At 47.5% G+C, this 71,068-nt stretch overlaps 1 protein-coding gene across 2 annotated transcripts; it reads right to left on the reverse strand.

The window, feature by feature from the left end:
- Positions 1-9,013: 9,013 nt before the first annotated feature.
- On the reverse strand, positions 9,014-46,455 carry XIRP1 (xin actin binding repeat containing 1). 2 transcript variants are annotated; one of them, XM_063177234.1, is made up of 8 exons: positions 46,304-46,455; positions 44,697-44,845; positions 43,394-43,448; positions 41,702-42,109; positions 40,889-40,970; positions 20,838-20,992; positions 19,158-19,211; positions 9,015-17,569 (listed from the first exon to the last, which is right to left on the reverse strand). In XM_063177234.1, exons 2-8 carry the CDS (start codon positions 44,825-44,827, stop codon positions 9,887-9,889), a joined length of 8,568 nt encoding a protein of 2,855 aa, XP_063033304.1. In that variant the 5' UTR covers positions 44,828-44,845; positions 46,304-46,455; the 3' UTR covers positions 9,015-9,886. The 2 variants fall into 2 exon arrangements, with proteins under 2 accessions (XP_063033377.1, XP_063033304.1); XM_063177307.1 differs by lacking the exons at positions 40,889-40,970; positions 41,702-42,109; positions 43,394-43,448; positions 44,697-44,845; positions 46,304-46,455 and adding an exon at positions 32,463-32,962 and having other exon boundaries at positions 9,014-17,569.
- Between the last annotated feature and the right edge of the window lie 24,613 nt (positions 46,456-71,068).

Raw genomic sequence — 71,068 nt, forward strand, 5'->3', positions numbered from 1 at the left:
CAAACGTGTCCTTGGGTTCTGTTTCTTGTAAAGAGGATGCATTATGATCATCTGTCCTATCTGGACAACCAGCTGAGGAGACTCTGCTCTTTTCAGCTTCATTTTCCTGAGGTGTATGCTCAGGAGTAGGCTCTTCCAGAGAAGCTGACATAGTTACTGGTTTCTCTTCTTTTGTCTTCTCAAATTCTGCCCCTTTGCTCTCAATTCCAGGCAAATCACTTCTGCTGGATGGCTGCAGAGCTTCCCCCAGAGTTAATGGCATCTGTTTGCCAGGGATTTCTCTGGTGTTTGTCTTTGATTTCTCATTCAGCATTTCAGACATCTCAGGTGACACACCTGGCCCTCCTGGCTCCAGGGAACCAGGAGATACAGAAGAGGTCCTCAGCACTCCAAAGGGGGAATGGGCTTCTTCAGCTTCATCTTCAGGGGGATCAGCATCCTCAGCTGTATATTTTACCTCTGTATTTGTGGTGTTTCTGGTTTTGGGCTCTCCTGGCACATGAATGGCCTGTGTGCTGTTCATTCCGTCTTCAGGGTGATGCTTGGCCCCTGCAGTATCTGGGGTGGCTGTGGTCAGCTCCAGTTTGTCACCTGTGATTGTGCCTCCTTCACTGGGTGTGCTCAGTGACCCACAGACCTTGTTTGGTGTCACTAGCACCTCTGTGGCTGTGAGAGTGCAGCCCCCTGTGCCCCCCAGGTACATCCTGGGGATGGGTTTGGTGCTTTGCTGTGTGGGGTGGGGAGCCAGGGAGGCACCAGGCAGGGCTTTCACAGGCTCCAGGATGGGAGGGAGGGAGGCACAGGCAGGGCCTGTCTTCATCCGGGCTTGGCCCTGCTGGATTGCAGCCACTCTCTGGGACACCTTCCCACCCTTCTTCCCTTCAGGCACATCCCCATCCTCAGTCTCTCCAGGGCCTCTCAGCTCTCTGTTCTTGGGCCAGGAACAGCCCTGCTCTCTTTCCTTGGTGTAGGTGATTCCAGGTAAGAATCTTCCCTTTTCCACTGCTCCCTCCTGACCCCTGGGCACCATCCTGCCTGCAGCCTGGTGGGATTGCAGGCTCAGTGCAGGCTTTTTCCAGGAGCACACTCCATTTCCAGCTTTCCCACCTACAGCCAAGGCTGGTTCTGAAGATGGCCAGACTGCTCTGAGCTTGTTCCCTGTGAGGACAGCCCTGCTGTTCCTGTGCTCAGCCAGCTGCAGGTCACACTGTGCACTGAAGGATGTGGGTTTCTCTCTTGTTTCAGTCCTTTTGGCCCTGTTACACCAGTCCTGGGGCTGTGGTCCATGCTGAACCTGGTGGTGCTCCAGCCTTTCCATCTCTCCTCTGCTTCCAGCCCCAGCCATCAGCTTGTAGTGGACTTGGCAGTAGAACACCCCGTGGAGGGCAGCATAGTTTTGCAAGCTGGAAAACACAAATTGGCACAGCTGTCAGTGGCTGTGAGGGAGGGGAGCTGTGGCTCGGATGGACAGGCTTTCAGCAAAGCCATTTCTCACTGGGGAAGGGAGGGAGGGGGTTGAAGAATGAAACCTTTCAAAAGTGGTGTTGGCTTTCTCAGGATATGTTTGATTTTTCTTTCAAATACCAAAACAACGTGAAAAATTAAACATTTCCTTGCAATACCTCTGGGGGCTGTAGCCCAGGTTGTGTGCAATCCCCTTCTCATTTATAGGCCAGGGTACACACCAGCACTTCATCTCTGCCCCTGTATGCACAGAGTGAACCTTATGGGTAAAAGTGCCCAGGCCTCCCATGGTACAACAACTGCAGGATGGGAGGAAGTGTCTGCAGAGCTGGGGGCAGCAGGATTTCAAGCAGCCTCACAGGGGTGGCTGTGTCAGCCACTGAGAAGCTAAAACAAGTCAGCTTTGTGCCCTGGGGATAGGGAAGCCAATCGTCCTGAGCTGCATGGCAAAGAGAAGTGAATGTTCCTCTATATTTGACTTTTGTAGGATTCCATGTGGAGTACTTCATCCAGTTTTGGGCTCTTCACAGCAAAAAAGACTGCTGTACTGGAAGGAATCCAGCAAAAAGCCACTGAAGTGGTGAGGGACCTGTGTGGCCTGAGGAGAGGCTGAGAGCTGGGTTAGCCAGGAGAAGGTTAGGAGGGAGAAACTCACAGGTGTGTGTGTCTGTTTTATGGGAGGTTATAGAGAAGATGGGGGTGGAGTGCTTTTGGAGGGGGGCAGTGACAGGTTGAGAGACAATGGGAACAAGTTGTGACACAGGGAGTTGAGATGAGATGCAAGAAAAGCCATTTTCTCTGGTGGTCAGATGTTCAAAGGGGTCCCCAAGTGAGATTGTGTAACCTCCAGCCTTGAACCCATTCACACCTTTCCTGGACATGTTCCTGAGCTCCTGCCCTCCTTGGGCCTGAGAAGTCTGGGTGCAGGCTTCCAGAGGTGCCTTCCAACCTACCTGGCTTGATGTGAAGCTTGGGAATGTGATTTGGTGCTGGACAATGCTGGGTAAATGGTCGGACTCAATGATCTTAGAGGCCTTTTCCAACCTCAGTGATTCTATGAACAGAGGAGGCACCCAAATGACTCCTCCAACTACATCTCCTGTCAGTATTCCCAGACTGTGAGTATTTATTGTAGTTCCAGCTCACCCTTGCACCACCATCCATGCAGATTCCTGATCCAGAGGTGGGCATACTTCAGCCTCCACGATGCAGAGGCAGATGGAATCAGGGAAATTGCCTGGCCCTTTTCTTCATTTACTGAGTCCTGCTCTGTCAGAATCACCCTTGGACAAATTTGATGGGAGCTACTTGGGCATCCCTTAGAAATAAATGCTCTGACCACTCACCTCAGGTTCCTCCCGCAGATGCGGCAGCAGAAACACGAGCGGTGCACACAGAGCTGGTCAGTGCCCACACGCTCCATGGGGTACACAGGCTTCAGGCAGGAGGCACACATTTCTTTCAGCACAGGCTGAGGAAGGAGAGACTGAGGTTAAATAACTGAGTCATGACCAGCTGGAAGTGCATCTGCGAGGTAATTTAATGAATCTCCTGCTTCCATTGAGTTTTCTTGTTGTTCTCTTGCAGATCTATTGGGAGAGTTGAGACTCCTGTCTGACTCTAATTGCCTGTCATCTTGGATGGGCCAGTGTTGATTTTCAGTCAGAACAGAAAGACAGAACACCCTTGCATCTCTGATGAAAAAAAATATGTTCATTTGATTGAGAGTAAATGATTCATTCAGTTGAATTATTTAAAAACCTTGAGCAAGGTGAGAAATGTTGCTCTGACTCAAAAACTCTGTGCAGTTCCTGGAATCACTGGTATCTCATGGCTGCTACACAGACATAGTCTAAACCCTGGAAAGGCAAGCTCTTTACAGTGTAAAACTTCCACAGCTCCATGGATCTGGTGTTTTACTGCACTTTGTTTACTCTCTGGATTGTGTTGTGTGCCACAGCCTGATTCCCCAAACACCTCTTTATGTGAAAAGCCCAGAGAATCTCTCTGGAACTCATTGCCAGCACCAGCCACACTAGGGAAGAGAGAGGGGGGAAAAAGAATCTTGGCTATCAGCCCAGCTGTAGAAATAGCTCCAGGTATTCTGCACGGCCAAGTGAGCCAGAGCAGGCAGGTGGCAGTGGGGATGTCTCTGTGCACCCCTCACTGTGGTGCAAAGCAGAGGCTCAGCTGGTGGGTTAATCTGAAGTGCAGGTCTTTCCAAAGCCCCAGAAGGAGCATAGCTGGGCCCAGCCTAACTCTGACAGATCAATGCTCTAAGTGCTGATTTTGTATTTGCAGGGAATGTCCTGATGAAGGCAGGAATGGTGAATCTGACTCCATGTCCTCAGAAGGCTAATTTATTACTTTATAATACTATATTATATTAAAGAATACAATGAAGATACTTACAGAATGCTAAAAAGATAATAATGAAACTTGTGACTCTTTCTAGAGTATCAACACAGCTTGCCCCTGATTGGCCAATGAGTCAAAACATCTCCCAGCAGAATCCAATGAAACAATCACCCGTGGGTAAACAATCTCCAAACACATTCCACATAAGCAAAACAGAGGAGAAGCAAATGAGATAAGAATTGTTTTCCTTTTATCTGAGGCTTCTCAGCTTCCCAGGAGAAAAATCCTGGATGAAGGGATTTTATCAGAGAATGTGAATGCCGCATACTGACACTCCCTCACATGAGGACAGCTCTGCCTCTTTGTAGGGAGCTTATTTGCCACAGTTTTGCTGGGGCTCTCTGATCCCTCTGTTTTTTCCCCATATGTTCCTACCCTGGTTTGCAGCATTTTCAGCTCAAACAAAAGACAAGTTCACTTTCTGCCCTCATGTGGAAGGGCTGATGGCCAGATTTGAGCTGTGACCAGAGTAAACAAGTTGTCATCCAGAGAAGCTGTGGGTGCCCCTTCCTTGGAAATGTTCAAGGCTAGATTGGATGGACCCTGAGCAACCTGATCCACTGGAAAGTGTCCCTGCTCATGGCAGGGCTTTGAAATTAGATGATCTTTAAGGTCCCTTCCAATCTAAAACATTCTCTGGCTCTGTGTTTCTGTGAAACAGGAAAGATGTTTCTGTATCTCAAGAGATGAGTGGACATGAACAAGAATGAGACAGGGAACAAAACCTCATCTTTTACTTGCAACAGACACCTGGAGAACCAATTTTTAACTTCTTAACTTTTTAACTTTCAACTTCCATTTGTCTGAACATGCCATTAAGACCAAGTCATCTTTGTTTTCCTGTGACAACATTTTCAAGAAGATGAATTTAACATCTTGAGGAAGGAAACATGTAAACATAATCCCTGTCTTGCCTTCAGTCTGAAATGATCCCAGCACCCCTTTGCTCTTCCAGTCCTTTGCAGAGAGCAGACCATAGGTGTGTAAGTGAATACAGAAGTAATGGGTGTCTAAACTCCCACTATTCTCAGTGGAGGTTCAGTTAAGGGAATCCAAAGATTCTAAAGAATCTAAAACATCTACCCTGGACCTGGCCCATGTAGTTGTACAAAACTGATCTGCTTGCAAGGTGAATTTCACCAATGTGACTGCACAACTTCCTCTGCTGGTGATGAGCTCTCACCCAGCACAAAGGGCTGTGCCCTGGCAGAGAAGAGAAACTTAACATGTCTGTGTTATATAACACAAAAAATGTGCTTTCCTTTACTCACGAGCAAAGAAGGAAGCAGAGCTGTTTAGCAAACAAGCAGGATCTCTCCTCTGAACTGGGAATGAATGTCTGAACCCCTGGGGTGTCTTTCCAAAGTGGGGTAACCTTTTTAGGGAATACTGGTCTCTTTCACAGGGGGATTTATCTTCAATGATCCTTGCCTGGCCCATGGCAAACACTCCTGCTCTTCAGAGCTTGTCAATGGTCTGGAAGATAGAGAGGTGATTGGAAGCAATTGAATGGCACTGTGGGCAAGGAAATTATCCTAAGGCTTCTGTGGAAATCATTTACAGGGTGTTCCTGGAAGGCTCTTCCAGCACATTACTGATTACTGCAGTGCTGAAAGTTACAGCTAGATTATGGTTTATCAGCTGTTGCCTTTTTTTCCTTGTGTGAATGAAAACCTTTAAATAGCAGTGGAGGTCAGCCTGAAAATGCCTGTGTTATTGATAAGGGGAGAGGCTGGGGAAGGGTCAGGAGCACAGGGCTTGTGAGGAGCAGCTGAGGGAGCTGGGGAGGCTCAGCCTGGAGAAGAGGAGGCTCAAGGGGCACCTTCTCACTCTCTACAGCTCCCTGACAGGAGGGTGCAGCCTGGTGGGGCTTGTCTCTTCTCCCAGGTAAAAAGTGATAGGATCAAAGGAAATGGCCTGAAGTTGTACCAGGGGAGGTTTGGATTGGGTGTTGGAAGATATTTCCTCACAGAAAGGTTTGCCAAGCATCAGAACAGGCTGTTCAGGGCAGTGGTGGAGTCACCATGCCTGGAGGGATTTAAAGGATGTGTAGATGTGGCACCTGGGGACAGAATTTAGTGGGACATTGGTAGTGCTGGGTTAATGGTTGGATTCCATAGTCTTAGAGAGCTTTCCCAGCCTCAGTGATTCTGTGATTCTGTGGTGAGCATGAATCCTTCAGACTGAAGGCTGAATGCCCTCAGGGAGGGCCTCAGTGACCGACAGAGCTGGGAAGGGCAGTGCTTATGGTGGGCACTTCAAATGAACCCTGTTTCCTGTCCACTGCTGCAAAAGAACCAAACCTGGAGCTGAACTTTTCCTTTGACCCCTCAAGGAGGTACAGTTCTGACAATAACAACTGTCCTCTGCCTCCTGGTCCAGATAACTCTCCCATCCTGCTTACTTTTGAAAATATCTGCTGTGTGAGAATGCAGAGACCCACCAGGGCAAAGAACAGTGAACAATGTCATGTCTTGTACCCCAAAATCACAGAAAACCTGCGACAACTCATTTGGGATCTGAAAGTTTGTATGTGCTCTGCTGGTTTATTATTGCAAAGTCTGAAGTGCAGGGAATGTGAACTGATCCTTCAGCTTGTGTTTGAATTTCAAATCTTTGCATTTGTTTTTTCTCTCCAGCTCTTTCAGTGTCTCAAGTAGCCATGTATGGTGCTGAAATAATGCAGCATCTGTCTCCTCATCATATTTCAGTTCCTAGCTGATGGAAATACCATGAAAGAAACATGTCTTAAAGGATTTTAGCCTCATAAATGGCTCTTTGAGACATTTAGAAACCCTGTAAAACCAGAAACACAAACAATAGGATTGGCATTTTTAAGCAGTGGCAGTGCAGGATATTTGGGTTTATTTGAGTTTATGTGGAGTAATTTTCATTATCCAAATAACCTGTTTGCAGCTTACTAAAATTACTCCACAGCTGTCCTTCAAGAGAAATGAAACAAACCTATGATGGAAGCTGAGATGGAAACAAACAGGGAGAAGAAAGGAGTGTTGAAAAAATTTTGTAGTTGATCTCCAGATGACAAAGTCTCCCTTATTTTTGCAACTATCCTACTAAAGGAATGAGGAAGGTCTAAGTAGTTATTTTTTCTCATTGCCTGAAAATAGATCTGCTCAGTTTATTATGATCTGCTGTTCCAGCTTAGCCTTCAGTGTGGAACTGAAAATGATGTCCCTATTCTTCTTTTGGTATGTCTTTCAAATTCATGCCAGAATGCACTGATTTACATCTAGAACGGGGTTCTAGATGTAAATCAGTGTATTCTGGCAATGCATAACCTCTTTTCTGGGGAGGAAGCAGAACTCCAACATGGTCTGGAGCACCTCAAACAAGGTGTTAATAATGGAAGATGACAGCTGCTATTTAAAACCTAACTATGGGCTTAGAGATGTGGAGTGGTAGACTCTGAACTGTCCCTTCCTCTCCAGTGTCCTGCTCCTAATTCATTACTGTCGGCTCTTTTTCCTCAGAGGAAAAAAGGCAAACATTAACTGTAACAACTTATTTTTTAAAATGAAATTATCGTCTGATTCTCAGATAAACTGATGGACTGAGCAATGAGCTGTCTGCCTGTAGATCAATCAGGAGACCTCTGGTCAGACCCAGAGGCTGGCAGCCTAAGTCTGAGCCAGGCTCTAGGACACAGCTCCACAGCCTCCTGTGGGCAGTTTTGGTCACCACAACACAAGAAGGACATGAAACTATTAGAGAATGTCCAAAGGAGGGCAACAAAGAAGGTGAAGGGCCTTGAGGAGAAGCTGTGTGAGGAGCAGCTGAGGACACTTGTCACAGACATCTTTTATGAAAATCCTTTCCTTAGGATTTTTTCTCCTGAGAAGCTGAGAGGCCTCAGGAACAAAATGTAAACATTGATTATCTGCTGCTGTGGAATGCAACAGGTGCATCTGTGATTGGTCTCATGTGGTTGTTTCTAATTAATGGCCAATCACAGCCCAGCTGTCCCAACTGTCTCAGTATAACAAGCCTTTGTTATCATTCCTTTTCTATTCTTAGCCAGCCTTCTGATGAAATCCTTTGTTCTATTCTTTTAGTATAGTTCTAATATAATATAATTAATAAAATAATAAATCAAGCCTTCTGAAACATGGAGTCAACATTCTCATCTCTTCCCTCATCCTCGGACCCTGTGATCACCACCAGGGACACTTGGTCAGTTCAGCCTGCAGCAGAGGAGACTGAAGGGAGACCTCATTGCAGTTACAACTTCCTTGTGAGGAGGAGGGGCAGACACTGATGTCCCCCACACTGATGTGTGACCAGGAACTGACGGAATGGCCTGAAATTGTGTCGAGGGAGATTTATGTTGGATGTCAGGAAAAGGTTCTTTCCCTGTTTCCAGTTGGGCACTGGAACAGGTGCCCAGGGAAGTGATCACAGCACCAGCTTGAGCTCAAGAAGTGTTTGGACAATGCTCTCAGCCACATGGTGGGGTTTTTGGAGATTTCTTGTGCTGGGTCCGGAGCTGGACTTGATGGTCCTTGAGGATCCCCTCCAACTCAGGGTATGCTGTGATTCTGTGAGAACAATCTGATCCCTCCATGGGCTCCTCACATTCCCCCACACCTGGAGTGAGTTCCTTGCCACCCTCCCACCCCTGAGCTCAGTGTGGGATGAGCTGAGGCACAGCAGTGAGGGAGGGCTGATCCTCCTCGTAAGGCTGGTGGGGATCCAACACCTCAGCTGCCTTCTCCATGGGGGAAATGGATGCACACAAATGTCCAGACCTTTCCTGGTGTACCCATCCTACCCAGAGCCCTGGACTGGGAGGGTCTGTACCACCCTGGACTCATTTTTCATATCACAGTATGAGCTCTTTACTGCAGGACTGATGATCCACCCAACAGCATAAAGCAGATGTATACCAAATCACTCCAGTGACTCAGAGTGCTCTCAATATGTGATTCAACTCGTCCATCGAGAGATGATTTCTAGGTATTTTCAGAGGAAAGAAGCACTGAACAAAAGAAAGTCAACCAGACCAAAGTATTTTTAGAGGTAAAGTTTACCGTCAGAACGCAGCAATAGAAGTTAAAAAAAAAGAAAGCCACAAAAGATCTAAAATCTTGTGTTGAGAATGTACAAAACAAAGTCACAATAAGAAAAAACTTGCTTTACAAAGTCTCAAAATGAATTTAAACAGTAAACATGTAGGAAAGCATGGAAAATCTAAACTAAAGGGTTTGTGTATAGTGAATAATAAATTACAATTCTAGAAATAAAGAAAAGAAAGCAGTAACCATTCTGACTCGAGAATCTTTTATAGCATCTTTCTTTGGGGGAATGGCATTGATAGTAGCTGTAGGTCTTAGCTTTACAATTTCCACTATCATCAAACACTTTCCAGGAACTGAAAAACAAACTGATAAATAACTCCCCCAAGTCCAAGAGTGACAACAACTCAAGATTTATTTTTTCCTTTTCTTTTCTTTTCTTACTGGCTAAGAGAAAACCTATCCAACCCACCCATCAATATGAGCTTGTGTGTATATATATGTATATAAATATGTATACGTGTGTGTGTAGGATGCCTTCTTAGAAAAAGAAGGTGCCATAAAGGTGTTTGTTTGCCAATGACCAGATTGATTGTTCTTTAATTGATCCTTCCTTCACGAGTAGTTCAGAGAAGCCCGATCCAACACCTCCAACCACCCCCACCAAACATTCTAGGGGGAACTACCCTAAGGTGCCCATGGATGGATTTTCCCCTTGTGCTTCTAACAGTGCCAGGACTCTGAGTTGTGGTGCAGCACCAAGTCTGTTGGGTTGGCCAGGTGAGGGCTGTTCTCCAGTGCCAAGGCAGGCTGCACTTGTCCTGTCTGTGTGCAAACACCAAGACGATGACCCTGAGAAGTCCTTAGGGTGCAGGTAAATCCCTGTATGTAATGTGGATAAAACAGGAGAAATGTTTATCGTGGCCTTTCTCTTTTGTCTTACACAGTCCTCTCTTGTTCTGCAGAACCTCCTATTTCTTTGGCTTGGAGTTGCCAAAGGTGACAAAGACCACTCCTGGCTCCTGAAAACTCCCATTGGTGTGGAACTCTTCACCTGGGCTCTTCAAGTACCTGCGAAACACAGGTGAGGCAGAGACCTCATACTGGGGGTGAGAGCCCACATCGCGTGTGGAGGACGTTTGTGTCTCGGACTGCTTGGTGACCGTGGTGGAGGAAGTGATGATTTTGTTTCCAAACTGGTCCATCTCCTCATACTGCTCCATGACAGTCCGGGTGGCTCCGTAGAGCTTGGACCCATCAGGCCCTGTCTGCAGCTCCAAAATGCTTTTCTGCCTCCGTGGATTTTGTGGGCTGGGGGTGTTCAGGGAGCGGTATTCCGAAAAGCTGCCTTTCATCCCACAGTGGCAGCTGTCCTTGGAGGAGTCCAGAGAACTCTTCTCTTTGTCACTGGTTGGATGGCTGGCATTGCCAAGCGTGTGCTGTTTCATGGAGCTCAGCCCAGCTTTTGTTTGGACAGGGTCTGATCTCTTCTCTGAGGGTTTCGTATCGTGCCCAGCAGACCCTGCTGAGGGGTGGTTATAGGAGCTGAAGCTGTTCTGAGCAGAAGCCTCCCTCTTTCCTGGAGAGTCAACACAGTCTGGTGAGGGGCCATCCTGGGGGGAATGAGCTGTCCTGGGTGATTCTGCTGGTTTCCTGGCAGCAGACTCAATGGAGATGTAGGAAGGTGAGGAGGGAGAGCTGACTCGGGACTGAACAAGACGGGGTACCCCTAGCTCTGCCTTGGCTGCCTCTGTCTTTTCTGCCACCTTTGCACTTTCCACAGATGCTGCTTCCCCTGTCTCCAGCATGACTTCCTCTTGCCTGGCTTTGCTTGAAACAATGCTGATCTTACGGATGTTGCTGCTGCTCACGGAGCTTTGGGCACTCCCCAGAGACTCCTTGAACAGCCCTGAGAGCCCAGCAATGTCTGACTCAGACTTGAGATTGGAAACAGAATAAATAGCTTTCTTGATGGCCTCCTCGATGTCCTGGATGCGGGCCAGTGTCTGCTCCTTCAGGTGCAGAATCTCAGCACTTGCTCGCTCCAGGTCCTCAAAAACCAGATCCACTGAGGAGACACTGTCAGCATCCCCCTTTGCCCCTGCCTTGTCCTGGTGCTTGGCCTTCTGCTGCACAACCCACTCGGGGACCTTCTCAAAGAAGCTCTTGAGAGCTTTCACATCCACTTTGCTTGTCTCCTCCTCAAACTCCCTCACTCGGGTCAAGATCTCTTGCAGCTGCTCCTGTCTCCTGAGGTTCTCAAAGATCTCCATAGCCTCCTTGACATTGCCTTTCATGATCTCCTCCTTGTGTACTGACAACCTCTTCCGACGCTCATCTTCCGTTTCTCTCATTTTTTTTTCTCTCATAACAACAACTGGCTTCTCCTGGGCAGGTGTCTCTGCCTCCCTCTCAGGACATTTCTGTTGCCTGCTGTTTGCCTGCTGGTGCTCCTCAAAGGAGGAGTTCATTGACTGCTGATGGAAGGACATTGAATGAGACGTTTGCCTCCTCTCATGCACCTGCTGCACGACTCTCTGGCTATCCCACGATCCATAAGAATTAGACACACTTTCCCTTTCCACCTTGGATGAGGCATTTTGTGCAGTGCCATCTCCTCTTTTTGGAGGGCTGTTGTGACCCACAGGGGAGGTGCTTGGCTCAGTTTGGCCGGGCACATCCTGTGCCTGTGCTCTGCCAGGGCAGGCTGGAGGTGACAGCAAGGAGCACCCCTTCTCCTCTTGGCATAGCTCTGTCTGCCTTTGATACACCTGACCTGGGCATCTCCTTGGAGCAGCTGCTTTATCACTCATCACTCCCTGGTTGACTTCAAAACCAACCACTCCATTTTTCATTGGCTTTGAGGCCTTAGCACTGTCTGGTTCTACTTTTCCTTGTCCTGCTTTGCTGGCCTTGTACCTTTCTTCTGCTATTTGGAGAGGGGTTTTGGCAGTGTATTTTGGCATCTTTCTCTCAGGGTTTATCCCCTGAACTGTGACAGACTTCTTCACAGATGTCTCTGAATTGCAGCATTTTGTTTGAACCTCCTCATAGGCTGATTGTTCATGAACTTCCATGCAGCTTAATCCCATCTCTGTGGGGGAAGGCCTTGGCTTGTTGAAATCCTTAAAGCCTGAAGGTTTTGGAGGCAGGGGTGGAGGGATGGGTTTTGTTGATCTGCTTGTGCTGTAATTTGCAGAGGCAGAATGGGCCTCATGTAAGAGGTGCTCAGGTTTTGGAGGGGGAACAGGTTTTTTCTTGGGTGAGACAGTAGTTTCTGGTTTTGGAGGAGTCCTGGGCTTCTCTGCAGGACTCTGGTCACTGGGTTTACAGGACAGAGAAGGGAGAGAAGGAAGAAGGGTCTGGAGTAGTGCAGAACGTCCTGGGGCTTCCTCTTTGCTGGTTGGTAATGGAAGGGCACCTTCTCTTGCCGCTTTAGTTGAGGGTGGGCAATGCTCTGCTTTCATCACAGCAACTGAGGGAGGAGGAGGAAAGTCATTATCAGCCTGTGACCCTGAAGCCACTACAGCAGGCTCCTTACTAGCGAGTTGAGTCTCATTTTTCTTTTTACACACAGAATAGGACTGCCCTGCATTTCTGTATATCATAGCAGCTTTAAAATCCCCTCTGGAGACATTAACATTAGACTTTTCCAGCGACTGAAGTGTGGCTTTTAAATTACCTCGGACAACGTCCTCCTTTTCTACCAGGCGCTGTTCTGTGGCGGCACTTTGCAGTGCTCTGATAGCTGTCTGCACATCCCCTCTGACACCAACATCTCTTTCTTCTTGCTCTGATTGCTCTTTGGAATCAGACTCAACACAAGGGTTTACATAGGTTTTCACGGGTGTGGCAGTATAAAGGCCATCCTTAATGCTAAAATCTCTACTGGGCACAACTTGGATTTCCTGGCTCAATAGTTGTCGTCCCTGTACTTCCTCAGAAGCACTGACCTTTTTGTGTGATGCTATGCTCTTCTGGGACACGCTTGTGTGGGTCTTGGATGCCTCCTGGACTCTGGTGGTGGTGGTCCTGATGGCAGTGCTGCTGCTCTCCTGCTTGGTGGATGAGGAGTCCTGCTGGTGTACGGTCGATTGCAGGGTCATGGTCCCCTGTGAGCTGACTGTCTGCTGCCTGCAGGCTGTGTGGACCTCCTCCCTGTTCCTCTGGAACTTGCTCTGGACGTGGTGCTGAATGTTTTTTGCTTCTGCTGTTGCCAGCCTCAGGCTTTGCATTGCAGCCTGGAGATCAGTCCCCAGAGCCTTTTCTTCTGTCTGAGTCTGGCTGGCTTCGCCAGCCCCCACAGTCTGCTGTTTGCCATCCACTTCTGCCCTCTGAGCTGTCACTTGTGTTGGAAATGTGCCTTGTATCATAGATTTTGGTTCCTTCAAAGTGGTGGCTTCTTCTTTCTCTGCCTTCTTGCTGGCATCTGCAACCCTTTGGATTGACTTTGTAGTCACCTTAAGCCCTCCGGACAGAACTTCTTCCTTTCCCATCGCTGTGGGCAGGGGCTTCCCAAGACATTGCACAGTGGTGCCTGCCACACCTGCTGCATGCACAGCCTCTCTCTCTAACACACCCTCTCTGCCCATGCCTTCACATACAAATCCCTTTTTTGCTCCCTCCACAGCCCCTGGCTCGCCTCCTGCAATTACTTTCTCCATTTGTTCTTTATTTGTCAAGACATGTATGTTAGCCCCCTGCACAACCCGTGGGCCACTCTCATCTGCCCCCTCCTCCTCTGCTTGGGAAGAGATGAGCGATTGTATCTCTGACTCCTGCTGGAGATTCTTCAGGTAGCTGAGGTCTCCCTTCTCAATGCAGCTCGCAAAAAGTTGAACATTTCCCTTCTCGTTGTCCTCACGCTTGATAGTGGCTGCTGCTTTCTGCTCCTGAGAAGAAGCCAACAAGTTCCCAATTGTTGACTTCACATCCCCCTTGACGACTTTCTGCTGGACAGAATGGAACAGGAGGGAATAGAGAGTCATCTTCAGTGATCCTGACTTTGTCTCTTGTAGGACCATCCCCTTTTTGATGGAAGCATCTTGACTGAGGAGACCCTGCAAGGCCTTGGCTACATCTCCACTCAAGTCCTCTTTGCCTTTAACAGCTTCACTCTGGTCCAGCAGCTGCAGTGGGCTTACTTTGATCTTGCCCTCTCTGTCCTCCTCCACCAGCATGCTCTGTGCTTCCACATTGGTCCTGTGCAGGAGCTGCAGCATAATCCTTTGCAAGTGGCCTCCCACAATCTCCTCTTTCAGGATCTCTGGAGCTCCTGGGCTGCTGAGCTGATACTTCACCATCTTCACACTCTCCATATCATTAGCTTCAATGAGGATTCCATCATGCTGGATAGCCTGGCAAGTGCAGAGAGTCTCTAAAGTCTCCTTCATGGTTCTTTCTTTCAGTTCTACTTCTATGCCACCTTCAGAAGCACCAAATTTATCTAGGGGCGTGCTCTCAAACAGCCACGTTGTGCTTTTCACATCTGCACGAGGGATCTCTTCTTGGGCCCCAGTGCTGGCCGTCACCTCTGTGTCCTTAAGGGTGTCCATGGGCTGGGTTTCAAACAGCCAGGTGCAGCGTTTTACATCCCCTTTCTGGCTGTCCTCTCTCTGCACTGTGCTCATGGATGAGCTCCTCTCTGCGTCCCCATACAGGGAGTCCACAGGGTAGTTCTCAAAGAGCCAGGTGGATGTCCTCACGTCACCCCGCTGCACGTCACTGACGCTCACCATCCTCACGTACTTCTTCTGGCCCACTTGCTGGGACTCAAAGAGCTGCTTGTTGGACTGAACGTCTCCCTTCTGCACATCATCCACTGTTCTGGGCACAGACAGCTTTCCCCCTGAGAAGGAGTCGAGAGGCTCTGTCTCAAACCTCCACCGTGCAGTCTGGACATCTCCCTTCTTGATGTCCTCTTGGGTGACAGCCCTAATCACAAACACCTCTTCTTCCTTCTTGATCTGATCCAGTGGCTTAGTTTCAAACAACCACCGGGCACCTTTCATGTCACCTTTCATGATTTCTTCTTTCTGCACTGAAGTGACCTCATGGTATCCCCCCTCTTTGTCCTGGATAGCGTATAAAGGCTGGCTTTCAAAGAGCATTGTGCAGGACTTGACGTTAGCTTTGCTCATGGTGTCTTTCTGGATCTTCTGGAGTTCTGTCTCATCCACTCTGTCATGGATTTGGTCGAGGGAATAGGTCTCAAATACAAACCTTTTTCCTCCAACGTCTCCCCCCTTGGCATCCTTTTCAGGAGGTATTTCCTGGATGCCCTCAGAGTTGTCCTTCAGGGTGTCCATGGGGTAGTTCTCAAAGAGCCATGTGAACTTGTGCACAGACCCAGCCTCAATTGTTCCAGCATCCTTCTGGGATTTTGGCTTGGTGGCTGTGTCCAAGGGCTTGGCCTCAAAGAACTCTTTCACTCTGGACACTTCCCCAGACTGGAACTCCACACGGCTGGAGTACCGCATGGTTTTTTTCCTGTCAGCTTCACTGACAGCGCTGCTGCCCAAGGGTTCAGTCTCAAAGAGGTGCCGGACAGTTTTGACATCCACTCCCTGCAATTCCTCCTGACTGTAGGCCTTGCTGACTTGCAAATACTGCTCCTCCTGGCCTTTCAGGGAGTCCAGGGGCTGAGTCTCAAACATCCACGTGTAGGACTTCACATCGGCTTGGGGCACGCTGCCATTCTCCTCCTGCTTCCTCTCAGCCTTCTCGTACAGCGTGTGCATGGGCTGAGTCTCAAACAGCCACCGGCAGGTCTTCACATCTCCCTTCTGGGAGATCTCCCTCTTCACTGAGGGGTGCTTCTCCCCTTCTGTGGCTTGGAGATGAATGACATCCATGGGCTGAGTTTCAAAGAGCCACTTGGCTGTCCTGACATCACCAGCCACCACCTCTTGCTTGGTGATCCCCCGGATTATGTCCACTTTCTTGATGCTTTCATCAAACTGGTCCAGAGGCCTGGTTTCAAACATCCACTTGTAGTTCTTGACGTCACCGCTGATGATCTGCTCTCTGCTAACAGAGGTGACTTCATGGAAATTGCCAAAGCTATCCTTGATGGCATACAGGGGTGTTGTCTCAAACAGGATTTGGTTGGCTTTGACGTTGCCAGCTGGAATCTTCTCCTCCTCTTCTTTGGTGGCAGGCTCTGCATCAGCCTGCTTAATGCTGTCTAAGGGGAGAGTCTCAAACAGGGTCTTGAAAGATTTCACATCCCCTTTCACTACCTCTTCCATGCTGGTGGCTGGAATTTCTTCCTCAAATGCCTTGGAGATGCTGCCAAGGGGACAGGTCTCAAAGACATGTTTTCTTTGCTTCACATCTCCCTTCTCCTCTGCTGAAAGCTCTACTTTCTTCAAACGTCCCACCTCAAAATTGTCTTTCAGGGTTTCCATTGGCTGCGTTTCAAAGAGCCAGAGTGTGGATTTCACATCACCTCCAATGACTTGTTCTTTGGCTACAACACTTTCTGAAGCTTCTCCTTTCAGGGAGTCAAGAGTCTGGGTCTCAAAGAGCAATCGTTGTTTAGTGACATCTGCCCCTGTAACAAAATCTGTCGAAGCCTGGAAGTCCTGTTCCTCAACTGTGATTTCTCTGATGGCATCCAGAGGCTGAGTTTCAAATATCCACCTTGCTCCACTGACATCCGGCCTTCCAATTTCTTCCAGTGAAATCCCACGGATTATCTGCACTTTGGAAGTGTCCTTGTTGATGGTGTCCAGGGGCTGGGTCTCAAAGAGCCAGCGAGCCGTCCTGACCGCATTGGTCTGAATTTCTTCTCGGCAGACGGACTTGATTTCATGGATAGTCCCACTTTTGTCTCTGATGGCACAGAGGGGCTCTGTTTGGAAGAGCCTGACAGTCTTCTTGACATCGCCTTTCAGCTCCTGGATTTCTGACTTGAGTTGTAGGATGCTCTTCTCCTCCACTGAGGAGCAGCGTCCTATGGCATCCAAGGACTGTGCTTCAAAGAGCTGTTTGGCCCCTTTCACATCACCTCCCTGGACAGGCTCCTTGAGAACTGCCTCCTGCACCTCAGTTTCATCTGAATACAGTTTATTTAATGTGTCTAGTGGTTGAGTTTCAAAGAGCCACCGGGCAGTGCGGACATCCCCTCTGGCAAGGTCTGTTTCCGACACCTTGGCTGATGTTGACAGGTTGTACCCATTTATGGACTGGCTTTCAAACCTCAGGGAAGTGCTTTTCACATCCCCACTGGGAATGATCTCTTCTTCTGTCAGCTTCTTCGTGGCTTGATGGTCCCCAATGGAGTCAAGTGCCCAGTTCTCAAAAATCCAGCGCATGGACTGAACCTCCCCCGGGAGAACTTTATCCAGGTTCACGGAGCCCTGAGCATTGGGATCCTCGGTGTTAAGCATTTCTGCCAGGTCCTCAGTCACAGCTTCTTCCAGGTTCTTCCTGAGCTCGGGGTGCATGTGCCTGTAGAGCCTCTTCAGCTCGTTCACCTGGCGCTGCTGGTAGAACTTGGAGAAGGCTTGCTTTGGAGGAGGCACAGGGAGGGCACTGAGATCCTGAGCCCCTGGAGCGACAACCTGGACCGACCCAACGGCTGGAGGGGGAGGCAGGTCATCTTCCATTTTCTGGATGGCAACTTTAGATGATTTCTGAGCCTCTGACATCTTTGGGGAAACAGTTTTAAACGTCAGCATCACCTCTCACCCCCCCATCCCCGTGGCTGTTAATGGAGTGAATGGCAAAGGGAAAAGCCAACAGGGGAAATCCATGCTCCCAGTTAGCTCCATACCTTTGGTTCAGTAGCACACAGCACTCCAAACCATCACACCACTGCACACGCTCCAGGCTTGCTGTTAGCCCTGGTTCCACAGCAAGCGAGGTCTCTAATCCAGGTGATGTGGTTAGTCTACAATTCCCAGGATTCACTCCAGCTAGAGCATAACAGAGGTGCCCAATTTGGGCTATGTGACCAAGAGAGAGTGACCACAAGAAGGATAAGGCTGACGTAGAAAAGTCAGGGAAAGGTTAACCTCTCCCTTCTGCTGCCCAGTGTCCCAGTGTCCAGAACTGTTGTGTCCCCAACTGAGGACCTGCAGGGAACAAAAGATCTGGGTGCAGGAGAAAGCCAGGGAGCTATTTGTGAAGAGGTCTCAGGAAGAAAATGGGGAGAAGGAACTAAAGTGCCAAACTGAGCTGATGAAGTTGGCTGGTGAGGTAACATGATGAGCTTTTGGTAGCACTGTGGGGTGCCCCTCCTCACTGCTCAGGAGGGAGGGCTTGGGGAAGGATATTCATCTCATTAATGATTCCTTCTGTTGCACTCAGAAGTGTGCCCCATTTGCACAAGAGTAGATGCACATTTACACAGTTGGAGATTTAAATAAAGCTCTTCTAACTTACAGACTTGCACAGGCATGAGGCTAAGGTTTGCAAACTGCTGGAATCAGCAGGCCTCATGATCTGTGCTGCCTGAGGAGGAAAAGCAAGGCTGAGGGATCAGAGGTTGGGGTAACACCTATAGCTAGGGGCCACGAAAGTTAGACCTGTTTATGCTCAGTCAGACTGATCTCATCTCAAATTCACATCAGTGTTGGTACAGAAGTGAACAGAATGGGCTGCGCTTGTCCAGTCTCCCTCTGAGCCTCCATTTCTGCAATTTTTCTCCTCAGTTTGTGCATCCTGACCACTGAGCACTGAACTAAATGCCTGCAACCTGCACTGCCTGGGCATTTATCCACAGGGAAGGTAGCTGAAGCCTTTAATCATTGTCTAAAAGAGACTGCAGTCCTGGTGGCTTTCCTTTCAGTAAACAGATCTGTTGACCCTTGGCATGCCTGTGCAGTTACATCTGCAGAGTTATGCCTGGAATATTATTAGTTGTTGCTCAAAGCAATGGTGCACGGTGTTATTTCACTCTGTCACACACAGATTGTTCTGGCTAAAAATAAGTTTTGAACATTAGTAAAAGAAACCCACACTCAGAACACCAAAATCAGCATATTTTGCAGCGAGTGAAAAATTCAAATCTTTTGCATGAGCCAATGTACTTGGAATGCACTTTTTAAAATAAGGGGTTTGTCTGTTTTTTTTTAATCTGTGAAGAACTTCCGAATGTGGGGAAGGGCAGCTGAGCAGCTGATAGCTATATTCAGTATGTAACTGCTCCTGGCTGCCTTGTGTGGGTATTTAGATCACACTCACAGGCCACAAATATTTGGTTAGATAACGGTGCTTATCTTAAACATTTCCTACCTCGCTTTTTTTCTGTCTGTGGGGAGAGTTAATGGAGTTGTCCTTCACAGTACTCTGGAAAAGATATGAGGAGAAATGCCATTAAACTACACAGCAAGACACATTATCTGCATATATATATTTATATACTTATGTGTACTAATCTGTATACCAATTACAGAGAACTGAAAACCATGCAGGTTTGCAGTTCATTGGTTCATTGGCAGCTCTGTACAGTTGAGAAAGAAGTCTTATTCCAAATTGATCATATATATGTTTCCTAATGTCTCAGTCAACAAGCAAAACCCCGAACATATTTTTTTTTAAGTTAGGAGGAAAATAAAACTAGCACTGATTTCTCCAAGGTTTGATTTAGCCTATATTTTTCCTTATACTTAAATATTAAAAAATGAAACTGATCTACTGATTTGTAGTTGCATTATGAATTGTGTAATTTATTGCTTTGAAATTTTAAAAAATTTACTTGGTTCTCTAACCAGCTATAATTTTCAAATGCAGTCTCCACTTATTTATTTTCAACTGATTCTGCTTCATCTGGATCTCTCCCTGAAAACACTCAAGAGACTGCATCTCTGAACGGAGGGCATATAAAAGGTTCAGAGTGTGGGGAAACTTGAACGTGCCAGCAGGAAGGGTCCAGATATGAAATCCCATCCCATGTCACTCCTGGATCACCAGTGGAACTGGGAAAATGGGGAAAATATGCCTCATAACCCTTATAACCTGTATTATCCTGTGGCCCAATGATCAGCCTGGAGTGGGGGATTAAATCCCTGTATCCCAGACTAAGGGATCTAAACAGAGAAACACAGGTTGCACTGCAAAGTTATGCTTGAATGTGGCATATATGGACATATGTATATATGTCTCTCTGTGTGTGGCATTCACATTCTCTGATAAAATCCCTTCACCCAGGAATTTTCTCCTGGGAAGCTGAGAAGCCTCAGAGAAAAGGAAAACAATTCTTATCTCATTTGCTTCTCCTGTGTTGTGCTCATGTGGAATGTGTTTGGAGATTGTTTACCCACAGGTGATTGTTCCATTGGATTCTGGTGTGAGTTGCTTTCACTCTTTGGCCAATTGGGGCCAAGCTGTATTGGGACTCTGGAGAGAGTAATGAGTTTTAATTATTATCTTTTCAGCATTTAGAAAGCATCCTTTCTGTATTCTTTCTGTATTCTTTAGTATAATATAGTTTAGTATTCTAGTATTCTATAATGTAATGTAATATCGTCAAGTAATAAATTAGCCTTCTAAAAGCATAAAATCAAATTCATCATTCCTGCCTTCATCAGGACATTCCCAGCAAATACGTTTGTGCATGGGAATGGGGATAGCATGGACACATATGTGTTACTCTGTACTGATTAATTCTTCCATGGATGTATGTGAATATAAATGTGCAAATAAAGGGGAAATCTTAATATCAGTAAACTGTACAGGCTAGTGGATGTAGGGCTGTGTGTGTAATTTAATAAGTATGTGATATATGCATGTGTTTGTACACATCTTACATTTGCAAGCAGCAAGGGGAAAATGGTCACTTTTGGGAAACCAAACGTGGTGTTTCCTCAGATGTACAGGAGCAGACACATTGTGTGTCACCCTCTGACAGCCACTTGCGGACGGGACATTGCTGGGATGCCGCTGACGGCAGGGAGGGGAGGACCCGGTCCTTACCGGCTGTGCGGGGCTGGCGCCGGCAGCAGCAGCTGTCTGCGAGAGATACAGAGCCGACAGCTCCTTCACGGAGAGTGTAGAACACCTCCCTCGTCCTTGCTGAAGTGTGAGGCTGGCGCTGCCCGATGGGTCTAAAAGCGACCGTGCCCGATCATCTGGAACAGGGACAGAGGTGTGCGGTGAGCCACGGGCAGGAGGGCAGGGCCAGCAGCTTCCCATGGGCTCTGCTGGGCTCCTGGCACTGCCCAGCAAGGTACCCCACAGCCCCCTCCCTGGTCCCCAAAACTTAACATCACACTCTTCTAGCTTGGGGAGAAAACATGGACATTCCCATCTCCTTGGTGGCTGAGGTGGATTGCTGAACCTGGATGAGAGTGACATTTGGCAGTGAGCTGATGGCCCCATTCCTGCTTCCCTAGGCAAGGCCATCACCAAACACGAGCCAGTCAGAGGACATGGAGGAGCTACACATATCCAACTTGAGCCAATTCCTACATTTTTGCTCCATGGCCACACCACTTTCCTATGGATGTGCCTCACAAGCCGATACATCCACTTATTTTTTGCCTCTCTTCTGGCGCTCATTTCAGGAGAGATGAAAAGGGTGAGACCTGCCACAGGCTGTACCAGGGAGCCCTTGGTAGAGCCTTCAAACCCTGCTCTGAATTTAGAGATCTGATATTTTGAGCTGCACCAGTTTCCATGGGGTGCCCCCTTTGAAAACCGAGTTCTTTCAGTTTTCAAAGAAAGAAGCAACTCCAAAATAGAGCCAAGAACTTTCTTTTTGCATTAATCTGCCAGGTGTGAGGATGGTTATCTCCACCTCCCATCACAGACATACACAATATATAGAACTTTACACCTCTAGGGTGCCTCTCAGCCCTCCAGGTTAGTCAGGGCTGTAATTTCTCTGTTCCCACTGTAAAAACACCAGAAGGTTCTCCTGTTCTCTGCAGGGCTTGTGCTGCTGCATTCGGATTTAGTGAGGTATTTGCAATGCTTTTGCTTTGAACAATGGGCTCTCTCTCCACAAATCCAGCTATTGCACAGGCAGGAAAGGGCTGATGTACTTTTTAATATGTGCACACTAGAAGCACTGCAGCCATTCCAGCATTCTTTGCCCTAAAACCTCAGCCCCCAGATCATGAAAACAACAAACCTAATGACTCCTCTTCTCTGTTCTCTGAATTTTAAGTACAGATTTTGGAATTTTTTCTCTAAAATACTGAAAAAAACTTACTCTGGTTTTATTTTAATTTGACAGGAAGCAACTCCATGCACTAAAAATGTGCTTCAAATTAAATACTAGTTCCTATAGGCACAAACATGCACCAAAAAGCCATGATGATAAGACCAGAGGGACCTCAATGAGTTGTCAGAGACCCTGCCAGCTGTGCTGCTGGAAGGTTCAAACCTCAAGATTTCTGTTGTCTTTTATTCCAGCTGCCCCTGCAGGTGTGCAGGCATTTTGATGCAGAACCAAGGCTAGATACATGGGGAAGCAGCAGGATGCAATACAGATTTAGCTGCTGGAGGTCACTAGGACACCAGAGGAGGAAATAGAAGGTATTTTCTTAATGTTTTTTTTTTTTTTTTTCTAAATCTCCATCTAAATATGTCACCTCTCTCCCTGATTTCTGCTATCCACAGCTTAAACACTGAGTCAAAGGGAATTATCTGTCTACAGCCACTGCAGGCAGTGTGAGGCTGGGGCAAACCTGGTGCATCCTGAGATAGGCTGTGAGTTTGCAACCACCCTCTGGTTGCACCATTTGCCCCTAGTCTGCTCAAGACACCCCAAACTGTGACTAAATCCTGGATTTTTGAGATGAACAGCATCCAGGAAATTATAGATTGGTTTGTGTTGGAAGGGACTTTGGAGAACACTTCATTCCAACCCCCCTGCCATGGGCAGGGATGCCACTCACTAAATCAGGCTGCTCTGAGCCCTGCCCAAGTGGCCTTGAACAATTCCAGGAATGGGACATCCATAACTTCTTTGGGCAACCCATTCTCACTACCCTCACAGTAAAGAATTTCTTCCTGATATCTAATCTCAATCTCTCCTCTTTTAGTCTAAAACTGTTCCCCTTTGTCCTAGGGACATCAAGAGGGTCCTTGCAGCAGGTACTGAACTGACTGCAGAAAGCTTTAGGTAATCTGAAAAAACTCCTTTTTGAGGAATTTGAAAAATCTTGTCTGGGAATGTCTTTCTTTCATCCTACATTGTTGAATTACCTACTGGAAAGGCAAAAAACAGTCCAATCAGTCTGGCAAAGAGCAAGTTTCTTCTTTGCATGGTAATGAGATTTGGCTAAGTCCTGCAGTAAGAGCAATGGGGAGAACTGGGCACAGTGAGCCTTCAAGGTAGAAAGGAAACCAAGCACACATTTTCAGCCTTTCTGTCTGGGAAAATGAACACAAGCCCTTGACTGTCTTGAAAACCACATCTAGGAGGTGGGAGCACCTCATGGCAAGGCAGGGCTGACAGAATTGTTCCTGTGTTTGAGCATTTTGGTGAGGAGTGCTTAGCAAAAGCATCCCTGTGTCCATGAGCTGGGCTGGTGGTGTTTGATGGCCTCCTCCCACCCCAGGCTGTGGGCATTACTGCTGAGATGATTTAATTTGTACTGACCTATAGGCCTGTAGGTTCACATACTGCACAAAGAAAAGCAACATGCCCCTCCAGCCATGAACAAATAGTGCAGCTGAAGGAAGATTTGCAGTTCAGGCAGAGGGAAATAGCACAATGTCAGTGTTGCCCGTTCCTTCACCCCTTAGCTTGGATGGATGATAAGCCACAGGGCTTGTTTTAATGACAGATAAAATTAGATACAAGGCTTTTGTTGAAGGCATCCCCTTATTGCTTCCTTTTTTTTTTTTTCTTCTTCCCTTCTCCTTTTTGATTTTTTTATTTCAGTGCACAGGCTGTGCACAGCCCTCTGTTTGCTTATCACTTCTCACAAAGCCTCCTGCCTTGGAGAAGAGCTGCTCCAACCCTCTGTGCCGTCTCTGCGCTTGCACAAAAATCTGGTCTCTGCCTGACGAAACAGGCTGCTGCCTCCCTCTAAATCGCTAATTATAGATAAGAGCCGAAGAAGAACGGTTCATTCTGCTAATGAGAGGGCTGATCTGTCATGTGTGCCCGGATAGTGACATCCCAGAGGCACCGAGGACACGCCAGAGCAAGGTGTGGCTCCACAGCATCCCCCGGGAGAGAGCGGGGAGCTCCCCAGCCGGAGATGCTGAAGCACAACTAAAGGTCGCTGTGCACCCAGGCTTAGGGTGATATTTATTGTGTATGAGGTGGAAGATAGTGTTGGGGAAGATGAAACAGGAAAATTTATAAATATGATTGCCTGGCAAAAGATTTTGAGAATATAGAAACTGTAAGTGAGATTGAAATGAAAGCAAGCTTTGAGATACCTCAGTTACTGAACAACTGGAAAGCAATGGTGTGACCAGCTGAAGGTGATCCCCTTTTGATAAAACTTTACCTTCTGCTTGCAGACAGGGCCAAGGCTCAGAGCAGACCCTACTAGCTTGGCAGAAGGGGCCCAAAGAGGAGTTTTTAGGGTTTAAAATGTAACACTGTATGGTAATGTAATGATTCTTATAGGCTGTATCTAAATGCTATAGGATTTGTATCTTGTAGTAGATTGGTTATGAGAATTAGAATATTCAACATAGAAGAAGATTTATTGTATTGTAACGGGAACCTCGCTCTCTTACCTTTTTTATTCCCTTACTCTCTTACCCTCTCATCCTGTCTCCCCCTCTCTTCTCTCGGGCCTGCTCTGAGCTGTGTCTGGCAGCTCCCAGCAGGCCCCTGCACCCAGGCCCTTTGCAATAAACCAAAAGTTCCAAGACCAGAAGATTTATTGTATTGTAATGGGAACCTGGCTCTCTCATCCTCTTTACCACTCTCTTTATCTCTCTCCCCCTCTCTCGGGCCTGCTCTGAGCTGTGGCTGGCAGCTCCCAGCAGGGCCCTGCACCCAGGCCCTTGGCAATAAACCCCAAGTTCCACAACCTGGCTTCAGAGATCTCTCATCTCCTTCCATCCTGACCATCCTACCCCCTGTCACTCCTACAAGCCAGCTCTGAAACCAGGGCTGGGCTCCACATTTCTGCCCTGCTGAGCAAAGGGCTCCGCTGGCGCGCTCGGCATCCGCCCCAGCGCTGAGCGCTGCATCCCGCGCCGCGCTGATTGACTGCGCCACTGGGGCCCCAGAGGTGTTAAACACGATACCTCAGGCATTAAAGCATCCCCTGTGAGCTAAAATAGGAGGAAAAGATCTCCTGAATCCCCCCTCCTCCTGTCCCACACGGCGGCTGGCACTGTGCTGCTGTCCAAATGAAGGATACAGGGAATGCTCCTCCCTGCTGGTGTTTGTCGGCAAAATGTCCTTCGTGTCACTGTCTGGCGCCGGATGAATCTGCACATTTTGTGTCAGGGGCTGCAATGTTTGGACTGCTCATAAGGAGCAGCTGTGGGTTTCTTGAGCTCTTCCCATGCACAGTGTATGTGCAGGTCGGGCTTGGTTTACAGCCTCTCTGCCCTGTAAGTCACACCCCAGGCAGGCAGGGAGGAAACTTGCAACAGGGGAAAATAATTCCTTGTATTCCTTTGTACTCACTGATATTTCTAAACACAGTAGGCAAGGCAATGGGGGAGAAAAGATTCATAAATATTCATCTGAAAGTTCACTCACTTCCTCTCCAATTATTGCCCATAAATCACTCAACTGCTTTGTCTCCTGCTGGAGATAATATTGCAGGTCTCTTGAACCAGAATCATCTTACACCTGGCAGCCAACTCCTAACAAGTGGAAAAAAATCACCAACAAAACCTCTGCCCCCTCCCTCCCCCAAGAAAACCCCATCTCAGCAGTAGCAGGGCAGCTCTGAATCACTCTATTTTCTATTTAAACCACTTTATCCAATGAACAAACAACGCTACCCACCTGTTGGTGTCCACCACCTCTGCTGCTGGCAATCCTTCACAGCCCGGCTCCCACCACCAACCCCAGTGAGCTACCGAGCGCCTGAGTCACCTATTAAAAAAGGAAGCTGCAAGCTCAGCACCAGTCCCCTGGGTCGCCTGGCCAACCACATGTCATCAGCTGTGCTCCCAAAATCAGCCACCCTGAGCAAACACAGCTGCTAAGCAAAGCCCTTTGTGCCGCCGCCGCGCGCGCCCCACGGTGCTGCGGGAGCTAGGCTTGTGTAACGGGGCCTGGGAGGAAATGGGGGCTTGCACAGGGCTTGTAAAAGTCAGGGATGGGTCTGTGGGGCAAGTTCTGCCAGGGTTCTGTCTTTTTCCATTGCTCACTGATGGGAGCAGTGCTGCAGAGAGCATCTCCTTCTGAATCCAGCATCCCCTACCCCCTGCTCAGTGTCTGCTAATTTGTTGCTCTGCAGGTCAATTTTGGGTTTGCTGTTTTGGCTGCTGGGCCTGGCCTGTCCTTGCCAAGGAGCACAGATGTGTTGTGGTTTCATGCCTTGGCAATGCCATGCCTCCAGTACCACAGGACATTTAGTGCATATCCCATGGTACGGGACCCAAACCCAGTTCTCAGGGGCCAGTAGGAGCAAAGGGACTCCTGTCCTGGAGCTTCTCAGCACTGGGGCAGTCAGGGCAGGAAAACAAGTGAAACCTCAGATTGTGAAAGCAACTTTCTATTCCAAGAGGATAGAGGTGAATTAACAAGGAAGTGTTGCTTTGTGTCTCTCTAGGCTGGTTGTTTCCTGGGAATTTGGGGCTGGTATTCCCCCCTGTCTGGGATCAGCCATGGGTTACCTCCATCACACAGTCACTACCAGCTCAGCCTCCTGACCCAGGATTGTGTGACACCCCTGTGTGACTGGACATGTCCCCACCTGCTTGTCCCTGCTGTTCATTCCAGTGAAACATTAGCACCCCACTGACCTGTCCCAAAGCTGGAAGCACATCCCTACAGATGGGGACCCCATTTCTGAGTGCCTCTGCCCTTGGAGGTGTCGGCTGCATGTGCAGAATCACATCTGTCCCATCCTCCTCCCAGTTCTCCCCAGAGAATCAATTTCCTGACCAAAGTGACTCCTAAATACCAGCACAGCTCCATGGCTGAGCTGGGGGAATTTGCACAGTTGGGTGAGCACCCATAAAAGCTGGCTGGGAAACCAGTGCTGCTGCTTAATCCAGGAGCCAGGCAGCCCATTGGGGCTGCTCAGCCAGCAGGGAAAGGTTTAAATCCCTGCCCTAACCCCTCTGCCAGCAGCCCTGGTCCACAGGGAAGCTCTGCCAGAGGGGACACATTCTGAGGGAGGTGTGGGAAGCAGGGCAGGCTCGCTGCTGCCCCAGTTTGGAGGCTGCTGAAAAGGTAAGTGGTTCTGGGAGGCTCCAGTGATGGGTGGGCAGGGAAGGGTGGTCCTGGGACAGAAAGCATTTGGGCAGGAGAGTATCTCTATCTGCTCCTCATTGTCCTCATGACACACTCATGAGGCTTAGAGAATGTTAAAATAGCACCTGTTTTTTTTCTAAAGGAAGGGGAAGAAGAGGTAGGACAAAGATGCAACAGGAAACATGGATGGGATTTTAGAATTTAGCAGAGACTGAGGACAAGTCATGCTCTAAAACACCCTGCTCACCCTCACGGGTGCTCCCCCCCTGTGATCACACTTTGTTCTCTTTTCAAACCACAGTACTTTCTCTCATTTTCAGTCCTACAAAGGACCGTGGGTGTTTGAAATTCAAGCTTTTTCTTTCTGCCATTGATCAGCCCATTATGTGCCAGAGTGGCAATTGTAAACATGTTCTTTTACATAGAATTCATGTGCTTTTTTTACATAGAATTCATGTGGTTTGGTCCAAGAGTACCTGTTACAGCTATACATTCTAGGAATTGACCTTCAAAAGTAAGTACTGAGATTTCCTCATGCTCACCTACCAACTCAGATATAAGAACAGCACTGATTAGAGCTGGATGATTAATAAAAATCATACAACCTAACGAGGCTTTTTTTTTCTGATTCCAAACTTTCATGAGCACACCTTGTCCTTTCAAATAAATTTGTCCAGCATCACTTACAATAGATCCCTGATTTGGAGGTGGGGAATTCTGCTGCTATAGAACATAAATGTAATGACTAACACATATCAAATAAATAGAAATTATTCCCTTTTGAAAGGGTTTAAGAGAGATTTTGCCCTGTTTGCAAGCCATATCTTGCAATTATTAGAGGAGCTCTGGTACACAGAATTAAAAGGTGATTTCTGGGGTGGGAAATGGGCTGAAAAGAAAAGCACCAGAAACAGAGGAAGGTGCTAGACAAAGAGGTAAAATAAAATAATGTAACTAAAGACCAACTGTGTTGAAGAGGAAATAAGATTTAAATTATCATTTCATGCTTTTAGGCATTGTCCACTAATTATAGTAAAATAATTAATGTTTTGCACACATGTAAAGTTGCATTTACAAATCTGAGAGGGTGGAAAGGGGTGAAGGAAAAAAACCAGTTATTGAGAAACATCTTGTTTCCTGCCCTTAATTTTCACAATCAGATCTCTTTGCAATTTCCAGCACCTCCAAACTGAAGGTTCATAATCTTTGGTCACTTCTGCAAATGTTTTTGGCTCTTTGGTATCAGCTGGAATGTCCTTTGCAGGAGCAGCATCATGACCCCCCAGGTAATTTAGAGAGCTTCTGACCAGAGCTGGGAAAATTTAGCCTCAGGCAGAGCTGAGTATCTGCCCCAGGGCGGCTTGGGGCTATTTCTGGGCATTGCAAAAATCCAGGAATGTGGAGGACTCTATTCTGGGCACCAAAAAATGCCAAGAAGCTCTGCTGAGAGACAGCTGCGAGTGGCATTGCTGTTTGGGGACGTGGCCTTCCCGCGTGGGCCAACTGCTGCGGGCTTGTCCTTCCTCAGGGAGGTTCCAGCATCACCCCAAGGTCTGGTACCAAGGGCCTGGGGGAGGTGGGCGCAGCCCTGACTGTGCCCTGGGCACAAATTGCCCTGTGCCCTGGGAATTGCCTCGTTCTCTGTGTCCCTCTGCTGTCACAGACGTATTTTATGAAAAATCCTTTCATTAGGATCTTTTCTCCTGAGAAGCTGAGAAGCTTCAGCTTCTCCATGTTTTGCTGACTTGGAATGTGATCTGGAGAACTGTTTACCCAGCATGTGAAATTGTTTTTACTTGATGACCAATGACAGCCACCTGTGTCAAGGCTGTGAGCAGTCACAATATTTTATCATCATTCCTTTCCTTTTCCTTTCAAGGTTTCTAATGAAATCCTTTCTTCTATTCTTTAGTATAGTTTTAATATATAATTTTCTTTTAACATAATGTATATCATAAAATAATAAATCAGCCTTTTGAAACATGGAGTCAAAATTCTCATCTCTTCTCTTGTCCTGGGACCCCTGTGAGCACTGCCACACTCTGCTGACTCGATAAAGGGTTAATCAAGGCCGAGGGATGTTTAGTGACTGTCCCCTGTGTGTCACTGCCCCTGACACATCACACATCGTGGGTCACGCCCTGCTCGTTCTCGTGCCCTCCAGTGATTCTTTATCTGCCATTCACAGAGGGGTTTTTCACTGCACTCATGACAAACACCCCTGCTCAACATCCATTTCCCCACTTCTCTGTCTCCTCTATCCCACCATCAGCACTGGTATGGAGGGGCTTGGCATGCAAGCAAAGCTGAGTTAATAGAAGAAATAACAATTGATGATTTTCCAGTGTATGTATAGCAAAGGAGAAAAGGCTGTTAGCATAGAAATAGATTAGAAAAGATACAGGAAATTTTTTGTAAGCTAGACTACCTGCATATGTAGATGTGTACATTAAATAGTAGATAAGTAGATGTGTAGATTAATAAGTAGATTCTTTATTAAATTTCTGTAAAACTTTTACTGATTATATTGATGCTAACTGCTTTGCACCAATAAATATAATAAATTATTGTGATGTATTTAATGACTTAAGATCACGCTCTTTGTTAAGAGCGTGATCTTAAGTTATTATATAATATAATGTTATTATATAAAATATAAAATATAATATAATGAAAATATAACATATAAATATAAGCATAACATATAAAATATAAAATATAATATAAAGTAATTATATAATATAAGTAGATGTGTAGATGAATAAGTAGATGCTTTAGTAAATTTCTGTAAAACTTTTACTGATGATATTGATGCTAATTGCTTTGCACCAATAAATATGTTATTGTGAAGTAGTTAATAACTTAAGATCATGCTCTTTGTTAAGAAAGAAAGCTGGACAACAAAATAAAACCTTTTTTCTTCTTAGACTCTGATCACATGTGTGCATATCATGCCCAACCCAACAGTAACACACTACTTTTATCCCTAACCCCTCTCCCAGGATCTGTTCCCTCATCATCCCAGCATCTCAGCCCCTACAGCCTGGAGTTCAGGATGGCCATCCATGACAGCAGCTCCCCTCCCTCTAAACCCCCCTTCCCCAGGAAAAGCAGCTCCCAGCTCCCACTGGAACAGCCTCAGCCTGGGGAGAGGGCTTCTTGGCATGCCACACATACCAGGCCTTTTAAGGGAAGCCCTCTCTCACCCCTGTGGAAAGATCCCTTGGGAATGTGTGTGCAGGCATCCGTGAGCATCCCCAGCCCCACGTCCTGCCTGGGATGCAGGGCCCAGCTGGGATCAGGGCTCTGCGTCTCTCAGCACCTCTCTGCCATGCCACGGTGTTTACGTGGGGGCATTGCAGGGATGCCACGTGCCCTGAGGAGCTGCAGGGCCCTGCTTTGCCTTTCTATTCCTGTCCTGGTGTTTCCATGCTGCTGGCAGCTCGGCGTTGCTGGCAGCCAAGAAAACTTAAAGCTGTTTTGGATGAAGGAGTCACACCCCAAACCAGTTTGGCAGTATTCTTTAAAGAGAAAACCCCAAACCCACTTGTAGCTACTGAGATTTCCCAGGGATTTCCGTTTGTTTCTGAGTGAGGCAAATTGCCAGTGATAATGTGGAAGAGGAGAGAAATGGTCGGCTCGGAAGTGTAGGATACCAGTAAGGCACAGTACTTCAAGGAAAGATTCCTATTACTCTCTTCAGACCCAGTCCTGAGATTTTCACCAGTGCTAAAGAAGGATTTTCTCCCTCCCTGTTACTACAGGTTTAGGGCATCCTTGCCAGGTTTCCCCCCAAAAGGAAGCTTTTGTACCCTGTAAAATACTGAGTCTATTCAAGGGCTGAAAAAAACTTTTGCAAGATGTTCCTACAAATTTCCACCCATGCTGAATCCCTTAATTGCAACTAGTGAATAATTTACCACTTTGCCTGAACAAGAGTGTGGATTTTTAATATTTTGCCTCTTCTCACAAAATGATACCTGTATCTGAGGCATAGGGAAAGGAAGACAACTCCACCTTTCTTTCCCTAAATCCATTTTTTCTAACAAAAGTCTGAAGATACTTCATGGTTGGTTTTTTTTTTTTTGATCCAAAGATTGGAGACCTGGAGGGAACTGGGGAAAGCTACAGAATTTCTCTGAAAATCACAGAATTACTGTTTACAAAATCACAGTTTTACACTGAATTACTGAGTTTCTGTTATTCTCACAGCCATCATCTGGACAATAATCTCAGAAAGAAATATTCGCCATTGATGAATACATGAGCTGAAAAAAATACAACTTTCAGCTGAGGTCAGGCCCTTTCCATGGTGACTGAGGGGCATCCCCAGGGCTGGACCTGAAGTCCTGGCTCTCCTGGTGACCCCGAGACAGCCCTTAGAGCCAAAAGGCAGATGGATGATCAGGTGGGAGGCACACATATGCACACACAGGGGCACATTTCTGCTCCACCTTAGAGTGACACAGCTTTTTGGAGTGTCCTTCCACAAATGTGAGCACAAACAGGGAGTGAGGTATGGCCACATTAGTGCTGCTGACCCCCTCCTGAAGCCCTTTGTTTGGTTTAGGGACACAAACACATTTTTCCACCCTCTCTGGAGACAGAGATTGAAGAAAGAAGGAAAGAAATTTCCCCCCTTAACTAATCCTCCCTATCTCCTGTTCTCCAGGGATGTAAGATGAAGCAAAGCTCATTTCCTTCTGAACACTTCACATTTTGCTTCCTACCTACTACCAGCCCTGAGCAGGATTTGGGTCTGCAAGGTGTCCCCTTCACCTCCAGCATCTGGATCCCATACAGATTCTTTCCCCTGTTTGTGCTCAAGGTGATCATAAATAACAGTATTTTTGTCTGGGAGAGAGTAGACACTAAGATCTGTCCCCATGAATTTAAGCTTCAAAGCTGAGATTTTCAGTATTTTAAGAAATTTTTTCAGCATTTATAAGAAAAGCACACAGTTACAATGCTCTGTTTCTGTCTAGAACACACCCAGGTGCCCTAAACCATGGTCATGAACCAAACCAAAGCCACCCTACATGGAGCACACCTGCAGCACAGAGCAGGATTTACCAAAATCCAGGCCAGCAGAATAAAATCCAGGCTTTCCATGAGCTCCAACACCACTTTCATAGCATGAAGCACTAAGCATCCTCCTTTCCCCTGCTTTTTAGGATCAGTCTGAGGTTCATATTCATGCAACACTTCACCCCATTCTAATCTACCCCACGATTACTTACAGGGAGGTCTCTGCAGTCCCAGCAGCTGAGTGGTGTCTCAGACAGCCCCAGTGGAAATTCTGTGTGAAGCCCAGGGCCAGGCAGAGCCCTTTGTGTATCCCAAAAGGAGCCCAGCTCCACACTCCACACCCTCAGTCCTGTTCACTGCCTCCCAGTGGTCTCTGGCAGCTGGTTTTATCTCGGGGAGCTGGGCTATGTTGAGAGGATGAACTACTCGGGCTATTTTTAGGGAACAGTGAAATGGCTCTTCCACCAGGCTGAGTCAATCATGAGTCCCAGCAATTCTGAGCAGGGGTTTGGGAAAGGCAGGGGCCCTGGCTTATTTTCAGAATTTATTCATTCAAAATACCCCTGGTGTAACCTGGTAGGAGATGGGGATGCAGCCAGGCAGTGCTGCAATGGGGACGAGGCATTTCCCTGACTCACTGTCATGTCCTCAGGCTGTGATCCTCACAGCCAGGCCCCCTGCCGCCTCTGGCCACAGCCAAAGTTTGAAGAGAAATGCTGGGAAGGTGAGAGGTATTACATACAATTTCTGGTTCCCTGTTTCCTCATCAGTTCCAGCATTGTAGAAGCAAGAATGAAAAAAAATTTCTTTGGGAAAGTGACTAAAGAAGGGCAACCATTCTACCTGCTTTATGGTAAGCTGGGAATTGCTCCTGTTGTAGGGACACAGGTGGCTGCTCTGGGAAGTGTTTGGAGAGGGATAATAATAATAAAAGCACTCAGACCTGGAGGACTCTTGATGCCCTCAAAGTCCAGCTGGGCAAAGGGTACTATTTTAGCTTGTGATGCTGCCTGGCCAAGCTGATTCACAAATACAAACATAACCAAACACTCTGGGGGTGGTTTTCAGAGCCCAGCTTTAGCAGGCTGAGATACAATCTGACTGATGTACCCAGTAATATTGAATCAGGCCCAGCTGTTCTCTCCTTGGTTTGCTTTTCTGACACCTTTAGAGAGTTTATGTTTGAGAACATCGCCCCATGGCAATGGAAGATGTGGGTTGGCTGTGCCAGTGCCACAAGGCCCCATCACCTGAGATAAAATATCCATGCTCTTTGTTGCAAAGGGCCAAGCAACTGATACTGATTTTCCACTTTCACAGAATCCCAGAGTGGTTTGGGTTGGAAGGGACATTAAAAATCACCCAGTTCCCAACCCCTTGCCATGGACAGAGACTCCTTCCACTAGACCACGTTGCTCAAGGCCCCATCCAACCTGGCCATGAGCGCTTCCAGGGATGGGGCATCTACAACTTCTTGGGCAACCCATTTCAATGCCTCACTACCCTCTGAGTAAAGGCTTTTCCCCCATAACATCTAATATTAATCTCTCCTCTTTTCATTTTAAATAATTCCCCCTTGTCCTCTCACTATGCCCCACATAAAAAGTTCCTTTCTCTCATTTTAGAAGCCCATTTTAAGCACTGAGAGGTTTAAGGCTTTTCATGCACTTCTCCTGAGTAGTTCTGTTGGACTTTTCCTTTTCCAGGGCTGTTTGGAGGGGCTGCTGCCCCTCTCTTTTCTGTGGGTCTGCAGGTATCAGGAGGGAACACCACACATCACCCAGACTGCAACTCAGCATGAGGCGTGGTTTCCTTGCCAATATCATGTGGCATCACCTCCATCACAACCTGTCCAGCTGTGGATGAACATCTGTATTCATGAGGCTCCTGGAAGGGCCCAGCTCCTGTCTGCCATTGCCCAGTTTCTTTCACCATCCTGCAGGGCCATGAGCCGCTGTTCCCCTCTGTCTGTGCCTCTGGAGATCATCACCCCTCCTTCTGAAGTGGTCTCTGCATTCTTTGTTGCTTCCCTCCATAATGAGGGTCAGAAAAGGAGCTGCCAGGAGGGTCATAGCAGGTTCTGGATGGCCAGCCAGGTTTTGGGGCAGAGGGCTGGGGATGGCAGGGGCTGTCAGCAAGCACACACCTGCTCAGGTAGCACCAAGCGGGTGGCAGTGGTGCCTGCAAACACAGCAGCACAGTGGGAGCTGAGATATCTTGTATTGCACTAATACAACAACATATATATATATGTATATAGTATAGATATAGATATATAGATATGTATAATATATGTGTATATATATATATATATATAAAATAACAGCCCCGGGATACATGGATTTTACAATATCTTATTTATTCCATGTGCATGGAGGGACATGAATGCAGGAGGCAAATGGCAGAGCAGATCAGCTCAGTCAGCAGCTGGCAGTGGGTGTTTGTGTGCCATGGGCTGCCTGTGCCTGGCAGGAGCACACAGGGGGTGTGTGTGTGTGTGTATTTGTGTGGAGTTCTGTTCTCATCTGCCACATCTGTGTGTTGTTTCTGCACACAAGGCTGGCTGTCACACTCCTGCTGTCCCTCTCCATCCCCAGGTGAAGGACCTGCTCTGCTCTGGGCTGTCACCTCCATGTGTGTCCCCTCAGTGCCCCTGCAGCGCTGAGAGATCTGAGCTACCTGGCAGCTCTGCACAGCTCCTGGGGAAAGGGTTTGGTCCTCCTGTCTAAAAGACAGCAACTAATTAGAAGGCAGGAAATGAGAAAAAATAATTCACAGAGGCACTGGGGTGTTCTGAGAGGCACAGAGAGTGTGAGGGGAGAGATGAGCAGCCCCAGGGTCTGGAGCAGAGGGCAGCCCTGAGCCCTTGGCCATGGGGTGGATCCTGCTGGAAGCCCAGGGAAGAGGGCATGAGGGTCTCAGCAAGGAAAAGGCTCTTTAGGTTAGATTGAGTGAAAGCAGAGCCTGGGGCTTGCAGGAAAAGCCAATTAGGAGGCACAGGCCTGTCTGCTTTGATTGTTGGCACATCTCAGCCAGGCTGAGCAGCAGAGGCTGATCCCTCCCCTGCCCTCCAGGAATCCCTGGGAACTACTGTGTGCTCCCATGGCAGCCTCCCCAAAAAATGCCTATGATCCCAGCTCCCCTAATGGGTCACAGGGGCTGAGAGAGGTGACAGGGATGGGTGGCATGTCCTGCTGCCCCTCCTTTCTGTGATGGGGCACAAGATGGATCTCGTGCTTGAACCCCAAGTTTCCCTCCTGCCTGAGTTGCAGAGGCACAAAGCAGCGAGGGCTGGACATATTGGCCATTTACATGAGCCCTGACATTCAGCTCCAGCTTGTTGTGCCCATGAAAAGCAGCTGCTGGAAGGGAAATGAGCTTTTAAGGATTATTTTGATTGTACCAGCCTCTATCATGGCAAGTGTCGGAGCTTCCTAAAACTCTGGCGTGAGCAGAGCCTTTTATCTTAAATCAGCATTTCCCCTGCCTTTCAGGGAGCATTTCAGACCTTTCCAGTTCACTGGCCATGTTCTCCCGAGCCCATCTGCTGAGCAGCACGGTGCAGAGGGCAGAATGAGGGCTGCAGAGCCCCGGGTCAGTCACCGTGACAGGGAGGACGGCACTGCTGGGACGTGGAGCCCGCAGCATCCTTGAGGAGCCCGCAGCATCCTTGAGGAGCCCAGAGCATCCTTGTGGAGCCCGCAGCATCCTTGTGGAGCCCGCAGCATCCTTGTGGAGCCCGCAGCATCCTTGTGGAGCCCGGAGCATCCTTACAGAGCCCGGAGAATCCCTGTGGAGCCCCGAACATCCTTGTGGTGCCCGGAGCATCCTTGAGGAGCCCAGAGCATCCTTGTGGAGCCCGGAGCATCCTTGTGGAACCCGCAGCATCCCTGTGGAGCCCGCAGCACCCTTGTGGAGCCCGGAGCATCCTTACAGAGCCCGGAGAATCCTTGTGGAGCCCCGACCATCCTTGTGGTGCCCGGAGCATCCTTGAGGAGCCCAGAGCATCCTTGTGGAGCCCGGAGCATCCCTGCAGAGCCCAGAGCATCCCTGCGAGGCCCGGAGCATCCTTACGGAGCCCGGAGCATCCTTGCGGAGCCCAGAGTGTCCTCGCATAGGCCGCAGCATCCTTAAGGAGCCCGGAGCATCCTTGCGGGGCCCGGGCTTGGGATGGAGGAGAGCCGGTGCCGCTGTCGCTAGATGGCACCGCACCCCCTCGCAGGGAACGAGCGGGGCTGCAGCCAGCAGGGGATGGAGCCTCCCCGTTTGGGAGCTGGGGTTGTTTAGCCTGGAGGAGAGAAGGCTTAGAGGTGACCTGAAGGAATTCAGGACATTCCTCTGGCTGTCCTGGATTGCCAGGACCCCTGCCAGGGGGCTCAGAGATGCTGGCACAGAGCCCAAGATGCCCCTGTGAGTTTGATTACAACCCATGGAGCAAGTTGCCAACCTTATATGAAGATCTGCAAGCCACAAAAGTATAAGTAGAATAATAATTAGTTTATCACAGGGCGAAAAAATAGATTTTTGGGGTTTTTGGAATGGGGGTTCAGGGGGCAAGATGGAGGAATCTGGGCATGTCCAGCCTTTCTCCTTCTTCTTCTTGGCCTCCATCTTCTGCTGTGATGTTGGCACTTTTGGATTGGTTTAGAGTAGAAGCTCACTGTCTAACATAGGTGATGGGTATTGGAAAATAATTGTGAATATTGTACATGTAGTTTTTAGTATAAAAAGATAACACTGCCTGGAAGCAGGCAGAGTGTTTCTGTCTGACCTGCTGAGCAGATCTCTGCAGGCCAGGAGAAAGAATTTTATAGATAAAAAACAATAAACAACCTTGAGACTGAGAACTGAGGAGTTCTGACTCCTTCTTCGACCACTGGGCTGGGAAAAGAGACTTTTTAACTTATCTTGGGGTCACTCTGACCAGCAGAGTCCTGAGGGTGACCTTATTGCTCTCTACAACTTCCTGAATGGAGGTTGTAGACAAGTGGGGTTGGTCTCTTCCATGAGGCAGCACTGACAGAACCAGAGCGCACAGCCTCCAGCTATGGCAGGGAAGGTACAGGTTGGATATTAGGAAGAAATTGTTCACCGAAAGAATAATAAAGTACTGGAATGCTCTTCCCAGGCAGGTCGTACAATCACCATCTCTGGATGTGTTTAAAAAAAAGACTGGGCATGGCACTTGGTGCTAGTTGAGGTGTTAGGGCATAGGTTGGACTCGATGATCTCAGATGTCTCTTCCAACCTCATCATTCTGTGATTCTGTGATTCTGTCAAGCAAACCCTTGAACCAAACCCGAGTCTCCCTGCCTGCAGTATGGGGATCCCACTGTTTCCTGCCCTCTCCTTCACCTCCTCTCCTTGCTTTGAAAGTTCCCCTTGTGCAGAGGTCGAAATGAACATAGAATAGAATAGAATAGAATAGAATAGAATAGAATAGAATAGAATAGAATAGAATAGAATAGAATAGAATAGAATAGAATAGAATAGAATAGAATAGAATAGAATAGAATAGAAAGGGGGAGGATGGGTTTGCAGGTGGGTTTGAGGCTGCCTGGATGCTCTGTAATTTGCAGTCACCTCAGGCTCCTGTTTCATCTTTGCACTGAGGTAACATCCCTGTGGGCCCTTCAGCTGGAAGCCCTGGATAATGGAGCAGTGTTAATACACACACACACTCAAACCTGTGTGCATGTCACTCTTCCCTCTTTCTTGGCCACAATTCCCTCTCTCTGATTGCCAAATTTCATCTAGAAGTTGTTGATTTTTAAATCCAGAGTACTCAGAAGATTCCACCTGCAATAAATTTGCTGGTGCCTTCTCCTTTTGAATATTAAAGGACTCAAGCTTTCAACTATTTCCCTTTGGGAAAAATGGTTCCTTGATTTGCCATCTTCCTTCCTAGGAAGAATTTTGTTCTGCTGTGCAAGTCTGCCAGCGCTCAGTTTAATCTCATTACTGCAGACTACAGCCACTTGGACCTCTTTAATCAGTGACTTGGTGACGTCCTTGGTGGCAGCTTCCTCCAGATCATCTGATATCACCAGCGTGACCAGGGGCACACAGCCCAGCTGGTTTGGCTGCCTGGGAATGTACTTTTCTAAGGGGTATAAAAGCCATCCCCTGGAGCAATGAATGCTCAGGCCTGCAGCAGTGTTTCAGGTGTGACTGTGCTGTGCCTGGAAAGAGATGCAGCCAGTGGTGCTTAGACTTATTGTGCAGTTATTCAGCTCCACACTGACGTGTGTTTGCTGATAAACCCAAGTCAGCAGAGCTGTCTTGAACACTGCCAAGCTCTATATCAGACATCCTAGCCCCTGAGAACTTTGGTCTGTGCTTAGCTTGTGTTATTGTGTGGCTTCAAACCACTTGGCACTGCTTTCCCCATCCCAAGTTGGGGCTGTCCCCTTGTGTTCCAGATTACAAGGCAAGATGTATCCTATGACCGTCTGTATGGCAGTTGTCTTTTGTCAAGTGGGCAATTTTCCTTATTTCTTCCACAATCACTCCTCCCTTGGGAGGGGACATCTGCTGATAACAGCTATTGAATGTCACTGCATGACTGATAAGAACTACAGCATCCCATGGGGAGATGTGAGCCCAGAGGGAGGAGCCAAGCATTCCTACCTGGATTTAATCTGGAGATTCTGGAATACCAGCACGACTTCTCCACTGGATTCCCCAGAGGAACAGCAGCTGCCTCTCCTTCCACTGGATCTTCAGAGGAAGAATCCATCCTTCTCTACAGGATCCCTGCTCCAGCAGAACCACCCCTGACACTGCAGGAGGGCTGAGCCACAATTCCAATGGGACTGCTGCCAACACCCTGACCCACAGGGTGTCAGGATGGGTTCTGACTCTGTCAGTATTGTTCTAGTGTACTGCATTGGTTATTTTATCCTTTTATTTTTTTCCCTAGTAAAGAACTGTTATTTCCTGCTCCCATATTTTTTGCCTGAGAGCCCCTTAATTTAAAGTTTATAGCAATTTGGAGGGGTGGGGAGGGTTTACATTCTCCATTTCAGGGGAGGCTCCTGCCTTCCTTAGCTGACTCCTGTCTTTCCAAACTGAGACTCCTCCTCACCCCTCAGGAAGGGCAGTGGGGCTGCCCCTGTGGGGGATGAGGAGGATCCCATGGAAGATCTCCCTGGTCACTGCTGGAGCTTGTGGAGCACCAACACCTCCCTGGCTCCATGGGAATGACAGAGCACAGCACAGGTACAGCCTTGGATGTGTCTGGTCCCTGAGAGATTTGGGACAGCTGGCTCCTGGACTTTTTTAGGAAGCATTACAGCTCCTGTCTCGAAACAAATCCAGCACCCACCTCAGCGGGAGCTGTGGCATTCCCAGCTCCCTGGATGGAATTGCCTCCCCAGAAGGACCTCACACACAAAGCCCTTCCAATGAAGCCATGGCTATTACAAGGCCTTTGAGTCAGGGGCTGGGGAGTGGTGTAAGGCTCTAAGATAGGCCATGATTCACCCCTGGCCAGCCAGGGAAAAGACATTCCTGGTGCTGGAAAAGGCACACAAAACTGTGATAGTGTTGAGCTAGATAGTCTGGTGACATCATGTGCTCTGATACTAAAAAAAAAATCCCAGCAATGCTGTGGAAACCCAGCAATGCTGAGGAAAACTCCATCATTTGTGTGCTCCTGTAAGAGACTGCTTTTCCCATGCAGCTGGGTAATTAAATACAGGGTCTCAAATCCAGGCAGTGTGTGATCCTTTCCCCCCTCTTGTGTGAAAGGCAAGAAAGAAATGGAAAGAAAAAAGAACAAATCGTAAATACATGGTCTAAGGGGACCCTGGATCAAGGGCCAAAAATCCTGGGATGGCCCAGAGGTCTCTAATCCAGTCATTATGGGATTTTTTGGAGACCTGTTTTTTTTTTTTTTTTTTCATGATGGGATTTTTTGGAGACCTGTTTTTTTCAGCACCAAGTTAAACAGCAGACTTTGGTAAAATTCTGCTCTTTCCCATGCAAAGCTTGGATTTTTCACTCTTGACAAATGCCTCTTGCCTTGAAATATCCCTGACCTGCTTTAGTCCTGATGATATCATAACATTAGGGATCACTTACATGCCCTATCTTAAGCCAAGGATGACTCTCTCTCATACATCACTGCTGCCAAATTCAAAAAGGAGCCCGGCCAAGGCTCCTTAGTTAGGTACAAAGGGACCTCTCCCTCTTCCTCTCCTCAAGGCTTGAGGTGCAGGGACATATTACTCCTCCCAAACTAAACATGGATGTATTTCTTCCTTGGTATTTAATAGCAGCTATTTTTAACTGCTGGGATAACAGCACAGGGGGAGCCAGCATGGCTCTGTGGACTCATCACTGGCCCAGATCCCGGCTGTGCTGGGATTTGCCAGCTCTGTGTGGTGGGACTGATCAGGGCTGCAGCCAAGGGCTTGTCTGCTCCCTGTGCTCCCTATCCTTGGCCCCATTCTTGAGTGTCCAGCCCTGGCAGGACCCCACGTCCCCAGGCAGCATCGCCTGCTCCGTGTCTGCTGTGGGGTTCTGTGGGAAACACAGCTCCGTGTAAGGACCAAGCAGAGCCTTCCCAGCTGCATCTCTAGAGGTGGAAACAGGGTAGCAGTGATGCCTGGAAACCAAAATAAATCCAACTCACAGCTCCTGCCCGTGGCTGAGTCATCAGCTGCATCCGGCACCGCGGAGATGATCCCCTGCCTGTCCCGGGACTCCTTCCCTTCCTGTGTGGGAGCAACAGCGGGGAAACAGGTAAATTCCCAGAAATAGAGGAGAAGAACTGCACAAAGACTCCGTGAGGGGAAAGTGACACCACCTGACTTTCCAGAGACAAAGGTGGCTTTTTTTTTTTCCCCTGCAGGACCCAGCCTTGGCTTTGCTGTTCTAAGGGCTGTGCTTCACAGTTTTTTGATGCTCTGCCTCATTTCCAGAGCTAAGTGGCATGGGCCTGTCTTTGATTTCTGAGACAAGATTATCCATCCATTTCCTTTACCAGCTCCCACAATGATTTTTGTGCCTCAAACCCAGTAGTGATGGGAGTTGCCCTTTGCTGCTCTCCCAGTGAAGGACCAGTCCCTCGTGTGGGCTGATACCATACAGCAAAGAGATGAACAAGATAATTTCTGATAGAGTCTCATCCCTAATTAATATTCCAGATGATATCAACATGGTTGATAGACTTTCCCATGTTTTCTGGGTGTAGATCTCTCTCCAGGCTGCTCATTCCTACCAACCCCTTCCAGGAAGTGGATCACCATGAGGAACAGTTTGTTAACATCTGACCCCTGCCCCTGGTGCCATCAAATCACCCAGGGCTAGATGGCACTAGAAATAAACATCCACATGGAAACCTGGGCATAGGGGGCCACATCAGTGGGTGATGAAACACCACCAGGAAATCCAGGATATATAAGGATAAAATGCATTTCCAGAGCTTTTTGAATCACCTACTGACCTTTGTGGCAGACTTCTTCCCTGGGGTGGTGGCAGGGCTCCATCGTGCCTTCCTCTGGATGCTCTGGAGAGGGGAAGGGAAGGCTGGGTCTCTGTGGGCTTTGCTCTCCAGGCTCAGGGGCTGGACTGTGGTCAGGATGCTGGTGAGATCAGCCTCCCTCTTCCTCACAGGGCCTTTGGGAGATGGAGCCTCCAGTGGGGCACAGGGTGAGCTCCTACAGTGTGGGGTGGTTTTAGGGGTGTCACAGCTGGTCAGGAGCCCTCTGAAATTCCTTGCTGGAATCTTAGGGATGGGAGCACCCTCCATGGGCTTGCTTGGGCACATGGCACAGGGATGGCTTCGAGGTAAGGTACAGTTTTTCCCCACTGGAGTGGCATTGCTCTGTGATGCACATCTTGCTTCCATGAGCTAAAAAAAAACCGCAAAAAACCAAACCCAAAATATCAAAATAAATTGTTATATAATTTCAATAATAAACCATGTGAAATATTTATTTCCTGCTCTTCTACTTCAAGCATCACATCTGTTGATTTCTGGAATGAAAGAGTATCCCACCACTTTCTATGTACTCTGAAATAAACATTGTTGAAGGGCACAATAGCTTGTTTTTTTCACTTTTGTTTCAGGTGAGCCCTTCTGACTTGTCCATGAACATGCAAGAAAGCCTTGGAGTCAAAAATATATGGCCAGTGGTTGTCTCTTCTCTTGGATCATTGCTTTATTCCCATCTCCACCCTCCTAGTCTATGAAATTGTGTTTTTAAACAGGAGAAAATCCCTCTCTCTATCATTTAATAAGAAATCTCCAGTTTCTTCTTAAAAACTTGGACTCAAAATAAAAAAAATCATATTATGCCTTTTGTTTAATTAGGTGGAATTCATTTTTCTGTGGTCAGTGGGAATCAACCCCATTTTTAGCACAAAAGCTAGATAAAGTCCAGAATATCTGGCTTCTGGTGTGTTATCTTTTTTATTCCGGGTTGTAAGGGGCCCCTTATCACAAATCAGGGTCAAATGAGCAAACACAGAGCTGAGAACTGCAGATTATGCCAGTGAGTTTGCAATCAAAATGTGAGGAACACTGGCAGGTGGGAGGTTGTCCCTTGGCCATGATGTGAGAACAGCAGTCACAGCTTCTGGCTGGGGGGAATTCCATCTAAGATCCTGAACTGCAGACCCTTAAATGCAAAATCTACCCATGAACTTGGTGTCAAAGTCCAATTACAGTAAATAAACACCAAGAAAGTGCTAGAATGGTGGAGAAGAATGGCAGAAATGACACTAACACCTAATCTGAGATGCAGAGGGCAACATCAATAAACCTCCAGCTGGTGATGGAGGAGGGCAGAGATGTCCCAGAGTCATCCCTGCCAGCCCAGAGTGGCTCTCTGGGTGCATTCATGACATTCAAGCCAGCACTAAATCCTCTGCCGGGTCTTTCACTTCTTGATTGTCTTCTCTACCTCCACAATTTTTTTCACTCTACAGCAACCTGAATATCATACATGAAATTTCCATCCTGGAGCATCATATGTGTGCCAATTCCTCTGTATATACTAAGAGGCAATTGGGTCTGACCTGTTCTGGGGTTTCTCAGAACAGCACTGGTTATTGCAGAAAATTCTGGGGTTTTGTTTGTCTCTCATTGCCAAGAACTGCAGCTCTGTGTTGTGAGGAGAGTCTTGACTCTCACCTTGGGATGTTCTTGCTTGGTCATGCTTTTTTCACCGTTCAGGATGCGCTGGTACCTGCAGGGAAGACAGGAGATGGCACCTGAGTCCCTTTGCAGCCTGAATTTATTTTTGCACATTGTGGACAGGCTTGTTCTGCCTTCCCCTGCCCTCTGGAAAATATCAAAGCCAACAGATCCCAAAGGGAAGTTTGAAGAGAGACAGAGAGGTGAGAAATCTCCCAGACAGGACTGGTTTTAGCTCGGGGCTGTGCTGCCAGAGCCGTTGTGAGCTCTCTCCTCCCAAGCTCCTTGCAGAAGTGTCCCTGGAGCATCCATGTCCCCACTGGTGGGGGATCTGTAGGGGGTTTACATTGCCTGAATGAGGTGTATTATTGCACTTTGCTGATTTATAGCTTGGAGATGAAGTCAGGCTTTCCAGGAGGTCGATTTATTCAGCTTTAACCTCATGTAAAGGGATTTATCAAGTCAGTACCTGACCTATTATAACACCAGTGGTGAGTGAGACCTTTGCAGAATAAACCTCCTTCCTTCTCTTCCGTGCTCTGGGGAATGCACTCTCAGCTTTCTCTAAAGACCCTGTCAGAGAGATGGCTATTTGCAGTGGAAATGAACCAATTTTGGGATATTTGGAACTAAACTGTCCCATGGGGAAGTTCAAGAGACAGATTTGACAGCTGCTCTGCCACTCTTACATGGAGGGAGATGTACTTCGGGTTCTGTTCCTAATCTTGTCTCACGCTTGGCAGAGCTTTGGTCTGATCTCAGTTATGGGTTGTAACAAGAACAGAAATCAGCCCTTAAGAGGCTTGGGCTGAAATGTGATTCTCCCTGGAGCTTTTTGGTAAGAGACAGTTGAGAGAAAGCAGGAGGGGATGCAGTGCCCATACCCCTCTCTCCTCCCCATCAGCTCATCTCTCCAGCATTTGCTCCTTTCCCCTGTGGCACCTCACAAACTACCAAGATTAAAAACTTAAATTGTCCACCTGGGAATGCTCCAGTCCTCGGGGTCAAGGGCAAATTCCTCTGTGTCATTTTATTTAGTGAAGATTGCTGAGTGTGTCTGGGTTTTAAATCAGGATTTGTCTTCTATGACACAATAATGCACTGGAAATACAGAACAGAGAGGAGCCCTCGTGACAGAAAACACACAGCTCTCACTTGAACCTGGCAATTTGGGGTGCTGTGCTTGGGAAAGGTCTGAGTGAGATTTGTTTGTTACAGAGGTGGAGAGGGAAAGGAGAATTCAGATCTGGAGCCCCTCAGATTTGAGGTGAACTTCACCCACAGGTTAAACAGCACCCACCTGGCCACCAGCTCTGAGACAGACACAGCTTTCCTCAGGAGAACTGCCCTGAGCTCTGGGTTGCTCCTTGGAGAAGGGCACAGGGAAGGGAAGGACTGGGCTGGCCTTAGCAGCCTCTCAGCTTTTTCCATGTTTTCTGTCTGCTGGCACTGGAACAAGAGAGCAAAGGTTGTGGTGCTGGATGGGAGGGCTCAGGGAAAAGAGGCCAAAAATTGGTGAGTCCATCTCCACTCAGGGCATCAGCAAAGGGCTGTGGAACAAATGCTGCCTTCACTCCATCTGCATCTTCATCTGCAAACCTCATCACTGAAATGCACTTTTGAAAAACAAAATGGGGTTAAAGCAGACACAAATTAAATTAAATCACACTTAATGCAGGGAATTGGTCTTTTCTACTCTGTCTACCACTTATCTCATTCTCTTAGATCCCCAAGTTCATCTCTATGACAGTGAGAGATGTGAAGGAAGAAAAGACGTGAAGAAAATTAGCTTTAAATAATTTAAAAGTTGCTTAAGATAATTTGCATATGCATCTTCAGTTAAATTTTTCTGATGTTTCCAGTGTCACACAGACCTGAACCAGCTCTGGATTCAGACAGTTACTGGAGATTTAAGTACCCCTTGGCCTCTTCTTCCAACAATGTTCTTGTTTTCCAGACTTCAAAAATGTGCAGCAGAAGTCTCAGGCATTGTATTTGCAGTGACTGATCTGACACTTGGAAGTACATTAGGTCATCTGGGGTTCATTTTCTGAATGTAGACACAGCTCTGGGGACCTACAAGTTATATGTAATTGCTTTTTAATTACTGACACAGACATTTGAACTACAGGATTATTAAGTACTTGTATTTACATTTTGAAAGTATTTGTTATAAAAGCCACGTTGCTTGCAAAAAAAATTTTTCATCAGCAATTTTCACGGCTCTGGCCTGAATATTATTTATTCAGTGTCCAGTCATTGTCCACCCATGTTTGGGTGTCTACTTCCAGATGCACCCAAAAGGGACAGATTTTTTGGGGGATAAGAATGTAATTCAGCTACTTGTGAATATCTGCTTCCATTCCCATGCCTGTTAAGACATCTGAAATAAAGATCAGAGGGAGGGAAATACGTCTCTCACTAGTTGCTTTAAAAATTCCTTTTCCTTTTTTTTTCTTTTTTTTCTTTTTTTTTGTTTTTGTTTTGTTTTTGTTTTTGGGTTTTTTGGTTTTGTATTTTTTGGTTTTTTTTTTTTTTGTTTTCCCATGGTCATTCCCCATGGTGTTAGAGAAGAGACAGATCTGTCAGATCACAGGCTCCCACCTCCCATAGTTAAAGGGTTATTTCCCATTTTTGTGGCGGTGTCTAACATTGAACAATTCCAGGTTAAGGGCCCACCAGGGATTTACTTTGTGGCAAAATGAGCCTGTTAGGGAGAATTATTCCCTATCCCTCCTTTCCCTTAAATACAGGCAGCAGATGAAAATACCCTTCTCAGCCCACCCTGCACAGTTCCCACAGCCAGCACAGCACCCCCTCAATTGCTAAGGGTTTACAGGATTTTTCTGATATTAATTCATTCCATCTCCTGTGATCGGGGAGGGGTTTTTGTGTAAAATCACTTACATGCTAGAGCTGTTCCCTCTGCCTGAGATCTGCCATTTGATATTCTCCTTGGGGCTCTCCAGCACCACGCTGCTGCCTCCTTCCTCTCCCCCTCCTGAGCACGAGAGGAGGCAAAGTCCCTTGGCAGAGCTGCAATTAAATATTAAAAGCTGATGTGCAAATGGGGATGGTGTTGAATTGGAGAGCTGACACTGAGGAGCAGAGGAGATGAAGCCTCCTCCCTCCTCCTGTCAGCTTTTTGCCAATTATTGAGGTCTCATTCCTCCCCTAAAATCACCAGGTAAGCTCAGACCTGGCTGGGCACCCACAGCCCAAAGCTGGAGTCTGATTTAGGTGGGAAGGTGCTGGACTCTGTGTTCCCACCTTGCCTCAGAGTGAGCCACACTGAAATAAGGGGATTTTTTAAATGGATGTTTCTGGCACAGGTCACACACCCACACTCCAAACCAGAGAATGTTCTCAGTTCAATTTGTAGTCCCCTGGGCTTGTGGCTTTGCTGGGGAGGCTCTGCAGGAGCTGCAGGAGAGGGTTTCTCTCTGGGTTGTTGAACACACTGCTCCTCCTGGCAAAAATGAAAGGCAGGCCGGGGTCCAGATGAAATGAATTGAAATAATTCACCATCAGTGGAAACAAAGGGCAGGACTGTCTGAGGAGATTTGATTTAGCCAAAGTTTAAGTCTGATTAAAGTCAGAGTCTGGCAAAAGTAGCCTCCTCTTCCTCTCAAAAAGCTCTGTGGCACAAAAAGAGCTGATTTTCACTGGGTTACTGCAAAGTTCTCCCTGGGATTTATTCTGCTCACACGAGAAAGTTGATCAAGCAGCAAAGCCAATGCACAAATAAGAGCAAATCACTGTGTTGCTTTATAATGAACAAGAAAAGCTACATTTGACATCAAAAGCTGGAAAATAATTTACCCAGAAATGACTAAGTTAAGCAAGAAACCTTTGAGATGGGAAGCCAGTGAGTCAGGGCAAGGCAGAGATCTGGATAAACAACTGGAGTGTCCCTGTCATTGCTGTAGGAAATAATAGCTTGCACTTCTCCATCTGCTCTAATTCAGCTCTTACTGGAACAAACCTCCTTACTGAGCTTTTATTTCAGCATCTGAAACAACTGAGAAGCACTAATGGTTTCAATTCTCTGTCCTGTGGGTAGAAACAAGTTTGGTTCCACATGGTGGACTCTGGTCGTGGTGTCAGTGCTGTTCCTTTCAGCAGTGCCTGAGACCAGCCTGGAGCTCAGCCCTGGCTTTGTGCAAGCCCAGGTTTGTGCCAGGCATTCTCCCAGGGTTTCCCTGAACTGATGGGCAATTTTTCTTGGAGGATTGTGCAGGATGCCCAGCATGGTAATGGGAAAATTCCAGTGACTCTGGCAGCTGCTGCATTATCAAGAGACAAACCTGATGGAGGATGGAAGGATTTTAATTTTGCGGGCAACCCAAAGCTCTGAAGCTGGGATGCATCCTTGATAGTTATTTATTTTAGTGGATGAGGATTTGGCTGCCAGAATGAAACAATGAGCACTTCAGTCCTTCCAATAGTGAGTAATAGAGGCTGCTAAAAGCCTCATGAATTATTTTGGGGACTACTGCTCTCCAGCTCCTCTCTCCATAAAAGGCCTGCATGAAACAATTCCCTGCACAGCTCTGAGGCACCCTCACGAGATAAAGTGTGTTTTGGAGCTGTTTTTGCCAGGATTACAGAGCCCCAGGCTGATTCCTCAGCTACTGTCTCTGCTGGGAGCTTTGCTCATCCCACAGAGATTTCAGCCTTCATCATTAGTGGTGCTCTGGGTTTGCTCTGCTGGCAAGGATCTTTGGGAAGATGGGAAGGAATTCTTGATACTGAGATGTTACTAGGAAGAGGGGCCTGAATCCCACTGAATTGCCTCCAGGTAGCAAATCAAGGCCATGGGGGAATAGTTAGAGGGTGGAGGGATGGATGCACCAGCCCCCAAAACAACTTTTCTTCCAACAGCCAAGGAAGGGAAAGAATCACTCTTGAAGACTCCTGGGGTTTGTGTCTTGCCTTGTGAGAAGTTGAGAGAGATTCTCCAGTACATTCTCCACATTGAAGAAACTGGAAGCTTTGCTGGGATGTGATTTTTGAGCTTCAGCAGTTCCCCCAGGTGGAGGACAAGGGGTAGGGAGGTGCTGTGAGGATCATTCAGCACCTCTGTGCACCCCAAATTCTCTTTCCAGCAACCCTTGGCATAACTGGGACACAGATTGTGTTCTGGCTGCTCTGCTCCTGTTCTCCAAGGGAAGCAAACAGTTCAACACTGCCTTTCCAGGTGTCCTTAACTCTAATTAAAAACTGGTGGCTGAGATAGAAAGAGCAGCCAACCTCAAATACCTCCTCTGTTTACTGCAGAAAGGTGGGAACCACCACGCTACTTCTGTGTGTCTCTATCCTGATGACACCTGGACAGAAAAGACAGCTGAGAGGTTTTAAGAATCCAAGCTTCCTTTTCTCTGCTCTAATGACAAAACAGCCAAATCCCACCCTTTTCCTTCAGACAATGAGGGTTTCCCTGCAGAATATGAGAAGGGTGATAAAAGTCCTCCAGGTGCTTCCACAGGCAGCAGATGATGCCACTTCCATGCTCCTCCTTTGGATCACACCTTTACCTGTTAGAACCACCCACCCTTCCTTGTCCTGTGGTTGCATCCCAGGACTTTTCCAGGGTAGGGTCTGGAGTTTTATTCCAGGCACTCTGAGGCCTCACTGCCTGCCCAGGACATCTCCTCACCACTACACTAAGAAGAGCAAACTCTGCTTTTTGGTTTTGCGTAAAAGCCAAAATGAGGGATGCAGGACTCCAGGCTGCTCTTCCAAATGCAGTTTATTACATCTCAGATGTTACAGCAGTCCAGGGTTATGGGTGACAGAGCTGTGCCCACAGCTGTCAGCTCCAGCTGCAGGCAGGCCTGGACACCCTTTGGTTTGGTTACAATGCATTCTAGACTTTTCTTTGCTGAGCATCTTCATACAGAAGAACCAATCTATCATCGCAGACATCTTTTTATGAAAACCCTTTCTTAGGATTTTTTTCTTCCTGAAAAGCTGAGAGGCTCCAGGAACAAAATGTAAACAATGGTTATCTGCTGCTGTGGAATGCAACAGGTGCATCTGTGATTTCTCTCGTGTGGATGTTTGGATTTATTGACCAGTCACGGCGGAGCTGGCTCTCTGTCTCTGTCTGAGCCAGCTGCCTTTGTTACCATTCTTTTCCTTTCTATTCTTAGCTTAGCTAGCCTTCTGAGATAAAGCTTTTCCTTCTATTCTTTTAGTATAGTTATAATGTAATATATATATCATAAAATAGTAAATTAAGCCTTCTGAAATATGGAGTCAAATCTACGTCTCTTCCCTCATCCTGAAAACCCCTGTGAACACTGTCACAATCTATACCTTAACTATTATCCATAGCCTATCATAAGTACTATAATTACCATATTCATGTTACTATTCTCCAATCACTAAAAGTTAGTACATTACAGTTTAGGCTAGAAGTTGTTTTTCAGTTTTCTTGCAGTGAAAAATTCTGAGACCTTTTTTCTACTTGAAACATTGTCAGAATTGTTTGCCTGTGCTCTCTTTCTGCTTGGTAAAAACATCTTCTCGTTTGGGATGGGTTTATCTTTTGCTCTAAGTCCTAAAAACCCCTTCTAACTAACACACCCTTTGCCTCCTTGGTTATCCAGTGAAACTGGCTCAGCAATTCAAAACTTCAATATCAAATATCAATATCAAAAAACTTCAATATCAAAAATTCCATATCAAAACTTGCTTCCATCTCTATTCCTTCATCAGACTCTACATTCAAAAATCTTTCTGCCAAGCACACATATCTGTGAGACTTTCGTGTCAAACTTTCATCCTTCCCAACAGTTTTGTTTGCTGTAGTCAGATTCTCTGTGGGGAGCATCCAGGCTGGAAGGGGAGGTTTGGTGCCTCATTCCCTGCTGGAGGGCTAAGCTCTGGACACGGACATGGACATGGACAGGGCTGGGCAGTGCTGCCTGCATCTCACCTGGGGCAGACACAGGGAGCAGAGGCAGCTCACAGGGAACTTTGAACTGGGAGCTGCTAATGGTTAACACAGACAACTATTTCTAGCTCTGTCAAACACACTGACCTAAGCCCACAAGAGATTTGTGCTGACCAGACAGGGACAGCAGTTTACATAATCACCTCTACTTTTTTTTTTTTTTTTTGTTTCTTTTTTTTTGTTTCTTTTTTTTTTTTTTTTTTTTTTACTTTTTTCCCCTTAATTGTATAATGTTGTTTTGATAGCTGTATTCCCACTAAAAACCTGTGTGTTCCTTTCTTTCCTCCCCATGTGCCCAGCTTTGCTGCACAGATTTGTACTCTGTTTTTCTGAGGGGTGGGGAGAGTGAGCAAGAATGAGAGAATAAATCAGTTTGGGTGTGAATAGGGATCTGCTATTTGTTACAAACAGATTGATGCATAAATGGTTTTCTGAAAAATACTGATGGTGATATTCGTTTCCTCCAGATCTGATCCCCAACCAAGGAATTCACAGCAAACTAACTACAAGCAGTTGAGGGAAGAACCAGATTTTGCACTCCTTCCAGCACATTCTCCACATTTTTTGGGGGTGAGGAGAGCCATTTGCCTGTGTGGCCTCAGGGCTGGATATGTGACTGCACAGCCAGATTTTAATCCTGCAGCTGAAGGCCCTGTGCAGCTCCAGGGAGATGAAGCTCCCAGAGCCAATTCCTCTCCTTTGCTCTGCTGAGTGGGGCTCTGCACCAGCAGTTTGCTGAGGATGGCTGCATTAAGGGAGGAAAAATCCCTGCAAAGTCTCTGGTATTGTTCACTCTCCCTGTCTCTGCCTTCTTCTTCCGGAGACTATCTGGATCCTCACACTCATTTCCATAATTATTGGTTTCACATTACGTAACACAGAAAAAAAATTATCTATCAAATGCACATGTGGAACTAATGGGGCTTATTTGAAAGGACCTGTCTTTGCATTTGCAGCTGGCACATTTCTTGGTCCATTGGAATGAGTTTTCACAGCCCTGGCACGTGATGGGGAGGGACCCAGGGTGATCACCCTGTCCCCGTGGGACTGTGGGGCTCCAGTTCCACCCCAACATGTAGGAACACAAATTCCCTGTCTATGGGAAGCACAGGAAAACTGCTGCAAGAGCCTTCATGAATGCACATTCCCTTTGAATATTCCCTGATTGCCAAGTTTTTATTCTGATTTTCCTTCATGCAAGGTGGAAAGCTTGGATTATTTTGGGGAGGAACTTTGTAGTTGCTGGGTTTTGTGGTGGCAATTTCCACTTCAAGAAGCCCCTGGTGCTTCCCCAAGGAAATGAAAAGATACAAATTTTGAAGATTTGTGGACTCCATGCTCTCAAGTTCAGGTGGTGGTTGAGTTGCAGAGGTGGCCAAGGATGGAGGGCTCGGGGTATGGGTGCATCCCAGGCCAACTCCAGCTCCTGTTTGGTCTCTGTAGGTGAAATACAGCAAATCTTGGACTTAGTGGAGCCAAGATGTGGCTCTCAGAACATCAGTGATAGATCCACTCACCACCACAGGGTGTGTGAAATAAAGTTCATTCTGTAAGAAATGGAACTCTGAAAGTGAAGTCTTCTGATGCCCTTAGTTCAGAGTTTTAGGGTCTGGTTTTGAGAACAGTCCTGGCATAGCCTGTAGGACCTGACAGGGTTTCTGAGTAGATAACACCCTGAAATGCTGCCCAAATTTGACTGTCTCCTGTGTGGTGCATAGGACCAAGCTGTGGGACAGCAGCAGGTCTGTTTGGTGTCTGATGGTTTTGGTGTTTGATGGTTTTGGTATTTGATGGTTTTGGTATTTGTTGGTTTTGGTATTTGTTGGTTTTGGTGTCGGATGGGTTTGGTGTTTGATGGTTTTGTTGTTTGATGGTTTTGGTGTTTGATGGTTTTGGTGTTTGATGGTTTTGGTATTTGATGGTTTTAGTGTTTGATGGTTTTGGTGTGTGGGGCTGCACTCACAAAGCCTCCACCTCCCAGAGGAGCAGAGCTGGCCTTGAGCAGCACCTGATGATGTCTCTCCTTGCCACAACAGAGCCTCCCCCTCTGAATGAAAGAGAATTAGAGAATCATTCAGGTTGGAAAAGACCTTGAGAGCATCAAGTCCAGTGACCAACCCAGAACTGCCAAGTCCATCGCTAAAATGTGTCCCTAAACATCACATCTACACAACTTTTAAATCCCTCCAGGGATGGTGACTCCACCACTTCCCAGGGCAGCCTGGGATAATCCTGATTATCCTTTTGGTGAAGAAATTGTTCCAACCACAACCTCCCCAGGTGCAACCTGAGGCTGTTTCCTCTCATCCTACTCCTGTTACCTGAGAGAAGAGACCAATCCCCACCTCTCTGGTGCTCCTTCCAGGCAGTTGCAGGTCAGTCATCTCCACCATGGCCAGATGCTGCACCTTGATGGGCTCCTCTCAATGCTCACCACCTCCTGTGGTGCAACTTAATCCCAGGGGTGTGAGCTCCCCTTTTAGAACATGAACTTAGAACTTAGAACATGACTCATTTCCTCAAAATGCTGCTGCTTAGACCCTGCTTTGGGTTTTAACCATCCTTTAAAGCCCAAAACTCATCCTCCCAGGTGGATTTGTGCCCACCTCCATGGCTGTCTCCATCTGGGGGAGTCCTGAGCTGAATCCTCCCCTCCTGGATCCACCGATTGACCATGGATCTCCCATGCTGATGTTGGGAAGGGGAGCATCAGCAGGATCCACTGCTGCATCCATGTCTGTGGATCAATGTCTCAGTACAGCACAAAATGAACGAAGCTCACATGCTGAGATATCTAAGGTAAAAAAAGGTTCATTTATTTCTGGATCTTGATATTTATAGAATTTTAAAAGTTAAAGGATTAAATTGCTACCTTTCTAACCACACTGGTCAAACTAACAGTTCATCAATACGCTCTTCCTCCAGAAAGGAATGCAAAACAATCATTATTTAAATGAAAAGTGTGCGAGAAACTCCATTGCAAAAATATAAACATCAGAAAACTTAGAAGAACTCTAAAAGAACAACAGATCAACTCCCCACACTTTCCTGAGCTGCTCTCAAACTCAAATGACTGTCCCCAAAATCCCCTTAATTTCTCACATACCTTTCCATTGGCACAGATCACATCCCCTAGGTCTTCACCCACTTAGCCGGGAAACTGCCTGTTAATGTGGAAATGAGGAAGAAAAGAAGGGAAGGAAGGAAGAGCTACAGTTCTTTATTTTTGAATGCAATAAGCCCACACAGCTAAAAGCTGGGTGACTCTCCTATGCTGAGTGCTCTGCTCATCCCAGGCACTGCTTTCTCTCAAGGGAAAACCTCATTTTTTCAATCTTTAGTGTATAAACCATCATGCTCTGACTGTATGGGGCTGCAGTGTCCCTTCAGGCTGATCAAGTTTATATTTCACAGGCTTTTTTCCCTGAGAAAAGGGGGGGGGGGGATTGCCTGTGATGGTTTTATGAAAGTGGTTGGAGGTGGATGTTCCTTCCACCCTCTTTCCACCCAGCAAAATGAGAAACCACCGATTGTTCAGGCTTCAGCTTCTCATTGAAAAGTATCTTTTTTTATTTCCCCCCTGGGAAGCTCTGGAAATTAAAACCAGCAAAAATACATTTCTTGTGAGGAGGAAATATTTCCTGGCTGCCTCTAAGACACCATGGGGGCTCTGTGTGTGTGTCTGCAAACTGCACAGTGCGCATACCCTGTGCTTTTGTACTCTCTGGGCAAATATGGGGCAAAAGCCACACACTATGAAGCTTATCCGTGTTTTGTTTAAGGGCCTGGAGCACACACTGCCCTGATTGATGCTAAAGGAAGGGAAAGGCAACAGCAGCCTCTCAGCATCCCTGCTAAACACGCCCTTGTGCACAGTTTGCAGTGTATTTTTGGGTTGTTTGAAAAGAGTGCAAAGGTTTGGTGTATTTTTTGCACTAGAAACTCTTGGCAGCCCAAACTCTTGTACCTGAAAATGCAGACTCAGAGGAAAGGGAGCAGCTCTGGGAGATCTGGCTGAGCGGCTGCTGCCTGCCAGCCCTGACCACGAGCCTTGCAGGAGAGAGGTGAGAAATCTGTGAAGATCTGCCTGGGGAATGTGAACAAGGAGGAATCTGGGTGAGAGGGAGCTGCTCCCCACCCCAGGCTCAGCAGAGTGGGCAGGGAGCCCAGGAGCAGCTCAAGCCCTGCATCACTGCCCTGCTGCTGAAACCCCGGCAGCAAACGCGGCTCCCCTGGTCTCAGGAGGAGGGAAATTGTGCTGCTCCACTGCTCTCAGCTGGGCTCTGCCCTGATGCATCTGGAGCACAGGGGCTGTGTCAGCAGCCAGGGATGCTGGGGCACCTCCCCAGGGCCCAGCTCAGAGCCCTGCTCCATCCTCACGTCCCTCCAGATGCCACTGCCTCCCTCCCCTGCTCCTCGGGCTCAGCTCCCTCCTGCTGCCTGGTTAGGAAAGGGATTTGGGCCCGAGGATGGGAATGGGGCAAAATTACATCAGTCCTCGATGTGGCAGCACTCCTGCTGCAGATTGCAATGCAAGATGTTTTCCATTACCATCTGTATGGCGGATCACCTTTGTCAAGTGGGCAGTTTGCCTTATCTCTCCCTTTGAGTGACCACAATCGTTCCTCCCTCAGGAGGGGACATTGCTGATAACAGCTATTGAATGTCACTGCATGGCTGATAAGAACTGCATCATCCCATTGGGAGATGTGAGCCCAGAGGGAGGATCCAAGCATTCCTACCCAGATATAATCCAGAGGTTTTGAGACACCAGCACGGCTTCTCCACTGGATTCCCCAGAGGAACAGCAGCTGCCTCTCCTTCCACTGGATCTTCAGAGGAAGAATCCATCCTTCTCTACAGGATCCCTGCTCCAGCAGAACCACCCCTGACACTGCAGGAGGGCTGAGCCACAATTCCAATGGGACTGCCACCAACACCCTGACCCACAGGGTGTCAGGCTGGGTTCTGGCTCTGCCAGTGTTGTTCTAGTGTACTACATTGTTTATTTTATCCTTTTATTTTTTTTCTTCCCTATTAAAGAACTGTTATTTCCTGCTCCCATATTTTTGCCTGAGAGCCCCTCAATTTAAAATTTATAGTTTTTTTTTTTCTTTTTTATTTTTCCATCAAGCCTAGTTTGACCTTCAAGATCAGACATCGGTGGAACATTAAGGTTGAAAGGTGCAGATGTCTGGTTTTTTTGCAGTGGACTGCAAGGGCTTTCAGATTATAGATGAACTGGGTGGGTATCAGTTTTATTTCACTTTAATGCCTGCAAGTCCTCACTGAGGAGCTGTGTTCCTGAATCCTATGCAATTATCTTGAAGGTCTTCACATGCCAACCTTATGCAACTGTTAAGGAACAGATCTGGTTTCATATCTGCATGCATCCTTGGAAAGATGCAAATAAGGAGGGAGCATTTGCATACCAAAGTAGGCTTCAAGTGAGATTTATTCAGCATTATTATTATTATTATTTTTCGTATTAACAGTGGCATGCTTCTGCGAGTCTCTGGAAGGCAGAAAAGGTAAAAATAAGAGATTGCTTCCAGCTCTTATTTTTTTCTGTAAATAGATTTGTGAAGCCTGAAACCACCCAGCCCGGGGTGCCACCATTAACTCAAAATACACAAAGTGCTCTCTGGCTACAGGAAATGGGGCATTGAGGGATTTGGGGGCTCTCTTGTGCATCCGACAACTGCCAAACATAGATCCTGGGCTTGTCCCCACCAGGAGAGAGTGTCTGCCTGCAGCCATGTGGGGACACGTGGAGCAGTGTGCTGGAAGGCTGTGCAGCCTCTGCCTTCAGGAGCTTGCTGTGCTTCTGACAAGGCAAAAACCCTCTGGGCCATGTGGGCTGTGGATGGAGAGGGGTCAGAGAGCCCAGAGCACACACAGCAGGGGAAAGGTTGGTGTTGGGGAAGATGAAACAGGAAAGCCTTATAAATATGATTGCCTGGCAAAAGATTGTGAGAATATAGAAACTATAAGCGAGATTGAAATGAAAGCAAGCTTTGAGATACTTCAGTTACAGAACAACTGGAAAACAATGGTGTTGCCAGCTGAAGGTGATCCCCTTTTGATGGAACAACACCCTCTGCTCACAGACAGGCTCAAGGGTCAGAGCAGACCCTGCCAGCTTGGCAGAAGGGGCCCAAAGAGGAGTTTTTAGGGTTTAAAATGTAACACAGTATGGTAATGTAATGATTCTTACAGGCTGTATGTAAATGCTATAGGATTTGTATCCTGTACTAGATTGGTTAGTGAGAAATAGAATATTCAACACAGAAGAAGATTTACAGTATTGTAACGGGAATTTTGCTCTCTTACCCCTTTCACTCTCTTATGCTTTTGCTCTCTTGCTGCTCTCACCCTCTCATCCTCTCTCCCCCTCTCTTCTCTCAGGCCTGCTCTGAGCTGTGGCTGGCAGCTCCCAGTAGGGCCCTGCACCCAGGCCCTTTGCAATAAACCCCAAGTTCCACGACCTGGATCAGAGATCTCTCATCTCCATCCATCCCCACCATCCTATCCTACCCCCCGAAGCTCCTACAGGTTGGGTTTTCCTTCTGCTCAACCACATATTTCTGCCATCAGCATGGAAAACTCATAGTTACCTGTGGACAGAGGCTGTGGATAAAACCCCAACTGCAGAGGCTCAAAGCCCTGATTCATTCTCCCTTCTCCTTGCTTGTGACATCTTTGCATTTCTGAGCTTTGTTTCTCTCTTTACAGCCCTGTTCTCTGTCTTGTCTTCATGCCTGCAGAGGCAAATACTCTAAACAGAGAATTTGTAATGAGATTTGCACACATTTTCCACAATCAATATTGGTTTGTTACAGTTTTTTCACCTCGAGGGACTGCTGCTGTTCACTGCTGTTTACTGCTCCCCTGACTTCAGAGGGCCCACTGTGAAATAGCCAAGTGTGCCCCAAAGTGCTTTTGGAAAGCTGGTCTGTTCAAGAAGGCAGACAATTGAAAATGGTAGGTTTTTAGGCTTTTTAGGGGATATCAAAGTGTTGTTTTCAGGTAGGTCTTTTTCAAATAGATTTTTCACTGTGGGGGTTGTCCTGAACCACCTGCCCAGGATTTGCTTCTGCCTTTGCATGGAGACCTGCACCCACCTGCAGCTCCTGATGCATCTCACCGAGCACAGGGCACAGAGCCCAGTTCATGGCTCCTCCACTGATGCTCAAGAGTCCTGCTTGCAAAGGTGTCCAGGTGTGGGAACTCAGCACATCGCTCCAGATGTCCAGAGTTGCCGAGATAATCCTTGGGGGGCTCAAAAATCCTGGAATGTTGCCAGAAGTGCTTGGTGGTTGGATTTTGGCCCTGCACGGGATGTGCCACCTGTATAAGGACAAGAGGATCACTTGGGGATAAGTGGTGAAGGAATTGATAATTCACAGGGTGAAAACACAGATTTTGGGATTTTGGTACAGAGGGGTTTTTAGGGGACAAGATGGAGGAATTAGGGTGTGTCTTGTCCTTCTCCTCTTCTTTTTGTCATCCATCTTTGGTGGTGATGCCTGGCACTTTGGGATTGGTTCACATTAAATCTGCACTTGTTAATAAGGGTAAAAGGTATTGGAAGGTAAAGGTAAATATCTTATACGTAGTTTTTAGTATAAAAATAGACGACCACCCAGTGGGAGGTCAGTGTGCCCATGGCTGTCTTGCTGGTCAGACCTCTGTCAGGCTGGGAGATGAATTTGTAGATAAGAATTAATAAACACTATTGGAGACAAAAAAATCTGAAGAGTGTACTCGTCCTTTTGAGCGTGGGCTTTCCCAAGGCCATTCTGCGCCTAACCGGGCAGAGACAACAGGCCGAGAACGGAGATCCAGGGACAAGTCAGAGCCTTGCTCAGGGCCTTTTCCCCTGCCCATCAGTGTTCCACACCTCCCTGCTCTCCCTGCACTTGAAGGAGCATTACACCAAGCAGAGAGTGGGGAGTGGGAGGTACCAGAGCAGCTTTGTTGGTTCAGGGCATAAAATCCTCCTTGGCAGATGCCCTGAGCCAGCCTCCCACCATATCCCACTCTGGGAAGGATTTAGAAGGCAAAAATACTCTGAAAACATAATTGTAGTTTATTTTTACATTCTGTGCGGTTTGTTTTCACAAATCCCCTCACTGCTGTCCCCCATCTGGCACTTTCCTGCCCACATTCTCTGCCTGAGTGTGGTGGGCTCCTTGCTGGCTGTCGTGATGTTGTGACAGAACCCATTTCCATTCTACCTCTGCACGTTTTTTCCCACTACTTTTCCAGTAAGAGATGGAGCTTTGCTTCCATCACACTGTGTCACACTGAGAGCACTCCCTGTCCTCCACTTTCTGAACTTTAGGTAGCCAAGGTGTTTCCTACTTCTGCAAAACGATCTGAAGAGAACATCCACCCACCTATTTTTGGACAACGATCCCACGCAGCCTCCTCCAAGAGCACAAGAGGGCGCTTCCACCTCATTTTTTGGGAGCTTTTCTCCAGCAGGATTTTCTCTTGCCTTCACCCCATCAGCTGTGGAAGGTTGGGTGAAGGTCCTTGGAGCAGGGAACTTGTCCCTAAACGTGTTTGCAAAGCCCTCAGCTGAGGGGAGCTCCATCCTTGCAGCATGCCCAGAGCCTCACACAGAGCAAATGAAATCATATTTATGTGTATGAAACAGGGATTGTTCCACTTCAGGATCTGGTGGATTTTCAGAGGATATCTCGGAGGATCTCAGCACTGAGATGTGTCATTGGTTTTGATTGTTCACTGTGAGAAACACAGACGTGTCAGGGCATCATTGCTGGCATCCTCTCTGACTGTAACAGAACTGACAGATCCAGAGGAAATTTGTTTTTAAAACAAGAGCTGGGAGCCTTTGAAGGGAGAGAGAATGGATTTTGTGCTCACAGCCCCACTGGGTGAGGCAGCAGAGGGTGAGCAGTGAGCACATCACACATCTGACATCCCCCCACCGAGGAGGAGGCAGAACAGGTAAGAAAGCTGCCAGAGGCTGGGGAACCTGCCTGAATCCATTTAATCCATTTCCTCCTAGTGCTCTTTTCCTGAGAAGGTTGTTGCCTGCTGGTGGCTGTACCCAGCCATGCTCAGGGGATGGAGAGCACAGGACCCCTGAGCCCCACACACATCATGGCATTGGCACTGAAAGGAACTTTTTATTTTTGCTGCTGTGCCCAAGAGCTCCATAGCTGGAGTCTGAACAGGAGCCTGAAAGCCCAGGCTGTAGCACAGGGGTTGTACACAGGCAGTCTCAGGATTCCCTTCCTGTGCTGGCTCACTCCTGCAGCTTGGAGTCTGCTTTCCCTCCCTCCATCATCCTTCAAGGCTGTTCCTAGAGAATCAGAGTTGAGGGATATCCATGAAATAGGAATGCATCCCTCATTGCAGCCATGACTACTGCAGCTGCACCTAATTACTGGCTCATAAATAAAGCCTAATTAGCCAGCACCCAACTTTCCTTCTGCACCCTTGTCCCAACCCTGGGAAAGCAGTTTTCCCTCCAGCTGTTTGGAATGGGATGTTTCTGCTACAGAGCTGGCAGAGAGGGACAAAGTGACCTGGAGAAGGCACAGAGTGTGCTGCCAGACACATCTCCTCATACAACCTGCAGGAGGAAATCAGAGTGCTGAGTTTTCATCACAACAGTAGAGCTTTAGGATTTCCTGGGTCTTCATAATCTCCAGGATGTGGAGGTGGTGGGCTTTTGTGCTGGGTGACATTGGATGGGTTACTGCCTGGTATTAGTTTTTTTTCAAAGACTATTGAATCCAGATACTTTTAAGATGTCTTTCAAAAACTGGTCTATGGGAGGGAAGGTCTTTCCTGCAAATCAGACCATTTTCTGATGTGTGAGCTGTGCTCTGGAACAGGATGTTCCCCAAACACTAGTTACATGTTAAAGGGTTTTTTCCAAGTGTTCTACTTTTTAAAAAGCAGCAAACGCCATTAGGAGAAAAAGGAACTGAAAGTGCTTGGCACCTTTGAAAATCAGAGTGCCTCTGTTTGGTTTTTCAAATATGGAGCTTGACACAGGCTCTGATTTCCAGAGCATCTGTGGATCCTTGGGGGCAGAGGTGGTGAGGGGGTTCTGAGCAGCATTGCTGGGTTCTGAAACTGTATGTGTCTTTTTCAGCCACATAAGTGACCTAAACAGGACATTCCTCTCTGCTGCCCCAGTGGACTCTCAGACTCATGGACTGCTCTTAAAACCATGCTTAGGTGTCTTTAATGTGCATGCAAGGGTCCTGCAAAACCTGAACCCTTCCACTGAGTAGCTGATCCTTTCTGAAACAGGGTTGGAAATCTGCGTGTGAGGAATCAATGTGGGGAAGAGCTTTGTCAATAATTAGGCAAAAACTGCCTGGGCAACCCTTCAGATGTATCTTATGCATGAGGTGTTGGTATTTAAAACTCCAACATTCTCCATCAGCAGAGAAATGTGGCAACATTTCCCTCTTTATATTCCTGATGCTATCTGTTGGAAGGATCTCTGTCCATTTTTCCCTGGAGAAGTTGTCTGAACCCTCCTTCTTCCTCCTCAGCCTTCACAATTTCAAACCTGGACCTTCATATCAGACAAGAGGATGTTGAAGGATTTCATTAGAGGAACCTGCACCTATTTGTTTTAGTAAGGACTAGTTTCCTTCTGGGTTCTTTGAGGATCTATGTGCCCCATTTTAGTGACTTCTCCAGGAGTTGGCCCTGCAGTGTTTTCTTATTGTTTTTTTCACATTTGTGAGTGAACATTGAGTTGCCTTTTCCCGCTGGGCTCCAGACTTGCACAGGAAAACATCCCAGATCAGAGACCACAGAGCCAGGGAGCAGCATGGCTCACCGTGACCCATTTTGCAGTGTTTCCACCCATATCTGCTCACCCCCCTTTCACAGCAGGGTGGAGGCATTTTGCTCCTCAGCTCTTGGCTCTTCCAACCTCTGCACTCCCAAGGATGTGCTGCCAGGCTTAGCTGAGCACAGATGTGACAATGCACTGCAGATATTCCCCAATTCTTCTTCACCATATAAGGGAACGTTGTCCCTCCTAATGCTGGGTAACAAGGGTAGTGTGAATAACTTTGAGAATTAAGGATGAAATCTGGAGTTTTTCTCCATTTCTACTCACGAGCTTGTGGGCTGGAAAGGATTGTTACCATCTGATGGGTTGGTGAAATGGGCTGGCTCCTCACTGCTCAGCTCTCCAGACTTGTTCCTGCAGTTGGCTGGGCTGAATGGATCTGGAGATCCAGCCTGGATGGAGTGCTCCAAACCAGGGCTGGAGAATACTGAGACAGCCTGCAGACGAGATCTCACTGCAGCCCCACGAAAAAGGGCACTCAGCTCTTCAGGGCTGCATCCCTCTGGCCCTTCACAGTCACTTAAGCAGAGGTTTCGCACACAGCTGCCAGGACACCTCTCCTCTGTGCTTTGTATGCCCAGAAAGTCCAGACCTGCAAGGGACACGAGTTCAGTGCCTACAAACCATCCTCAGCAGCTGTCCCAGCCAGGGAAACCTCGCGGATGTGGGGAAAATGTGGGGAAGGTGGTCCTGCAGTCCTATCTCTGCCCTGGGAATTAGTGCAGGAGGGATTGTCACAGACACATTTTATGAAAAACCTTTTTTGCTAAGATCTTGCCTCTTGAGAAGCTGAGAAGCTTCAGCTTCTCCATGTTTTGCTGCTTTAGAATGTGATTTAGAGAACTGTTTACCCAGCATGTGAAATTTTTACTTGATGACCAATGACAGCTACCCGTATCGAAGCTGTGAGCAGTCACAAAATTTTGTTATCATTCCTTTCCTTTCTATTCCTATCAAGCCTTCTGAGAGACTAATTTTCTTCTATTCTTTAGTACAGTTTTAGTATATAATTTTCTTTTAATATAATATATATCATAAAATAATAAATCAACCTTCTAAAACATGGAGTCAAGATTCTCATCTCTTTCCCTTGTCCTGAAACCCCTGCAAACACCACCATAAGGGATAATCTGGGAAATTATTTTAACAGCATCTGGGAAGTGAGTGAGATTCTGCCAGAACATGCAGAGCTGCTGCATCAATGAGAGAAGAACCAGAGGTCTTGGACACTGTGTTAGGATGGTATTTGGAAAGGTTCTCCAAGGTGTTCCAGAGGGAGCAAAACTCTTTGGCACTGTGTTGGAATGACTGAAACAACCTCTGAGGTGTTCCAAAGGCAGCAGAGCTCTGAGGAACTGTGTTGGGATGACTGAAACAAAATTTAAGGTGTTCCAAAGGGAGCAGAGCTCTTAGGAACAGTTGGGATGACTGAAACAACCTCTGAGGTGTCCCAAAGGGAGCAAAACTCTTAGGAACAGTTGGGGTGACTGAAACAACCTTTGAGGTGTCTCAAAGGAAGCAGAGCTCTGAGGAACTGTGTTGGGGTGCCTGAAACAAGGCTGGATGACTGAAACCACCTCTGCGTTGTTTCAAAGGGAGCAGAGCTCTTAGGAACTGTGTGGAACTGTGTTGGAATGACTGAAACAAAATTTGAGGTGTTCCAAAGGGAGCACAGCTCTTAGGAACTCTTGGGATGACTGAAACAACCTCTGGGGTGTCCCAAGGGGAGCAGAGCTCTTAGGAACTGTGTTGGGGTGACTGAAACAACCTCTGGGGTGTTCCAAAGAGAGCAGAGCTCTTAGGAACGTAATTGGGGTGACTGAAACAGCCTCTGGGGTGCTACGAAGGGAGCAAAACTCTTAGAAACTGTGATAGGACTGTTTGAACCAACCTCTAGGGTGTCCCAAGGGGAGCAGAGCTCTGAGGAACTGTGTTGGGATGACTGAAACAACCTCTAAGGTGTTCCAAAGGGAGCAGAGCTCTTAGGAACTGTCGGGGTGACTGAAACAGCCTCTGGGGTGTCCCATGGCAGGTGAGAGGCTCAGCTGTGACTCCAGGGTGCTCCTGGTGCTGCGATTTCAGCGAGGTGAAGGCTCAGCCCAGGGCACCTCAATTCAAACCCCTGTGACCCAGATTTACCCCTGAGGCTGGCCACGTGCCTGCTGTGTCCATGCTGCCTGGTGTGGGCAACATTGCCAGCTCATGCTGAAGCTGGGCCACCCTCCCCTGGTTGTATTTTATGACTGATTACTCTCCAGCCTTCTCTCCTTTGTGCTGTCAGTTCACCCCTGCTGGGAGCTGAACCTCTTTCCAAATGCCTGGCTGCTCTCCCAGAAGCAGCACAACACCATTGTAATGTGTAATTAGGCTGGAATTCTCCTCCAACCCCCTTTTTAATTTAAATTACACCAATCCCTGAGTATGCAAGAAGTTATAAATGTGAGGAGAAGAGGCTCCTCACACCTTTTAGAATTTAGTATTTTACCTGAACACAGGAAAAATATCATCACCAATAAAGCCTAACACTGAAAGAGGATAAATTTTGGAAAGATGGAGTAGGGCAGTGCTCCTCTTGTGAATGAGATGCTGCAAAAGAAGTGTTGAGTGAGTTTAGCAAGGCCACCTGGCACAGGGAGAGTAAGAGGGATAAAAAAGTGGCACTTCCAAGGCCAGTCCTAATCCTCTGTCCCCTGTCCAACACCTAAATGACTCCAACATATGATCAGGGCTGCATCTTTCATGGACACTTATTCAAAGCAGACTGTAGCCAGACATCAGAACAATGCAAAATTCAGTGCAGCAGTGCCAGCCTGGACCTTGCCTGTGGTGGCCAAAGTCCAAGGAAAGCACTGAAGGATTTTCAGATGTTGCTTCAGACAAATCCCCAGACTCTTAAAGTCTCTGGACCATCTCTGACAAGCTCTTCTACCAGCTGGGAAGTGGCAGCTGAGCCTGCAAGGCTGGTTAGTTACTGCAGTCACCCCTTCTGAAAACAGCAACTGCTCAAATTCATCAGGTGCTTTGACCTGATGTAGGACAGACAGATCCCATCAGAGAGCCCAGGACATTTTCAGTGCCCTACAGGAATAATTGCTCTCCCTCTTTGGTATCCAGTCTGCACAACTGAAATGCTCCACACCAATCTCTGCCATCACAAAGACTCCAAGCTGCATCTGCAATGAAATCACAGAATCATGGAATGGTTTGGGTGGGAAGGGTCTTCAAAGATCATCGAATTCCAATATCAGGCTATGGGCAGGGACACCTTCCACTACCCCAGGGTGCTCCAGCCCCATCCAGCCTGGCCTTGGGCACTTCCAGGGATCCAGGGGCAGCCACAGCTTCCCTGGGCACCCTGTCCCAAAGTCTCCCCACCCTCATTGTAGAATTTCTCAGTGTGGCTCCATGTGCTCCAGTTGATGATGTGACCCTGGAGACAGAGGGTACCTTAAAAGAGAAGAGGTATTTCTAGGAATTTCCCACTTTGGCTGCAGATTTTAAGGGCACGTAAATGCTTGGGAAAAATACAGATATAGGCAAAGATGCCTGGAAATTGTCAGGTTCTGCTTATTCCCATTGCCTTGGGTTGGCCCTGTCCTCCATACTAAAGAAAACCAACATCCCCTCCAAAATGTGCTGGTTGGTTTAAACATCACCAGAGCAGCTCTCCAGCTGCCTGGCATGGTTGCACTCCATCATGTTCCTTGTCAGTGTTAATCTAATCCGTTTTTGCAGCAAGGCAAGTTACTGTGAAGATAAAGCCAAAGTGCTAAAGGGTGAGAGCCACATGAGAGGTTTTTTGTGTGTTTCTTTAGCAGTGACAGATTTTGGATTACAGCTCCAACTCAGTGTCTGTCAGGAGAAGGTAATTCTTGAGCATCATCTGACAGCAAGTGCAGCTGAGATCCTCCTGAGTGTGACCCCTGTTTGAGATGTTCACACATCCCAGCCCCCTCAGCAGACCCTGGTGCTCACCAAGGAGGAGGTGGTCACACCTGTGGGGACTATTTGGGGGACTAACAATATCACCTTGGTGTCCCCTCTGCAAAAGATGTGAGCGTCTTGTGCTGCCTGTTTTAGGGTCATGCACGAGAAAGCCCAGATCTTCATCCTGATGAAGTTTGTCATCTCTATCAAACCTCAGAAAGTCCCAGTGCTTAGGAAATGTCACCCTTCCCCTCACTTAAATCATGTGCTGTCATTGTGGATTGGTACCAAACCCAGGGAAGGGCACACTGGGAGTGGAAGGGAGGGAAGTACAAGGTTGGTTCAGTCTCTCAGGTTGCTGTTGATCATTGCTGCCCCGAGATGTGCAGGGTGTCTCTGTTTCGGCCTGCGCAACTGAAGAACGAGTCTGGACCCTTCACTTTTTGGTCTTGAGGTTGTTTATTAATTCTTATCTATAAAATTCTCTTTCTGCCCAGTGGAGATCTGCTCAGCAGGGCAGCCACAGGCACTCTGTGTTGTCCTTTTATACTACAAACTACATATAACACATTTACACTTAATTCCCAATACCTATCACCTATGTTAGACAGTGCACTTCTACTCTAAACCAATCCCAAAGTGCCAACATCACTGCAGAAAATGGAGAACAAGAAGAAGAAGGAAGGCTAGACACGCCCAGATTCCTCTATCTTGTCCCCATAACCCCCATACCAAAAATCCTAAAATCTACATTTTCACCCTGTGATTATTTTGTTATTACACTATTCAAACCTGTGTGACTTTCACGTCCTCATACAAAGTTGGCAACTTGCTCCAGGGGTCCAAATCAAATCCCCAGGTGTTCTGGGCAGCATGCCAGGGTCTCTGAGCCCCCCAATGGGGTCCTCAGCAACTTTGGACACCCAGAAGGATGTACTGAGTTCCGACACAGTCCTCCAAAAAGTTTCTCATCATCCAGGGAAGGAAGAAAGAAGAGAGTTTGGGAGGCTTGGTAACTTTTTGTAGCTCCCAGATGCTGCTTAGCGGCTCATGGCACTCAGTGACTTTCAGAAGTGCCTCACCTGGGACATCTGGACATCCCACAACACAGCCTGGTCTCTGCTCCATCCAATAGAACCTAAAACAGGACCTGATCCAAGCTCACCTTAGTCTGTGGACTAAGGTGAATGCATCTTATGCATCTTAATGCATCTCTGGATTTCAATTTTTTTGCTGTCTTTGAGAAGACTCTCACTGAAATTAGAGGGATTGCCTTGCAGTGGTGTTTATTACAGACTTTTGCTGAGTGCAGGCTGTATCTGCAGCATGACTGTAGCATGTTAGAGTGTGTTGACCCTGACTGGATGCCAGACACTCATCAAAGCTGCTCTATCATTCTCCTTCTCAGCTGAACAAGCTTCTGCGGCTAGGCCTGGCAGAAAGGAACTATGGCTGGAAAGTGCTCAGCTGTAATGCACATTTTTGTCCCTTGGTGCAAACCAGACTGGTTTTTCAGTGTGCTTGAGTTATGCATCACCCACAGCCAGGCACAAAATGACATTGGACCTTTCCCAAGAATAAAATACTTACCTTTTAGTGAGAAGTAAGTGTTTTTGCCTAAATTCCTGCTCCATAAAGCACAACTCCCGAGCTGAAAAATGGGACTCACCCCTCAGAAATCTTCTTTCCCAATGTATGAGGCAATTCTTTGTTGGGTCTGATAAGAGCAACATGGACATATTGGTGTCATGAATGGATCAGGGCGATGATATTGCTCTTTAGGGAGGGCTGGCTCTTAGTGGGACCTCTCTGTGCAGGCAGTGCCAGGTACATGTCCCCAGAGGGAAGATAAAAAGGACATTGAGGCACATGAAGCTGGCAGAGAAAAAATGTGAAGGTAGAAGACAGACAAAGTAAACCCCACCCAAAATGTGCTCCAGCTGGGTGAATTTAGGCAGTTGTATTTTATTTTTGAGCTACTGTAAGTGGTTTTGAAGTTGAAATGTGATTCTTTAGTTCTGAGAAGATGCTTATGACAATCTCCCTTCTTTACAGCCTAAATAATTCTTAGGGCTCTTGCTCAGCAGGCAGAGTATCAGAATATCTCAGAGATGTAGCACATCTATTGAAATTCCTGCTATCTCCAGGAAAGCAAAAATAAATGGAAAGCCCTGCTCTGATTATTTTTTTCCAAGCCATATCTGGGACTATTTTCTCTGTTACAGTTCCTGCTATAATATTTATAATCATGTCATAAATGGGGATGAGGATTTATTGCAGGGTGGCTGCACATCTTGATTTGGCTGGAGCTGGTTCCATGAGACCAAGGACATTCCCACCATCCTGAAAATAACCCTTGGGGTTCTTGGTTTTAGTCAGGACATGAACTTTCTCCTGTATCTCTTGAACTCACCCCTGGGAACCTTCCCATCACAGCAGAGTTCAGATGTGGTGTTGGGTCCATTTCTAGGCACATAATCTGATAAAGTGCGAGCCCCATGTCCTGGCACCTCGTGTGGATGTCATGGTCCATGTATCTCCACTTTTTAACAGTTTCAATCTGTTATAAACCAGTCTAAAGAGATCAAACCATTTTGAAGTGCCCATTGTGATTGTCACTGCTTGTTGGCTCTGCTCTGGAGAGACCACCCTTGATAGATGAGGCAATTACCTATTTCTTTTTTTTTAAATCTACATGGACCATGAAGTGGAGCAGAGAAAAGTACTCCAGATAGGAGCAAAGCTAATGATTCTGTATTTGATGGCTTAATGACAAAATCAGCTCTCCCTATCTGGGGGTGACTGGGACAGAAAATGTGGCTGCGCTGCTCCTGCTGAGGGGTGTGGGGACATCCCAGGGGTGTGTATGGCTGGGTACACCCCCACATGCACCTGCTGGAGTGACAGATGTCCCAAAGCCCTGCCAGCCCCACCAGGGCTCAGTCTGCTCACGGAGAATCCATCACCTTGCACGGGGAGTTCTGCTGCCATCCATCAAGTGATATCTCAGCTGTGACTACTTGTCAGAGAAATTTTACTGAGGATGCTTTATCCCCTTACAACCTCCAGTGGACACCTTGATTTACAGCTTCCAGCTCTCAGCCCAGACAGAGGAGGGGATGCAGCCTGAGCAAGCTGGGGAAATGCTGCTGTCACCCACTCCTGGGAAGGCAGCAAGGATTGCCTGCTTTCCTTTGTGCCTGGGACCATGGTGGCTCAGAAGGGCTGGGCTGTAACAGGAGGAGAGAGGATTGGAGCTGGGGACCAGCTCTCTGCCTGTGCCTCATCCAGCAGGCACCTCCTGTGTGGGAGCCCAGGAAATTCCTCTGGCTGTCCTGGATGGCTCCAGCCCCTGCCAGGGGGCTCAGGGGCCTTGGCACACAGCCCAAGACCCCCCTGTGCCTTTGATTTTGACCCATCGAAAAAATTACCAACCTTACATGAGGATTTACAAGCCACAAAAGTTTAAGTAGAATAATAGCTAGTCTGTCACAGGGGTGAAAAGTAAAATTTTGGGGTTTTAGAATGGGGGCTTGGGGTGCCAAGATGGAGGGATTTGGGCATGCCTTTCTCCTTCTTCCTAGCCTCCATGTTCTGGGTGATGCTGGCACTTTTGGATTGGTTTAAGGTAGAAACTCACTGTGCAACATAGGTGATAGGTATTGGGAAGTTATTGTAAATAATGTACACATAGTTTTTAGTATAAGAAATAACACTGCCCTGAGGGTGGCCAGTGTGCCTCAACCCAACCTGCCAGACAGACCTTGGCAGGCCAGGAGAAAGACTGCTATAGATAATAGCAAATAAACAACCTTGAGAATGAGAACAGAAGAATCCTGACTCCTTCTTCGAGTGCCAGGCTGGGAAAAAGAGGCTTGTACATATGTGAGAGTCACTGTGACCAGCAGAGATCCTGAGACTCCTGCACATCGATCCTGTGCATGGCATTACAGCATTTTCCCCTGTGGGCTCTGGAAAAGGCCCTGCTCCCTTTGCTGACCCCGTTCCCTGTCCAGTCCTGCTGCACCCTTTGGCAGAGGGTGACTGGCTCTGCCTCCGACTCCTCCTCCTGCCTTGAGGCTGCAAGCACAGGGCAGAGCTGCTCCCTCTCTGCATTCCCCGGGGATGGATGTGGGCTCTGGCATCCCCACACATCCCTGTGCGCAGCAATGGGCTGGGGAGGGCAGCCCCACCGCAGGCACCAAGAGCCTCCCTGTGCCTTTGCATATCTGCAAACCGCATCCATCTCTGTCGCCTCTGGCACAGCTGATCCCACACATGCCTGTGACATCTCCTGGTTTATGCAGGGGCTGGAGCAGGCTGAAATAAACACGGGCAGGAGACCTTTCTCCTTTTTGATGCCTTTATTAAAAGTGATCAGGTCGGGTGGAGAGAACCCACAGGTCCACACTCATGCAGCCACTGCTCCCAGGAGTGACTTGGAGGAGGAGGAGGAGGAAGAATGCAGCTTTGACCACTGGTGTGTGGGCAGAGCCCGGTGTTCCACCCTCACAAGAGCATCAGGAGATTCCCTTGTTTTCTGCTGTAACATTTGAGGTTCTGTGTCTAGCTGACATCTTAGGTTAGTGTGAGGGGTAAAAAGGGTCTTGGTGGCTACTGGATTCTGTTCCTCACGTCTAGACATTGCTTTGATTCATCACTTTTGTGTGGGCTAGTTGTTTTTAGCTAGGTTTGGTGAGGGGCCCTTCATGTTGCATGCTGGATCCGATGTCATTTGCATGTCAGCTCAATGTCCCTTCCCCTTCATCGTCTCAGGTGCCACCCTTCAGGAAGCAGCAGGGTGTCACTCGACAAAAGGGGGAATTCTTAACCATCAACGACAGGTAGTTAATGAAAACGGTGATTACAATAACAGTCAGAACTCCATCCTGGCAGCAACTGGCCCGACCTGTGAACTCTGCAACCTTTTAAAAAAATGGGCAGCTTTTCTACTCATAACAAGGCTGTGGGGATGTGGCTGGCCAGGGCAGGCAGGGAGGAGAACACCCCTTGTATTCACAGTCCTCTGGGGCAGGTAGGAAGGAGGTGATTTTCAGCCAAAGTGTGCTAAATATTAATTTCTCATTGGCCAGTGATTAGCACAGTGTTGCAGACAATTTTTATAAAAAATCCTTTCCTTAGGATTTTCCCTCCAGAGAAGCTGAGAGGCCTCAGGATCAAAATGTAAACATTGATTATCTGCTGCTGTGGAATGCAACAGGTGCATCTGTGATTGGTCTCATGTGGTTGTTTCTAATTAATGGCCAATCACAGCCCAGCTGGCTTGGACACAGAGCCTGAGCCACAAACCTTTGTTATCATTCTTTCCTTGCTATTCTTAGCAAGCCTTCTGATGAAACTTTTTCCCTTTTCTTCTATTCTTTTAGTATAGTTTTAATGCAATATATATCATAAAATAATAAATCAGCGTTCTGAAACATGGAGTCAACATTGTTATCTCTTCCCCAATCCAAGAACCCCTGTGAACACCGTCACAGCACAGTGTTTGCAATTCTCTAAAACCACAAGGCAGATTGTCTGCTCCTGCTGGAGGTGCAGAACAAGCCCTTGTTAGCACCTCTGGGCACAGCCTGGCTCTGTGAGTACTCCTGTATGGCTTGTGGTGAGCCAAAAGCCCCACAGAGAGGCAGGAGAGGTTAATTCAGCCCCAGGAGAGGTTAATTCAGCCCCAGGATGGGTTAATTCAGCCCCAGGACAGGTATTGCCACTGTGCTGGCTGTCTGTTTGCCCAGACCTGGCTGAGAGCTGTTTATGAGGCGCTGTGACCCTCTGCCTGCAGAATCTGGGCTCTGCTGCACTTGGATCAGCCCTGAAGGACTCCTGAGAGAGGGGCCAAGGCAGGGGGCAGCTGGAGAGGAGCTAACAGGAATGACCAGGTTGTATTGGTAATCAGCACAAACCACAT

The sequence above is a fragment of the Melospiza melodia genome, chromosome 1, assembly GCF_035770615.1.
Source record: "Melospiza melodia melodia isolate bMelMel2 chromosome 1, bMelMel2.pri, whole genome shotgun sequence".
In the NCBI taxonomy this organism is placed as follows: Eukaryota; Metazoa; Chordata; class Aves; order Passeriformes; family Passerellidae; genus Melospiza; species Melospiza melodia.

Bases quoted from the DNA above. Each gene is read 5' to 3' on its own strand.
- XIRP1 (XM_063177234.1), bottom strand. From the start codon at position 44,827: ATGGAAAAAGCTGAGAGGCTGCTAAGGCCAGCCCAGTCCTTCCCTTCC. The intron at 43,449-44,696 runs GTGGGTGCTGTT...TCTTCCCTGCAG, and splicing joins GTCTCAGAGCTGGTGGCCAG to GTACCAGCGCATCCTGAACG. The intron at 42,110-43,393 runs GTGAGAGTCAAG...GTTTTTTTTTAG, and splicing joins CCAAGCAAGAACATCCCAAG to CTCATGGAAGCAAGATGTGC.